This window comes from Saccostrea cucullata, unplaced genomic scaffold (assembly GCF_032062105.1).
Source record: "Saccostrea cucullata isolate Sc308-1 unplaced genomic scaffold, CSIRO_AGI_Scuc_v1 ctg319, whole genome shotgun sequence".
Classification (NCBI taxonomy): Eukaryota; Metazoa; Mollusca; class Bivalvia; order Ostreida; family Ostreidae; genus Saccostrea; species Saccostrea cuccullata.
In genome coordinates this window covers 744,589-816,677 of record NW_026920610.1, presented here as the reverse complement: position 1 = coordinate 816,677, position 72,089 = coordinate 744,589, and the positions used below count along the sequence as shown (strand labels likewise).

Below are 72,089 nucleotides of genomic sequence, written 5' to 3'. Positions count from 1 at the left end.
ACGGTAAACTTTTATATTATACAATCTTAACGACTAAAATGCTGGACGTGTATTAGATCGAAATTTTTGATCTCGACATTTATTTTTCTTTCCTGAAATAACCACTATGATGTTTAAGCTTATAATTTATTTTTCTTTCACTAGATTATGCAAAACACAAAACTTGAAATTTTATTGACAATAATTCTGTCACATTTTTCTTCGATTTTAGATATGGAACGGCAGGGTGCTTAAATATAAACACAGGTACTAAGGTAAGTATTAGGAGTTAGTGTTAATAGTACGGTTAGGACCGAAATATCAATCATTCTGAAACTTCACCAATTTACCGGTGGAATTTCTCTATTTATTCTTTGTAAATGGTGTGAATGCTAGAAAATGAAATAGTATGATTACAGTATACCTTGAGTATCAAACACAAGGTTTTGTTTACTGAAAATGATTTTCAATTTATATGACGTAAAATGATTGTAGGCTGTGTATTCTAGCTGTGGAATGATGACTTCTCCCCTCTTTCAACTTGGAAAGTCAGCTCCAATACTCTTTACTCTTTGGGTAAGTACACAACAAAAGAATATTACAGCATTGTGCCAATGTAACCTGTTCGTAAACAAAGTAAACGTTTTTCTCGGTATTGGGGCTACTGACACAATTTAGATAAAAAGTGTTTTGAACATGGACATGTCTTTCATTGTAGGGAGCCATTGAAGGATGTGGACAATTGATGCGATGGTTAAGAGACAATCTACAAATCGTCAAATCCGCCCAAGAAATTGGTACAAACACAAAATATAAGACAGAGAAATTGTTTAACTTGAAGTAGCTTGAGTATTCGATCGATTTTCTAAATGTAGTTTTATCGTAAACATTCCATTCTTTCATCTTCAGAAACCTTCGCAGCTTCTGTAGATTCGTCACATGACTGCTTTTTTGTTCCCGCCTTTGGGGGTCTTCTTTGTCCCTACTGGGAGGATGACGCCAGAGGGTAACCGAACATAACTTTGGAAGACTGCATGGTTCAATAAATATAAGAAATATTTTTTTTTAAAAAAACTAACAATTCTTTATAAATGATATTTACATTATAAACAATATGGATCTTGTAGACTAGAGTTCATTTAGTATGTAATTAGAAAAGATTTTTAAGACAAATGCAGCAAGGTTGATTAAATAATATTTGAACATAAAAAAAATTCTAAATATAAAAAAAGTCTTATAAATGATTAAATTAGACTAACTGTTAGCTCATTTTTTTTCTAAATGTTATTAAAAAACCTTTACCATGTAGAACAATAGTGGGAATGACGGGGTACACTCAGAAAGAACACATCTGTAGAGCGGCTCTGGAATCTGTGGCCTTCATGGTGAAAGATGTGAGTTGAACATATATTTTATGAGAGCCAACAATTCATAATTTAATTCAATTTTTACACACCGGTCATACATATTTGTAAATGTATTTCACAATAAACCAGAATCTAAATATAAAATTTAACAGATTCTGGACGGTGTGGAGGTAGATACAGGTTCACGGATTCCTGAGTTAAAAGTAGATGGTGGTGTGACTGTAAACAATCTTCTGATGCAAATTCAAGCCAACTTTATCAACGAAGCTGTGGGTAAGAGAAAATTCAAGCCAGTCTCTAGAAACTTAAGTTTAAACGTAATTAAGCTAAAACACTTGAATCTTTTTAATTAAATTAATATCAATTCTTGCTCGTCTTGAGTGTGGCTAATGAGAAAATTAAGAAAAATTAACATCAGATTGTGTGTTTAACATAGTACGGACTTCTATGGTTGAGGCGACGGCATTTGGGGCTGCTTTAATGGCAGGGGCCGCCGAAGGGATTGACATTTTTCATCCGTCTCCTGATAGAATGAAACTTGATGTTTCTTTTCCAATTCACGAAACTACATTTTTGCCGTCGATGACTGATGATGGTAAATGTATACAGTGTATATTATTTGTTTTTTTTTTAAAGCTTCTAATGAGTTATGAATTAATTCAAAAAGTCTTCCGAGAAGACGTTTGCAACAGCACTTAATGAATAACATTGTTGACATGTATTGGTTGTGTTTCACATCTTTTATAAACTTTTCCCTTTTCAGAACGCACAAGACTTTCTAAGCGCTGGACAAAGGCGATTGAAAAGGCAAAACACTGGGTGTCAGACTAATTGCAGAATTAATCCAGTGTGTTTAGCTTGACATAGCAAAACATGCGCAGTTCAAAAATAAAGGGTTCTTTGTACAACCCTAATCAGGGAAGTTCTATATTCATTCTAAATGGTTTAAATGAGACAGCTGTCAGGAGCAACATATTTGATAATTGCGTGAAAAAATACATGTACAACAATAATAGAAAGTGATTTTTAAAATTAAAATGAATATTCATAGAATGACGTGTCGGTAAAATGTAGAGTTGTAGAAAGGATTTTATGGATATCTGCTCGGGTAATGCTCAGTTTGACATATGAAAACACAACTAAATGTTAAGGAATTGGAATTGTTCCTTTATTTAACAAATGAATTACGAAGTTTTATGCAAAGAAAAAAAAACATACAAAATAGTTAAAGATACAACAAACTTAAAGCACAAAAACATAATTCAATAGGAGTTGTGGCTTCTTAAACATTCCAAAAATGCCACAAACCTAAAAAAAAAAAAGATTATGAATTTTTTTATATACCATGTTTATTTAGGTTGAATGTGCCTATACTGTTACGGTTATCGAATAAATGTATTAATCAACAACTGAACTGAATGGCAAACACATGACTTCAGCTTTTCTTATTTATGCAGTACATGTATTTACCATGTATGTAATTTTCCGCTTTCACATGTGTGTTGTTTTTATGTATCCCAAGTTATAATATTCTAAAGACATGCTCTGGGTACAACCTTTTTTAATCGAGGTAGAATGCCTACAAATAAGTTGATGTCATATTGGTTTCAAAAATCTGGTGTAAAATAAAACATTTGATGGTATGATCACCCTGTTGGTAGTTATAACCTACTTTATGTTTACTGAATCAGATATAGTCTCAAAATTTTACAGCTTTGGCCAGGACAACAATGCACTAACTTATGAACACCTTTTATTGTTTATTAAATCAAACTTCAAGGACAAGTCACAAGATCAAAAATCATAGTGTATTTAAAAGGTCTTGCCACAAGCAACACATAGGTTTAATTTGAAAGCTTCATCTCATTCAAAAGTCATGAGCAAGGTTAATTTTTTTTGGAAAAGTATGTCAAACTTCAATATCAAGGTACATGTGTAATGGGGTCGAAAAAATAAAGTGCATTCAGAAAGGTCTTGTTAGAAGTAATATACATATTTAATATGAAAGTCCTCAATCAAAAGTTATGGCCAAAGTTAATGCTTTTGAAAAGTGGTCAAGAGGTCATAAAATCATAGTATATTTAGAAAGGTATTGTCACAGCTAATATCTCAAAAAGTTATGGTAAATTCAAAGTAATGTTTAATTCTTTTAAAGTAGGTGAAACTTCAAGGTCACATGTCAAAAATCATACTCTATTTAGAAAGGTCTTGTCACATGTAATATACATGTATAATACGAAAGCCCTTTATCTTCTCCTTCAGAAGATATGACCAGTCTAAAATTTTTGTCACGGACTGACAGGCTAATAGACGGACAGACGAATGAGATTAAAGTCCCCTCCCTTTCGCGAAAGCGGGAGAAAAATTGTCTCGATTTAAAACATTTAAATTAAAATAATTGTAGAAAAGAAAAAAGGTTAGAGATTGTCCAAATATAAGTCCTTTCTTTTTCTTCCTAGCCATAACATTTTTATGCCACACAACCTCAATCACTTTATTAAATGAAATTTTGAAATGTTTTTAAAGGGGCATGGACACAGTTTCAACTGAAATTTTTCTTACCAATTTTTATGTTTACAATTCCTAACAAAGGCAATTCTAATGATCAGCAACAATTTGAACATCATTTATTGATTTACAAACTAGATACAAAACTTAAAGTTCTTAAAAATGTAAACAAGGCTCGTGCCTTGTTTTTGTTTACATATAGAAATATCATGTTCACAACAAAACGAGATTCAGCAAATCACTAGAATCTGTCTAATTGTAATTAGAATTAACTAATCTGCTTTGAACGAACACATATTAGCATCTTCAACCTTTGTAAACAAAAACATGACACGGGCCTTTTTTACATAACAAAGGTTAGGAGCTCTAAATCTGTCTTGTTTCTTGCCAACTGAAATTCGAAATTTTGATGGTCATTAGAAATACCTTAGTTAAGTTTTTGTAAACATAAAAAATGGAATGAATTTTTTTTGGCTGAAACTGTCCATGCCCCTTTAAGGACAGTTAAAATGTTTCATCGCTTTTTAAGCAAGAAGCAAATTAACTTAAAATTTTCTCTCTGAACTTGTAAAATACACAAATTTTTCAATGTACAAACAATTGCCTTTACATCACTGACCTTACAAGAAATATTACTATTTAGAGAAAAACATGTGTCATCCTTAAAATGGATACACAATTAAACGCGAGTGTGAGCCGCGAAGTTATTTCATTAGAAAACAAGTATAAACATTCCAAGGGAGACGCACAACAGAAATAAATAGATGCTCATATTTCTACATCACAGATATAGTAAAGAACATAATACTTTTTTTCGAAAACAAAAGTCATATGATTATTTGTAATATACATGTACATTTACAGGCTTGTGTGTTAGGGGGAAAATAGTTCAATTTTTGGTTTTGTTTGTTTATTTTTTTTTATATTTTGTTGTTGTTTGTTTGTTTTGTTTTTGTTTTTTGGTAGTCTTATTATTGTTGTATATTTTTATTTTATTTTTATTTTATTTTATTTTTGGCACTGAAATCTTTTTTAAAATAAAAAAAAAACTGTATTTAAAAATATATTATTATTTGGATAAAAAATAAATAATGATGCTAATGTTTACATTAAGGACAGATGATACAAAAATATGGATGCCTGGATTGGTATATATTTTTGGCCTACTTTTGTTGTAAATGATACAAATAATAAATTTCTACAATATGAGAAATTGTAAACCTTCTATGATGTTCAAATTCTGCCTTTTTGCAAACATCCTTATTAATCTTTACACATTTTTTGCACTTCAAATCCCGTTATTGTGAAACTTTGAGTTAAAAAAAATTATCAAAGGCCTGAAGGGCCTGCGAGTTGACTTGCTGGAGTCAATTGGGCTTTTTCATACATCTGGGCACCATACCTTAATATATTCAGTTTATTTTGCATCTTTAGAGATTGAATATTATATGTCTGATCCATATTTGGTTCATAAATAAAGTGTATATTGCTTTTCCTTAATATATACAGGTTGGCACTAATGGGCTTCCGTATTATTTTGACTGGATTCTATAATAAATTTCAGCACATTAGCTGCAGTGGTCAGTGTTATGGAATAATTAGGTTAAAGATTACCACAGCAAATCTGGATTCTAAAAATTTTTTCAACAACAACTAGCTGTAAAAATGAGAGCAGCAGGTGTTTGTGTTAGGGAGTGTCAATTATAAATAAACTTCAGATGGGAAGATTAGATCCGCCTTACATGCTTGAACATATATTCAAAAATTGTACATTCTTACAGATATTTCTTTAAAAGCATGAAGGCATAAATAATGTTACAGTATGAAAGTTCATATAGTTTTTACCTCTTAAGTTTGTACAATCACTCAAACCAAAGCATTTTTTGCTAGAACTATTATATTTGGCGTATGGATCTCCTTGATGAATGCATGAAAAATTTTACAGCTCTGAAACGGCTATGTCAACAGGGAGTAAGCTTGCTACGCAAGCCAACTCAAAAAACTACGCTGTGTTATAACTTGTTCATTTCACTTATATAAACATGACTCAAGTAGTTATTTTCAATTTTTTTAACAAAAAATTTGTTTGTATCATCTATCCTGAAAAAATTAATTCTATCATTTACTTTATCCATTACCTACCATGTAAATTGTACAAATTATAAAGGATTGTTACTTTCATATAAACTTGGTTAAAAAAGAATTGTGAGTGGCAACATGATAGACCCTTGGAAACACCTGAGGTGGGAACAAGTGCCGAGGAGAAGTCATTGAGTATTCACAGTTGACGGTCACATAACGTGATACTTATGTATTGATCGGGTACATAGGGTATTTTATAGTCAAACAGTATAAAGGCAATGACCTAATAACATGTCTAGTATTCTGCTACACTTTCGAAACCTACAAGCTATGCAATAGTTTACTAAAAATATTTATCGACTGTTGTTGTGTTATTGTTTTTTGGCTTTAATTTTTTTTTTTTTTTTTTTTTAACTTTACTTTGTATTAAACAGGTATTTCACGGACATCACATTTTTAAAACATGTATAAATATTATAAGTTTTATATATTATTTAAAAGAGTGAAATTAAAATTTATACTCTTGACCTTGTTTTCATTATACCTGTATATATTTATATATATATAACTTTTTTTTTTAATTCAGGCCACCTTTTCTTGTGACAAAAGGATATATTTATTAGTTTGCAGTTTGCAGAAACTAAATTCTTTAAGATATAAGGTTGAAACCCATAATAAATACCATCTCTATTTTCCATTAAGTTTCAGGACTATCTTATTTGTTGGTTTATTTTTACTACGTATTTCAGGGTAAGCCATAAATTTTGAATTATAGAATTACATTGAGATCTTATCATGGTACATGACCACAATAAATTGAGTATATTTTACGAATCGTATAAATCTAACCGATCACTGGTAATTTTTACCTGATTATCAAAGATATTTTTTCAGCTCTATTGATTTAACGATGATAATAATGACTATTGTGATTACCGCTTTTAAGGATGTAACAAGTAAACAATAAAATATAAAAATGATGATTATTCATTTATTTCTATTTCATTTCAAGTAAAACAAAACAATATTATCCTTCAAAAAAAAAATATCCTGTATCAGTGTGCTGTATACGTATTTGCACGTCCAGGCATTGTCCAGTTCTATTAAAACTTACCATCTTTTTTATTCCTCTCAAAAAATTATATGTCATAGAATTTTTTCACACATTCAATATTCCACATATAAATGAAACTCAAAGGAAAATAAATATTTTTACTGAACAGAACGCCATTATTTCACAGTGTATCAATCCGCCATCTCTCGAAAAGAGACAAAAATATCCGTAGTCTGTGTCCATTTCCAATTCACTGACCACATGCAATAACTGTCTAAATGATCAATTAAGTCTAGTTTGATAAAAGCATCATAAAATAAACAGAATCACTAATTTTATGCCCTTTTTATTCCATGATATCCCTTGGGAGATTCCATTTTTCGGTGTGTCAGCTCTCTACTCGGCTCTGATGTAGGTACGCAAAAATTGGTCGCCATGGATGAATTTCTCGCTGTGTGGTCCTAAATCTCGCGTTGTGTGGCCGATTTCGCTGCGGCCCTGCTTCCTGTCGATGCGACACTTTTTTACAGTGACGTCAATGTGCATTCATATCATCTTACAATTCCGATTGATTTTAAGCATTAAAGGATAAAGATCACAAAACACTTATTATTTCTCTTGTACGCTATATTTTTTTTTAATTTTAACAAAATACAGTGGGATATTACAATTGACATTTTCCAATTTTATTTGATATTTATTTTTCAATAAATGGATAAAGCGCATATAAAATTTTCAGTAATATCTGAATCGAGGGAAGATTTTATTGAACGGTTATATTTTGACTGAGATTTTTCTTTCTCGTATCATGGCTCTTTTTTGTATTTTATAACCAAAACCTTAAAGCACACTGGTCCAGAAAATTATATAAACACATTAAATGAACAACATGTCCATTATATTTAAAAATTCCGTGTACAATAATTCTTCGATTTTGGATAAATTCTTATAAAGTTTCTAGAGTAGAGGACATAAATAATTGAAAGATTTGGAACAATAAACTCAAGTGAAAGTTAATACATTAGATATTGGGATGGTGACTTTTTTCGATTTACATTTAGAATATGGATGTATCAGGAGCACAGCAAAATTTTAAAACTTAAAAATTATTTATAATCCTTTACATTTTGCAATATTTTATTCAATTCATATATAATTAAAATTATGTATTTTGTAAAATTTTAATTAAAAATTATTTATCACATTTTGCATTTCATTTGTATTTTGAAATGTAGATGGTTTTTACATTTTGAGGTTGACAAAAGTTATAAAGTCAATTCTGCAAAATTTGAGCTTTCGAAGTTTCGAAATCGCTGAGAAATCGAGGTTAGAATACATTAAGACAGGACTGTCATTTAAAAAAAAAAGACATTTTCGAAAAAGGTAGAGCAGAAAACAGCGGTAAAATTTTGTGTAGACATCGGGAAAACACCAAAAAGAAACCCATAAATTCTTTAAACAGTTGGGGAAAAATAGAAAAGTAAGCCTTCGTTAGTGTTTAAGTGGAACAGAAGATTTTCGAACGGAAAGGACAGTTTACAGGATGACATGTGTGAAGGAAGACCAGCACATCGCGATTGCAGTCTGTAAGAAATGAATTTCGTAACGTGACTTTGCCGGATTACCGTACAAGTATAAAGTCGTTTATACGCGAACAGAGCTTTGATGATTTGCAGGATCTGAGTCAGAAATATTATTTCTCGCATGAAACCTGAACAGTTTGTGCACATTTTTGATGACATAAGAAAAGTATTGAGATTAAACGGTTACTATGTTAAGAAAAAGTTACATTTATTTGGCCTTTGACCTAAGAGTTTATGAATAACACAAACTTCTACTGTGGGATATATATGAGAAGATTTTCAGAAAAATGATTTTGAAACCACCATCGGCCTTCTTAGTAAAAAAAATCTGTCGACATATTAAGTAAAAATTTGATTATAATAATAAATGTCTAAATATCGAGTTGAAAGCCATAGCAGGCGCGTAGCCAGCATTTAAATGAAGTGCACGCAGAAAATGGTCGGGGGTCTGGGGGCCGCCCTGAGGCCCCCAGTGGGTCCAGGGCGAAGCCCTGTTGGGGGACCAGGGGGCGAAGCCCCCGGAAGCTCCTGGATTTTATGAAATTTTTCAGTCATTTTCCTTTAAAAGAAATCACGCTACATCTCTTTTCTCAAGCAAACACCTAGCTAAGTTATACTTCCATGGATAATTCAGGAAGAGAAGAATAATTTAATCAAATTAATTTACGAATATATTGGTATTAGAACAAAAGTTTCCAAGTGTGACAAGATTAAACAGAGAAGTAATTTAATAAGTTATCATTGGAGGTAAAGTATTTCAAAATATAAACGGGGTGTGGGTCTTTTGATAACCTTTATATTCTGTTAGCTTAAACAAAGTGAGAGTACTTAAATTCTATAAACTGGTAATACCAGTAAATTAAGATATTCATAAATGATCTATATTTATATTTACTTTGTTCAATAATTTAAATTTTGCCTTTTTTTGTTTATCGATATTTATCCCATGTTTACACCTTTATCCCGTGGATATAGCTCATGGGATATCGTTTTCATATCCCACACTTAAGTGCAGTTATGACGTCACAATGGTTTTTGCGTTAGCGTGAGGAAGTAAAATATAGCAGAGTCCTATAATTATATATTATATAAAACAGTGTTAAACATCGGTTGTGAAGTATTAAACATGGGATAATAAAAGTGATGTTTGTAGTTGGATATGATTTTGGTATCCAACTCGTTGTGTTTTTATCCCCTCGCCAAGGCTCGGGGATAAAAATCACACAACTGGTTCGATAAAAATCATATCCAACTACAAATCATGGGAGATCCTATATATTCATTACTTCAACGGATATTCTTGTATAGTCGTCCAAAACCCTTGTAACTTTTTCTTTAATTAAATGAATGTCACTTGGATCGCTTTCCTTCATATACATGTATTTGTACGGATAATCAGGATTACGCGGATTAACAGCTGAAAATTTTGATTCAACAATATTTTCTTAGTCAAGAATTTTGGAATTCAATTTATAAAAGACTGGATTATAACGATATTCTGAACAAAATTTGAATAGAAACAATAAGACGTAAAATAATTCTAAAGACAGATAGTGCCTCTTTTTCTCCGAATAAATCTCTCTCTTTCTCTTTTATTCTTTTTTCTTCCTTTCTTTTCTTTTCTTTTTCTTTTTTTTTATTTTTTTTTTTTTTTTTTGGAAAATGATGTTTACGCACTTGCGTACTTGCGTATAGGCAGCTACGCGCCTGCATAGAAAGTGTTTGCTTCTCATATATAAATCTTTAAATAAATTTTTCATATACCGGTAAATACAAAAATAGTCTGCTATTACACTGTAATAAGGTGAAATTGATACCCTAGGAAATTCTGATTGTTGGAAGACCTGGTCTCCAAAAACATCTTAAATATTAACAGGCAGAGACCCGAACATATTTTTAATGTCAACTTAAGAGAACATGCATTTGCAATGAGAATGTTTTGACAAAATAATCTTGCAAATGACCAAGAACATTAAGATAAGTTAATTTACGAGTTTCATTTTTGTTTAAAAAAGCAGCTTCCTAAAAGGTATGATGTCTAAAAGTCTGGATTTTAATTAATTTACCGCGGGAACTAGTTGTATAAAGTGTTGAAAATAAAAGTGATGTTTGGATGACATTGATTTTGGTTATTTTTTTTAATTTCAATCTTGAAGAAAGCCCCTTGCAGATTTCCACCTCTGATAAATATATCACTTCTCGAATATGTTGTTTTAAAGTACTCTTGAAGCTGAGTGGATTTTATATATAATGTTCTATGACCCCAAATGGACCCCGAGTTATAATGAAATATCTGAAGCCTTATTGCACACCGATCTATATGACACAGTCTAGATTGTCTGAAAATTAATGTAAGAGTATAGTTATTAAAAAAGAAAGTTTAAAAGACAGACAGAGATTGCATATTTATACCCTAAATCTCTTTAGAAATTGCGGATATCATCAACAACAGACTAGCTGTTTCTGTATAATTAAATGAAAATGTTTTTTTTTTTTTTGATTCCATGAGATATCGCTAAATAAAGGAAAATGTTAAGTAATATACTCTGTGGTTGAAATCAGGTAGTACGATATATGTGGGGATAATTAAAAGTATTCAGGCGCAAAAGTCCATAAAACAATACAAAACTGGAGCAGAGCAAACACGGTCCTCTGAAACATCAGAAGTGGGATCAGGTGCCATGGAGGAGTGAACATCCCCTGTCGACCAGTCACACCCGCCAAAGTTACTTAATTGGTAATTCCTCGTGGAAAAACAAATCATATATATTTAATTGTTCATACAATTTACAGAAGTGATTGTAGATTTGATTTTCCAATCGCCAAACTCTGGAGTAAATCTGCAAAATTGTGCACAGAAAACTGCCTAACTGTTGTTATCAAACCACTTATAAAATGCATTCATAGTTTTTATTTATTTTTTTAACTCATTCTTTCTTTTTAAAACAAACAATTCTTCAAATGATTTTTAACATTTTTACACCTACTTTCTAAAGAAAGTTCCGTGTCTCCTGTTGTTATCCTAGTAGGTCTATCCAGTATTCCAGCTAAGAGGAAATGGAGGAGCGCCGCGCCAAGCCTTCAAATCAGTGTGCCCCTCTTCTCCCAACAGGCGCCCCTTGCCCTTTGTTAGTGTCTTTTATCATTTTGACTTTCCTTTTTACATATTACAATAATAAATATATTCCAAAGCAGATTACTCAAGGAAAATAAGTAATTCACAACTCCTGTGATTTGGAAAACTTTTTTTCCTACAAAAGTTTGACTTCCTGAACTCGTCTTACTTCTTTCGCTTTATTAAACACATTCCATTAGTATATTATTAATGATGTCTTGTAGAAATACAATTAAGCTTCGGAATTTCGGTTTTTTTCCCGGATCATTAAGAATAATAAAAAATCGTTTAAGGTGAGTTCGATCTACAAATCCTGTACTGAATTTTAAGGAACAAAAAAGATACAAAGCTGAGTCCAACAAATGCTTTACCACCTCACCAAAATATGAAGTACTGAACCGAAAATGAATAACTTCAGACATACAGTCCCACGGCAAATTCTAGAATTAGTGCAAATTCAAAATAGGTCACCAAAAAACACTATTATAATAGATTACAAACAAACAGACAATAAAAATAAACTTACTGTCTTCAATCTGTGTACTGTTGGCAATTATACTTTGATCACTGTTCTTTCATGACTTCTTTCACAGCCGAGATTTAGTTCAAGTCACATTCTAAGGTTTTTTGAGTTTGTGGCTCAAAACAGTTTTTTAATACACTGGGTTTTAGAGCATAGCCAAAACTAGGGACATCCACACCTGGTAACACTTACACTACATATTCAGAATGTGACTTGATTGCTTCAACAATGACCACTTCTCTTTTGGGTCATGGTCACCATTTTCAATTGAAAATACAAGATTACAAACAAACAATTATATAAACTTACTGTCTCAAATCTGTGTACTTCTGGAAAATACACTTCAATCACTGTTGTTTCTTGGCTCCTATCACAGCCAAGATTTAGTACAAAGCACATTCTGAAGCTTTATGAGTTTGTGGCTCAAAACAGTTTGTAATCCACTGGGTTTGTTTATAGCATAGACAAAACCAGGGACATTAGCAACTGGTACCACTTACACTACCTTTTCAGAATATTCAGAATGTGACTTGAGTCCATCAACAAGGTCTTTCGGGCCAAGCCCAAAATATTCAACTGTAGATGCAAGATAACAAACAGAACATAAAATAAACTTATTGTGCTAAATCTGTGTACTGTTGGTACACTTCAATTACTGTTGTTTCCAGCTTTTATCACAGCCAAGATTTAGTAAAAGTCACATTCTGAAATTTAATGAGTCAGTGGCTTAAAATTGTTTTTAATCCACTGGGTTTATTTATAGCGTAGACAAAACCAGGGACATTGGCAACTGGTACCACTAACAGTACCTTTTCAGAATATTCAGAATGTGATTTGAGTCCATCAACAATGTCTCTTGGGTCAAGCCCAAAATATTCAACTGAAGATACAAGATAACAAACAGAACTTGAAACTAGAGGTACTGTGAGCGATGAGCTCACTAAATGATACCCCCCGCCTCCCATACGGTTATAATGACAAAGTCCATGTTTTGCTGTGGCCGGGAAACCAAAAATATGTGTCGGATCAAAAAGTAAAATAGGAGGTGCACAATGGCAATATGTAATAAAGATTCTGTGTAAGTTTCATTACATTTCACTCAGTGGTAAAAGAGGAGTTGCGGATAAGAGATAGGTACCACAAAGCGTAACAGACGGACGGACGGACATACCGATTACAGTATACCCTCCCGCTTTTCAAGCGGGGGGTATAATAAACTTACTGTGCTAAATCTGTGTACTGCTGGCAAGTACACTTCAATCACTGTTGTTTTCAGCTTTTATCACAGCCAATATTTAGTACAAGTCACATTCTTAAGTTTAATGAGTGAGTGGCTCAAAACAGGATTTTAATCCACTGGATTTGTTTATAGCATAGACAAAACCAGGCACATTAGCACCTAGTACCACTTACACTACTTATTCAGAATGTGACTTTCAATAATACATCAACAATAACCACTTCTCTCCTTGGCCATGACTACCGTATGCAACTGAAAATACAAGATTATAAACAGACAATAAAATAAACTTACTATCTTCAATCTGTGTACTGCTGGCAAGTACACTTCAATCACTGTTGTTTCAAGCTTTTATCATAGCCAAGATTTAGTACAAGTCACATTCTGATGTTTTATGAGTTTGTGGCTCAAAACAGTTTTTAATCCACAGGGTTTATTTATAGCATAGACAAAACCAGGGACATTAGCAACTCGTACCACTTACACTACCTTTTCAGAAAATTACCATTCAGAATGTGACTTGAGTGCATCAACAATGTTTCGGGTTAGGCCCAAAATATTCAACTGAAAATACAAGAAACCAATAAACAAACAGAACATAAAATAAACTTACTGTCTTCAATCGTTGTACTGCTTAAAGGTACACTTCAACCACTATTGTTTCCAGCTTTTATCACAGCTAAGATTTAGTAAAAGTCACATTCTGATGTTTTACGAGTTTGTGGCTCAAAACAGTTTTTTAATCCACTGGGTTTATTTATAGCATAGACAAAACCAGGGACATTAGCAACTGGTACCACTTACATTACCTTTTCAGAATGTGACTTGATTGCTTCAACAATGACCACTTCTCTTTTGGGTCATGACCACCATTTTCAACTGAAAATACAATATTACAAACGGACAATAAAATAAATTGACTGCCTGCGGTCTGTGTACTGCTGCCAAGTTAACTTCAATCACTGTTGTTTTCCGGCTTCTATCACAGCCAAGATGTAGTACAAGGCACATTCTGATGTTTTATCAGTGAGTGGCTCAAAACAGTTTTGCATCCATTGAATTTGTTTATAGCATAGACAAAACCAGGGACATTGGCAACTGGTACCACTTACATTACCTATTCAGAATGTGACTTGAGTGCATCAACAATGACTCTTGGATTAGGCCCAAAATATTCAACTGAAGATACAAGATAACAAACAAACAGAACATAAAATAACGGTAATCTGACTGTCTTCAATCTGCGTACTGACGACAAGTACATATCAGTCACTGTTGTTTCCCGGCTTCTATCAAAGCCAAGAGTCAGTACAATTCACATTCTGGTGTTTTATGAGTTTGTGGCTCAAAACAGTTTTTCAATCCACTGGATTTGTTTATAGCATAGACAAAACCAGGGACATTAGCAACTGTTATCACTTACACTACCTTTCAGAATGTGACTTGATTGTTTCAACAATGACCACTTCTCTTTTAGGCCATGAAAACCATTTCCAGCTAAAATACAAGATTATAAACAGACAATAAAATAAAATAACTGTTTTCAATCTGTGTAGTGCTGGTAAGTTTACTTCAATCACTGCTGTTTCCAGCTTCTATCAGAGCCAAAATTTAGTACAAGTCATTTTCTGAAGTTTTATGAGTGAGTGGCTCAAAACAATATTTTAATTCACTGGGTTTGTTTAAAACAAAGACAAATCGAGGGACATGAATAACTGGTACGACTTGCACTTCCGAATGTGACTTCAATGTATCAAGAATGTCTTTTGGGCCAAGCCCGAAATATTCAACTGAATATACAAGATAACAAACAGAACATAAAATAATCTGACTGTCTTCAACCGTTGTACTGCTTATAAAGGTCACTTCGATCACTGTTGTTTCCAGCTTTTATCACAGCTAAGATTAAGTACAAGATACATTCTAAACTGTGTCAAAGTGAGTGGGTCAAAACAGTTTTTAATCCACAGGGTTTATTTATAGCATAGACAAAACTAGGGACATTAGCAACTGGTACCACTTACACTACCTTTTCAGAATTTCACTTGGTTGCTTCAACAATGACCACTTCTTTTTTGAATCATGACCACCATTTTCAACTGAAAATACAAGATTACAAACAGACAATAAAATGAACTGACTGTCTTTAATCCGTGTATTGCTGGCAAGTACACTTCAATCCCTGTTGCCCAGCTTCTATCAGAGTCAAGGTTTAGTATGTTTAATGGTACCAGTTGCTAATGTCAGCTTCGGGACATTAACCAAAACTTAGACAAGCTTATTTTTGATGTCAGGAATGAGTTTCAATTTTTCTACATGTAAGGAGTTATTCGTAGAAAAAAGTTAGACTGAGACAAAAAGTGAGGTTATCTTTTTTTGGCTTCGGAGCCTGAACTTCTCTTATATTTTTGCACAAGTTGGTTACATTTTTTTTTTTTTGAAGATTCCTTGCGATGTGAAAATGAATTGTAGAAGTTCCGAGTTTATACAGGAAATTGGAGAAAACGTAATCTTTGTTTACAAATCAAAAAAACTCTTGATTTTTTAGCTCTACTGGTCAGAGACCAGAAGAGCTTATGCGATAGTAAGGTGTCCGTCGTCCGTCCTTCTGTCTGTCTGTCTGTCCGTCTGTCTGTAAACAATTTTTCAAAACGCTACTCCTCCTACAGTTTTGGTCTGATTTTAATATAACTTGGCACAAAAGTAGACTACACTAAGATACATAAAATAGTGCATCGGATTTTGATTTCGATGAACGGTGTTGCCGTGGTTACTAAAAATAGAATTTTCTGTGAAATTCCTTTAAAATGCTACTCCTCCTACAATTATGATCTGATTTCAATACAACTTGGCATACAAGTAGACTACACTAAGTTACATAAAATAGTGCATCGGTTTTTGATTTTGATGAACGGTGTTGCCATGGTTACTAAAAATAGAATTTTCTGTGAAATTCCTTTAAAATGCTACTCCTCCTATAGTTATGATCTGATTTCAGTATAACTTGGCACACAAGTAGACTACACTAAGATACATAAAATAATGCATCGGTTTTTGATTTTGATGAATGGTGTTGCCATGGTTACTAAAAATTTAATTTTCTGTGAAATTCCTTTAAGGTGGCTCATTACATCCACAGTTTATTTTAGATTTCAATACAGCAGCACTTATAATGTAGATGTCAAATATCCAGATGGGGGTATTGATATCATAAATATTTTTTATAGAATTTTTTAGTTTTTGTTTTATTTCAGTTAAATGTTTTATTTCAGGTTTATTATTCACAGAATTTCAGAACTTTCAGTGTCAAATGATGGGCATCTTCTTAAGACAAGTACACACAGTGAAAATACCTCATAATACCTAATAATAATTTTATTAGAAAAAATAATTTTATCCTAGAAAACAGTTAATGTCATTATCTTTTTAATCTATGCATAAAACACTTAAAAAATGTGTTCTGAAGAGACAAGGAATGTATTTTAATGAATTACATGTGTCAAATTGACTGAAGAAAGTTTAAACGTAATGAAAAATCCAATTTAAAAAATATTTGGTATAAAAAGTCCACTTTCAAGAGTTATCTTTCCTAATTAGCCAAGACTCAAAACACTATGGAACGTTTGACATTACATCTAAAATTCAGAATAAAGCTTTAAATTGCAAGAGTATACATTTAAATCAATAAAACAAATATATAAATTAACACCAACACAGTAAAAAGCGCAATTAAATAAAATTTTAATTTCAACAAGGTTGTAGATTTTAACTAGAATTTCCTCCATACATACGCCCATGTCTGTGATTGATAGAGTTCACTGCATGCATGGCTATGAAATTGACATTACTTGTTTGGCGAAGATTTGACTGTTGCTTTCTTTTGTTTCTGCCTAAAAGCAATTCTTCTTGGTTTATGCATAATGAATCCGCTACTTTGTTTTCACTGTTTACAACACCGCATGTTTCATCTATTTTTAAAGCGTTTTAAAGGTCAGGGTCATATTATAGAGGTACCTATACAACTCATCCCCTGAGCAAACCGGTCGACACAATGGAGGTTTATTTTTTTGTGTAGTACGTCATCAAAAAGTGGTGTAATGAGCCTCCTTAAAATGCTACTCCTCCTACAATTTTGATCTGATTTCAATATAACTTCGCACACAATTAGACTACACTAAGATACATAAAATAGTGCATCGGTTTTTGATTTCGATGAACGGTGTTGCCATGGTTACTAAAAATAGAATTTTCTGTGAAATTCCTTTAAAACGCTACTCCTCCTACAATTTTGATCTGATTTCAATATAACTTGGCACACAAGTAGACTACACAAAGAAACATGAAATAGTGCATCAGTTTTTGATTTTGATGAACGGTGTTGCCATGGTTACTAAAAATAGAATTTTCTTTGAAATTCTTTTAAAACGCTACTCCTCCTACAATTTTGATCTGATTTCAATATAACTTAGCACACAAGTAGACTACACAAAGATACATAAAATAGTGCATCGTTTTTTTATTTCGATGAACAGTGTTGCCATGCTTCTAAAAATAGAATTTTCTGTGAATTCCTTTAAAACGCTACTCCTCCTACAATTTTGGTCTGATTTCAATATGACTTGGCACACATGTGGTCTGCATTAAGATACATAGAATAGTGCATCGGATTTTGATTTCTATGAACGGTGTTGCCATGGTTACTAATAAAATGAATTTTCTGTGAAATTCCTTTAAAATGCAACTCCTCTTACAGTTTTGGTCCGATTTCAATATAACTTGGCACACAAGTAGACTACACTAAGATATATAAAATAGTGCATCGGATTTTGATTTTGATGAACAGTGTTGTCATTGTTACTAAAAATAGAAATGTATGAAATTCCTTTAAAAAGCTACTCCTTCTACAGTTGTGGTCTGATGGCAATGGCTTCTTTTCTCATCCTTTGTTATAAGTACAAACCAGTAGAGCTACAGTCTCGACAGAGACTTCTGGTTAACGGGTGGCATAATCATATTTTTGGAATGTTGTTCATGTCCTATACTATAGGCAGCCACGTAGCATCGTTTTTAAAGGGGGGCAGCCAGAGAATTTTTTTTACTTACCTTAAAATGTTGACAAGCAAAAAAGAAAAGAAAAGATGCTCAAAGTCGAAAATCCCATTTCGTGGGAACTTTTTTCAATGCCATCTTCTTTCAGTACCATTTTTAGGTCACCTCAACGAAGTTAGGGGAGCTTATGTAATACCCTCGGCGTCGATGTCGGCGTCGGCGTCCCGGGTTAAGGTTTTTGGAGCAGTTTTCTTTTTAAGTACTTCTATGTCCTATATTGATTAGACATGCTAGTGTGTTTCATTGTACCAGTCAAAGTTTCAGATGCTGCAATTTCAGCAAAGGAATGACAAGGTTAATGTTTTTGGAGCAGGTTAACATTTTTGGTGCAGTTTTTGGTGTAGGTCTCATTTCCAAGCAACTATAAGCCCTATGTTGACCAAACTTGCATGGATGGTACATCTAAGGATGCACACAACCAGGCTTGCTTCGGATGCTGAATCTGACCTACATTTTCCGCATGAATGAACAGGTTTATGTTTTCGGTGCAGGTCTCATTTCCAAGTAACTATGAGCACTACAGTGACCAAACTTGCACGGATGATACATCTAAAGATGCATACTACCAGACTTGCTTTGGATGAAGAATCTGACGTACATTTTCTGGATGAGTGAACAGGTTAAAGTTTTTGGTGCAGGTGTCATATCAAAGATACTATGAGCCATATAATGACCAAACTTGCATGGATGGTACATCTTAGGAAGTATACTACCAGACTTGCTTCGGATGCTGAATCTGACCTACATTTTCCGGTTGAGTGAACAGGTTAAGGGTTTTGGTACAGGTTTCATTTCCAAGGTACTTTGAGCCCTATAATGACTAAACTTGCATGGATGATACATCTTAGGATGCATACTACCAGACTTGCTTCGGATGCTGAATCTGACATACATTTTCTGGAAGAGTGAACAGGTTAAAGTTTTTGGTGCAGGATTCATTTCCAAGTAACTTTGAGCGCTATGTTGAGCAAACTTGCCTGGATGATACATCTTAGGATGCACACTAATGGACTTGCTTCAGATGCTGAATTCGACATACATTTTCCAGATAATGGACCTAGTAAAAGTTATGGGTGCAGGTCTATTACCAAGGAACTATAAGGCTTATATAAACCAAACTTGCACAAATGATGCATCAAGGGATGAAAACTATCAAACTTGCCTCAGATGCTGGATTTTAATTACGTTTTCATGATGAAGAACTAGGTTGAAGTTTCTATATAGGTCTATTCCAAAGTATCAAATCAAAATTGCTTAAATTTTGCAGTTTTGGATGTACACTTTTTGTTGGGTAATTGTGTGACTTTGCCTTACTTAAAAACAACATATTCGTTGAGGTGAGCTCTGTAATCTCTGATTACCTATGTTTTTATACTACATTTTCCTCAATCCTCATATCGCAAAAAGTTGGGGGGGGGGCAACCAACCTTTCAATGAACATTTCCTATAGAATAAGTAATGTTGGGAAAAAAGTGCCCCCCCCCCCCCTCCGTTGCTACGTGCCTGATAGGTGTGAAAAAGGGTTTAGAATTTCCATTCTCTCAATAAAATGTACCGAAATTAAGATGCCAGCAGTTTCAAAGCACAGGCACCTGACGTTACTTATTTTTCTTTTAATAAAAAAATATATCCCTACCTAATAATAATTATTTATTTATTAGGAAGGGGTATATTTTTTATCATTAAAAGAAAAATAAGTAAATCAGGTGCCTGTGTTTCAAAGATGTTGTTTTGAAATGTAAAGATTATTTTGAAATGGTCTAGAAGTCTGAACTAGAGTGTATACGTACTTGGCTGAACAAATTTGGACGGATGCATCATGGGATGCACACATTTGGTGTGAGATTTTGTCACCTATTTCCGAGTAGACAGCATTCGTTGAGCTGATCGTCATTATTTTAGATTAATTATGTTGAACTCTTGTTGTGTTATTTTTTAATGTTTATTCTCGCATGTGTACTGAACAATCACCTGTAAGCAAAATCTGTCAGCAGTGACAAATTGACAATAAAATCGAGTCATATACTAGCATTGGATTCCATTTTTTATTTTCAAAGTAACTTCAATAGACTTTTTACTAATATATCATTTACATACATAAAGGTAATAAGAAAATACTTAGTACTCGATTACTTTATTCCCATTTTTAATGTCTTGGAATTTTAGCAGATACTAATGGTAATTTTAGAACAATGCTTTATGATAAACATCATCAAAGTCCCTAACTTATGTAGCAACCATAGGCATTTAATTGGGAAATAAATTTTTAACCCATAGGGTTATTATTATACCATGATATCATTTTCGAAACAGGTGCCTTTGGTAGCAACATACCCTTATCACCTGGGGTTTATGTCTCTCAGTTGATTCTTTATGCAAGAGCATGTTCTACAAATAAACATTTTCCAAATCGAAGCTAGCTATTGACAAACGAGTTGATGAAACAAATATATCAACAGTCTTGTTTAAAGTCATCATTTTGCAAGTATTCTGATTGATATAATGACCTTGTCAGCACATACAATCTATCACTGACTGGCGTTTTTCAGACTAATTGTTAGGGAATTATTTACACACTGATCGGATTATGACAATGATCACACAGTGTGAGTGACAGGTTAGGAGGAGATGCTCACTTTCCACTGCACCCCATTTGATCCTACCTCTGATGTTTATGGTCCATGTTGCTGTTCCTGGTTTTTATAGTTTAAATGGACTCTAAGCTTGAAAAATGTTCATCATCTCCATATTTCATTTGATGAGATCTACTGCAGCATGCTGATAATTTTTTTTCTCTACCAAGTTTGTAACAGAATTTTTTTTTTTTCAAAATGTATCTTTCTTTGACCAGTCTTTCTTATAAATGACCCCATACCATTATACGTAGACAACATACAGAATCACACTTTTCTGCCCATTGGCATAACAAATTTAATTTAAAACATGATTTGAACATTATTAGACCATCAAAAAAAAATATGGGAAAACCAGAAGTCTCTGTCGAGACTGTAGCTCTACTGGTATGTACTTATCAAAAACCATTGCACTATTTTATGTATCTTTGTGTAGTCTACTTGTGTGCCAACTTATTTTGAAATCAAACTAGAACTGTAGAAGGAGTAGCGTTTTTAAGGAATTTCACAGAAAATTCTATTTTTAGTAACCATGGTAACACCGTTCATCGAAATCAGAAACCGATGCACTATTCTATGTATCTTAGTGTAGTCTACTTGTGTGCCAAGTTATATTGAAATCAGACCAAAACTGTAGAAGGAGTAGCGTTTTTAAAGAATTTCACAGAAAATTCTATTTTTAGTAACCATGGCAACACCGTTCATCGAAATTAAAAACCGATGCACTGTTCTATGTATCTTAGTGTAGTCTACTTGTGTGCCAAGTTATATTGAAATCAGACCAAAACTGTAGAAGGAGTAGCGTTTTTAAGGAATTTCACAGAAAATTCTATTTTTAGTAACCATGGCAACACCGTTCATCGAAATTAAAAACCGATGCACTATTCTATGTATCTTAGTATATTCTACTTGTGTGCCAAGTTATATTGAAATCAGACCAAAACTGTAGAAGGAGTAGCGTTTTAAAGGAATTTCACAGAAAATTCTATTTTTAGTAACCATGGCAACACCGTTCATCGAAATTAAAAACCGATGCACTATTCTATGTATCTAAGTGTAGTCTACTTGTGTGCCAAGTTATATTGAAATCAGACCAAAACTGTAGAAGGAGTAGCATTTTTAAAGAATTTCACAGAAAATTCTATTTTTAGTAACCATGGCAACATCGTTCATCGAAATTAAAAACCGATGCACTATTCTATGTATCTTAGTGTAGTCTACTTGTGTGCCAAGTTATATTGAAATCAGACCAAAACTGTAGGAGGAGTAGCGTTTTTAAAGAATTTCACAGAAAATTCTATTTTTAGTAACCATGGCAACATCGTTCATCGAAATTAAAAACCGATGCACTATTCTATGTATCTAAGTGTAGCCTACTTATGTGCCAAGTTATACTGAAATCAGACCAAAACTGTAGAAGGAGTAGCGTTTTTAAGGAATTTCACAGAAAATTCTATTTTTAGTAACCATGGCAACACCGTTCATCGAAATCAAAAACCGATGCACTATTCTATGTATCTTAGTGTAGTCTACTTGTGTGCCAAGTTATATTGAAATCAGACCAAAACTGTAGAAGGAGTAGCGTTTTAAAGGAATTTCACAGAAAATTCTATTTTTAGTAACCATGGCAACACCGTTCATCGAAATTAAAAACCGATGCACTATTCTATGTATCTTAGTGTAGTCTACTTGTGTGCCAAGTTATACTGATATCAAACCAAAAGTGTAGGAGGAGTAGCGTTTTGAAAAATTGTTTACAGACAGACGGACAGACAGACGGACAGACAGACAGACAGACAGACAGACGGACGGACGACGGACGCATTACTATCGCATAAGCTCTTCTGGTCTCTGACCAGTAGAGCTAAAAATGAGAACATACAGAAAGACACATGAAAATAAGATATAAATCATAAAAGACTTAATGAAAACGTTAGCAATTCATAAGATATCCAACAAGCAATAATTATTAATGAATAATTTACTTATGTATATTTAATTAATAATAAAATTATTGTGAATTGCTTTGCAAGTTTAACAATCAAAAGACAATGTTAAAACTGGGAACTTTTATGTTGAAGTTTTTGACAACTACCTAAAAGAAATGGTTAAATTATTTCCACATTAAGGGTCATTGATATTCTGATAAGAGAGATAACTCTTAATGACATAAATGACTATTATTCCTGTATAAATTTGCCAAGTTGAAGAGTCTTTTTTGTCCAATTTTGACCCGCAAGCTATGATTTAATTGTCAGTATTTTGCTTATAAAATACATTTCTTTTGGAAAATCATTAAGGTTCAAGCAACATTTTATATGAGTGAGCAGAGGGTTTATGAACCTTAAGTATTAACAAATATATAATAAACTCTTACATTGATAAACTGAATTTTTACACATTGTTCTATGATTCTGTTGTGGCACAATAAGCAGGTTGAATATTGAGATGGTTTACAGAAGAAAGCACATGAAAATTGAAGAATTCTCAAAGACATGATTTTATTTTAAAGTGTAAAAAATGAAATAAAATTAAAATTAAATAAAAAAAAGACTGGGGTACAAAAACCTCTACATCCTTGTCGAAAAGCAATTGCAGTGTAAAAAAAAAACGAACTTTTTTTTCAGTTTTGCCCACATTCCTATTTCGGATATACATGTACATATACCTATCAAAATAAGCTGATGCATAGTGTCTGGTTCTATTCAGGTTTACTTTTTCAGTTAGTACATCACAAATTTTCCCCCTTTTATTTATAAGCAGATAAATGGCGAGTTTTGCTGACTCTCCCCCATAAAGACTATAAACTTTATACTGGTTCTAGGGAGGCCTGTAATGCTAGCCTCAACATCTCATCCTCATCTTGGTTAAAATCCTGAAAGTTCAAAAAAAAACATTTTAGGTTCCTTTTTTCAAAAGAATTGCACACACATGTAACGTATTACATGTAATACCAGATATGACAAATTAAAATGATATTGATTTTTCTTTCTCAATAAGATGACCATGGATCATGACACCCGCATGTGTAATTATAGCCCTGCCTTTTTCTTATGATTCTTTTGAGATTTTTATAGTTGCAGGCAATCAGATTGTATTTGCAGGACAAATTTTAATATCCCATACTGTGAAATCACTAATTTTCTGTGGGGGTTAAATTTTCATTGTTTTCCAGGTTTGAAGACACCCTCTGATTCATGACCACTTCAAAATGTAAAACATCATATGCATTACTACTCAACACTTCTCTAACCTCGAAATCAAATCCCTACACAAATTTAATCCCACAAAAATATGTGATTTTACACTATTAATAATATTAAATTAAACACCAAGATGACTCCAAATCAATACAAAATAGGATTCGAGGAGGTTTCTTTATTTGTAAATCTACACAAAATAAAGATTCTTCAACATCCATATGATCAATATGACTACCATAGCCTTGCAGTAATTGAGAAGAAAACAAGATGTGTTTGTGAAACACTATATGCGCCCGGTGGCAACAAAGTTTAAAAAACATATTTTTAGCATGTAGGTCACAGTCAAGGTCAGAACATCATTGATCTTGGTGTCATTTGAAAAAACTTGATTAGTGAAGTATGCATACCAAATATGATACCTGGTATCTCTATCTCTCATGATTCAATAGTTATGGTGAAGATTCAAAAAAGCTATCTTCAGCATATAGGACACAGTCAAGGTCACAAGGTCATTGACCTTGGTGTCACGTGAAAGGGCTTAATTAGTGGAGTATACATGCCAAAATTAAGTCTCTATCTTTCTTCGTTCAAAAGTTATGGCGAAGGTTAAAGTTTGCCGACAAAAAAGCTATATTTAGCGTATAGGTCACAGTCAAGGTCACAAGGTCATTGATCATGGTGTCATTTAAAAGAGCTTAATCAGTGGTGTATGCATACCAAATATGAAGTCTCTATCTTTTATGGTTCAAAAGTTACGGCAAAGGTTAAAATCAGAAAAAAAAACTATTTTTAGCGTATAAGTCACAGTCAAGGTCACAAGGTCATTGACCTTGGTGTCGTTTGAAAGAACTTTATAAGTGGAATATGCATACCAAATATGAAGTCTCTTTCATTCATGGTTCAAAAGTTATGGCAAAGGTTAAAGTTTGCAGACAAACAGACAGACAGACAGATAGACAGGACAAAAACAATATACGCCTCGGATCTTTCAATCCGGGCGCATAATTAGCTTCTTATATCCATACATTTTGTAAGATATGTTCCTGAATTTAGCCATCTCTTACACATCAAGGATCCATAATTTGAAAAGGAAAAAAATGAATCTATGAATCTACAGAACTCGGGAAACTTTCCAAATTAACGGTTTAATGTGGTCCTAAGGATTAAATTCGTTTGAAGTTTTTTTCTTTTGTTTTTTTTTTCCAAGTCCTGTGTTAAACTCCCTCTATTATGGCTCCAACAAACTGAACTGGACCATGATTTGAACAATTTACAATCCATATATTAATGCCCTGTTCACACAGAGTGTTTGATTCGAATTAAACGTAAAGTTACTGCGAATTAGCTTCACTTAGCGTTCACACGGAGAATTTAATGCGAATTAGTTTAATTCGAATCAATTAATTAAATTACTTCGCATTAGCTCCGTGTGAACGCTAAGCGAAGCTAATTCGAATTAAATTTTTAGGCATGCGTAATGGCAAAATTAGGTCAAATGCCACATGTCCGTGGTCAGCTTGAAGCATTTGTGCTATATTTGAGTGAAAAACTAAGGAAAATTGTGTTAATCACTAAAATGTGTGTTCAGACACTATAACATTATGTCAAATGCATCTGCTCCTGCATAAGGTGACGTGATTTGCAAATGACGTCATAATAGCCTTACTGACGCCTGGCCGTAGAAGTAGAATTTTAATTCGCATTAGTTTACTTCACATTAGCTGTCGTGTGAACGCAATTTAATTCGCATTATTTTGATTCGCATTAGTTTACTTCGCATTAATTTACTGCAAATTAAACTCGTCGTGTGAACAGGGCATAAGTTCCTGTTTATTAACTATAATGTAGAACTTTGATCCCCTATTTGCAGACCCACTCCAACTAAGGGAGCCAGCATTGAACAATTTAGAATCTACATTATGAACATCACATTCTGTAGGGGAGAGGGACATGTTTGAAGTATTTACAAGACTAGCAGTTTCATTTTTCATGGTTCAGTGAATCTTGAGGGGAAGATTTTTATGATTTTTTCATATATATTTTAAAGGTAAAAAGTTTATCTCCAGTTTCAATGTAAAAGTTTGATCTCCAGTTTTTGCACCTCACAAACTTCTGAGAAATGATTTGAACATTTATGATGTAGATGAATTCTTTTTAATGACTCCTTTTTTTAATTGTCTTCCTTGGAAAAGACCTTGACCCTTCCTTTTATAAATTCAAAATCCTTTTAACCAAAGGATGTTTTGTGCCAAATTTGATTAAAACCATGATCAGTAGTTCATCTTCAGAAGTTGCATGAAACATTTACAGATACATGGTCCAACAGCTACACTTGAGGAACAGAGAGATGCAAAACAAGCCTAAATCAGAAACACTCGCACTTTCAAGATCGGTTACCTAAATATTCAATTAAACTATACTTACCACATATGTGTCATATTCAAACTTATGCCTCATGTTGAGATGATGAACTATATCAGGACTACAGTAATTAGGATCTCCCCATGGCATGGAAGCACAAACTGGACATACCTGTACAAACAAACACATACTGATGTGATTATATATACTCACACTGTAACATTCAATTAAATGTATAAACTTTGTGTCATATTAATTTATTTATGGACAGATGATACAAACTTTTGTCAAAAATTTTAAAAATAACAACTAGGGTCATGTTTTAATGAATAAGTTTCACCATGTAGTTTTTAATTTTTATTTAAAGTTGTACAGAAATGAAATTTGAAGTGAAAATATTTGTTTAGAATAATAAGGATGGTTTCAGAGGGATCACAGAAGGTGTACAATTTCTTTATTTTCTAGAAATTTATTATTTGCATCATTTGCAATGAAATTAGGTCAAAAAATATATACGCATGTACCAATCCAGGCATCCATGTATCATCTGTCCTTAAAGTCAAAAACAAATTGTGCTTCATAAGAGTCTGTCAGTATCAATATGCAATCATACTACTGTTCAAAAAATTTTCCATAAATATGCACACTGAAGTACATCTGATTTTTTGGCTTCCTATCTTTAAATTCAAGACTTCCCTGTCTCTGTATAAAATCTGTACCTTCCTGGTGTCTGATCATGCCATATATCTGCCATACTTACAAAACTTCCCGATTCCTGTGCATGGATTTTGTTACAGTGTTGTATAAGGGCAGTACAATCCAAATTTTCCTGGTGACATATTGGACAACTAAATGTAGACCTATTTGGTAAATTACTGAAATAAACAAACTGGATTTTAGAAGGAAAAAATTCTACAGTATTCCATTTATCAACCTATTAAACACAAATTAAAGTTCTTTATAATGAAAAGAAAACATTAGCATACAGAAAGATCATGATCATGAAATAATCAAAACATGTATCTTTTGTAGTAATTTTATTTTTTAACTTTTTATTTTTTTTAATTTGATACGAGTTCAATTTTCATGAATGTTTGCTTTTAACATGTTTAACTTCATTGAGTTGCCACAAAGAAATCAGTGGCAATCACAAAACTCAGTAGTCGGTAAAATCACTTATTTTCATCGTTTTTATCATATGAGGAGACATTTATTCATGTCCTTCATGAAATGGGTTGCTAAAGTTTCAGACAATTATCATGTTTATCTATCAAGCACAAAAGCATTTTAATCCCAACAATCAGGATATATTTTTCCTCAAACAATTAAAAATTTGACTCGAAAGAGATATAAAGTATCTCACATTTTCTGTGTTTATGGTTTGACATTTAAAGAGTGTAAATTATAAACTCCAATTTCTTCAGTTGTTCAATTTTAAATTTTTGTCGATCTGTAAAAATGTAATACAATAAAATATAGATTTCAAAATTGTTCCATTCCAGTAACTTTGAAATTGTAGTGCAAGTGCAATTGCAGAAATTTTGTCAACTCAGAAAATAAAATTCCACCTCTGTAAGATCAATTGGCAAATTAATAATACAGATATACCCTATTATACAAGTGTTGAAACTTGATCAACTGTGACTTACGTGGGATAACTTTGTGCAGTCTCTGCAACAGGTTTAAATTTAGGAATAGAACTATCTCTCTGTTTGCATTTGGCTAAATGAGATCTCAATCGATGTACTGTCATCTAAAAAAAATTGTATTTTTAAAAAAATACAAATTAAAATGTTTTGGTTTTATAATCATTATGATAATTTAAATTATACTTTAAAAAACTTAATGATGATTTTCAGCAACACCCAGTACAAATTCAATGTTCCTTCCTAATTTAAATCATCCAACTTTCAAATCTGAAATTCAATTTATACATATTAAGTCAGTCATAAGGGAATTATATTCATGCACCTACAGTAACTAAAACTAAATCAATCAGAATTCAAGAATGTCAATTATTTTTTTGGCTACATATACAATGACACTAGCTTTGCATTTGTTTATAGTCAATGATAACTTTAACCAGTCGTTGTTTATTACAGGAAATCTCTCTAAGACTTACCCCGAGTCCACACCACCTACACGGGACTGTAACACTCCTCATGGCATGTTCTAGGTCACTGGCTCTCCTCAGGTCATGAGGGTCAAAGGGTCCCCTGCACTCCGGACACTGGGCTTCATGCTGAGACCGATAGGGTGCAACACAGTCGGAGCAATATCTACATCAAAATACAATCATAGTTAGCAATATATAGTACTTCTAGTGCTGATATCAGAATTATCTATCATTCAGTATTTGTGGGCTGACTGAAGCGACGTCTTTCGAAAAAAAAACAAATTTAATCTTGATTGTTTTTCTTATCCCTCAATCAATTACATTAAGCCATTCTATTTCAGATTAACAGTTTGTAAGTTAACATGTGCACCTGAGGTGTCAACTGATTCCTCTTTGTTGATATTAACTGTTTATGATAGTTTTACTTTGATGGTGCCTCTCAGTGAGAGAAGCAAGCTCAAAAATGAAATATATGCCACGGGTCCAACTGCAACGTGTTGACTCGGGCTCCCTGGCATAGCGAGGATAGCTGGAAGAGGAGCTGACAATATAGACCTTATGCTCAGCATTTACAATTTTCTTTAGCCACTAATTATAAGCATTGGGGAATCTTTTTTCATGCCAGCATCTACTGTGGTTAATTATACAGTCTCATAACAGAAAGCTGCATTCTCCATGTCCCATAATGGGATTTGAATTTGCGAATTGCAACATAAGGATTTAATCAATTATTTCCTTAATCTGCGACTGTAGTCAGCAAACGCTCTACCGGGATTCGAACCAAACTACAGGTGCTCTAACAACTGCTGCAATCTGAAATGAATAGGCCTACTATTCCTCCCTCCAGAGATTATTGGCCCTCCAAAGACCCCAACAGGCTTACATCCCTTTATTCTTTCACCTGTCATTTCCAGGGCATGGCACGGCATAAATGTAACGGGAGAGGAGAAAATGCAGCGGATCATATTTGAACCCGGGCCCCCTGAAAGACCTGCCAGGGATGAGCCTGGGTTGGGGTCTTTGGAGGGCCAAAGACCTTTAAGGAGGGAGGAATGTGGCGGTCAGCTCGGGTTCGATTGGCCAGATAGCTCAGTTGGTAGAGCACCTGACCGGAGTTTCAGGGGGCCCGGGTTCGAATCCCGGTCTGATCCGCTGCATTTTCTCCTCTCCCGTTACACACCATTGAAACTCGCAACATCAAGTAACCAATCAGCTGTGTTGTGAAAGAGAAAGAAAACATTCCTGGAATCTAAAGGCAAGCTCGTGCAAGTTTTGGGTGTAAAGATTTAGAATAATAAAATACTTACGTATGATTATGGCCACAGGTTATATGGACTGGGTTCCTAAAAATTTCTAGGCATACAGGACATTTATAAGGGGCCAACTCTGCCTCTATGTCAGAATGAGAGCTGGCCCCGTGTTGTTTACGTCTGTCAGCCATAATGATATTTCCGGAAATGACGATATACTCGATCGATTTCGCGTGTTAAATCAGAAATTCCAGTATTTTCCGTGGAATTAAATTAGTATTAAAATTACAATTTTTCCAGTAAATCTTCACAAATATTATGGAAAATGCATAAAATATTGATATATTTTACTACTACGCATGTCTCATCAAGTACGACTCCGTGGCGCAACGGTAGCGCGTCTGACTCCAGATCAGAAGGTTGCGTGTTCGAATCACGTCGGGGTCAAAGCTGCATTTTTTTTTCTTCCTATAGCTGTTTTGTTCATTTACATTTCAGGATGTAAAGTTTACCATCCCATGCGTTTCTAATCATCTGATCTTTGTAATTAATGCCTTCGACTTTTTCACACAACTATGAAAATTAAGATGTCTATGTAGTAGTGGTATTTGTTGCCCTTCATAAAATTATATGCCTACTCCCTTGAAAAATAAGGACCCGTATTATAACCCAGTCCTTACTCTATGGGGTTTCTGTACCCACATGTAGATGCTTCAACATCAATATATGGCTATTGTGGCCCTTCGCACAGTGGAGAAAAGATTTCCTTTTTCTGTATACATGCAGTTTCTTAGCACAGAATGCTAGTTCTGTAAATAATGATCAATCCTGAATTTTATTTTCACTGCATTATATATTAATGTTCAAATTTGAATTTATAATCATTATGTATAAATATACATGTATATGAAAACATGCAGTTTCATCAAAACTGTTATATCCAAACATGATTGTTAAATCACAAGTATTTTTTACGGTATTGTCAAAGGTTATCTTTTGGATTAGACCATAACCTAAAGGGAAAAGGGCATATGCATAACAGATGAATAATTGTTGCTTTGCTCATGGCAAAATTCAACTTACTTTGCATTTCATAAATCTACCTTAAAAAATTAAATCGAAACTTTGTGTCCTTTGTTATATTTTTCTTTTGTAATTAAGGATTTCATTTCATTAAACTATAAATATTCTATAAAGTAGGAAACAAATGTATAAAACATTTATTACATACTAAAGACCTTTTTTTTTAACAGGATTCAACCATAAAAATATATTGGAGTATTTTGACATTTTAATCTGTATTGAGCAAAGTACAGTTGTATTTTTAATAAATAACCTTAAATTTACATACATTAATTAAACATCGAAGTACAAACATACATGTATAAAAATTTAATGTTTTGTATTAAAGAGCACTATTTCATAGAATTGTACATATACTGGAAAAATGTACATGTACATATTTATACATATAATGTACTTTTACCCTTTCAACTCAAGCAATTCTTTGAAAATGTACAAAATGTATAATGAAAACCTAAACCAGAAGTCTCTGTCGAGACTGTAGCTCTACTGGTTTGTACTTATCAAAATCCATTGCACTATTTTATGTATCTTTGTGTAGTCTACTTGTGTGCCAACTTATTTTGAAATCAAACTAAAACTGTAGAAGGAGTAGCGTTTGTAAAGGAATTTCACAGAAAATTCTATTTTTAGTAACCATGGCAACATTCATCGAAATCAAAAACCGATGCAACTATTTATGTATCTTACTAGTCTACTTGTGTGCTAACTTATTTTGAAATCATAAAAATATATTGGAGTATTTTGCATTTTAAGGAATTTCACAGAAAATTGTATTTTTAATAACCATAACCTTAACACCGTTCATACATTAATTAAAAACCGATGCACATTCTATGTATAAAAATGTAGTTATCTGGACTTGTGTGCCAAGAGCAATATTGAAATCAAACTAAAATTGTAGGAGGAGTAGCATTTTGAAAAATTGTTTACATGTACATATTTATACATATAATGTACTTTTACCCTTTCAACTCAAGCAATTCTTTGAAAACGTACAAAATGTATAATGAAAACCTAAAAAATATGCCTATGTCAAATGCCAGGCATAAACAATGGTTTGGCTGGCAATCAAATGTTTTTATCCTTAAATGCCAAGCTTTCTGTGATTCAGGAAACTGCAATTCTTAAAACCTCAGATCTCATGAGTAAATGGAAATTACTTGAACTGCCTTAACAGATATATACAGTTTGAAGACTGTGCAGGAATCCAAACACTGCCTGAGCATGAGAAACACACTATAGGTATTTACGTTAATACTTTCAGGTATGAATAAGATAGAAAAAAATTTCCTGAACCAATATCATTTTGCTTATATTATCAAATATTTGCAAATTTTAAACCAATTGAATTGAGAAAGAGACTGTATGTGTACTTTAAAAGCGGGCTTCTTATTTTGGCCGCTTTGGCTTTTTACAGCTAAGAAATCATTTTCATATATTGAACACTGAACGGACATGTGTAGCGCTAATTTATGATTATGCCAACAACTCCATACCCAGTGTTTATGCTAATTTTGAATACGCCAAATTATGTACACGTATAGTATACTCTGCCAAAGACTTTAGGCCATGTATATTCTAAGACATACAGATCTCTGTAGTTTTTATGCACAAAACATTATTTTCTTTCTGGAATGATTCCATGAATAAAATACACTGTAGCAAATACACATGTATATTTGCAGCTAAAAATAAACAGTATATTTGACAAATGCACAGAACAAACTTTTTTTAACCATAGTAACAAAATTTTAAATAATCAACAATACTCTTTTATATATTGATATCAAAGTAAACAGAAAAAATCTCTATAAATTGACATTGTGGTATGTTCAGATAGCCGATCTTTTAACTTAGCTTCATTTTATGTTTAATTTAATTAACTTCTAGCATACATGTACACTGTCCATAACTTTCCTAAAAATCACTGTTCTTTTAAAGGGACGTCAAATACATGTATGTGCATTGCATTGTATTAACATTAGTACATCATACAACAACAGGCAAGACAGAAATGATCCACACAGAATTCCTCTCTATCTCACGTCCAGCTGGTACAAGATTTTCAAGCTTCTGCTTTGGCAGTATCCTTTGCTATCAGTCAAAGGTGGACTATACCTTTCTTACTCAGACGTGCCTACTCTGTAACTGGTTATTCTGACTGTGTGTACCAAGAGATAGAAGAAACACATGGTTTGCTGGAATCACTCCCTAAATCTCTAGTGCCTCAAGATCAACAATACTGAGGGGGTGGGGACTTTAGCTAGGGGGTGCTAGGACTGCTGGATTTGTAGAACCTCCCCACTGTCTGTTACTGTGGCAACCTGTACACTGGTGGGCTGAGGCATGGAGACAGCCACCTGCATATTCTGTGCATCTTCCTGAGAAAGCTGAGATAAAACAGTATATTGTTATATTAAGTCTGGATAAGAATTTACAACATTGTTTTTGTAAATTCAACATTTTGAACTAAAAAATTAAATTTACACATAAATCCTTCCATCTTATATTCTTGAACAGGAGGTTTCCTTGGGTTAAGAAAGCATTGGAAAACAGTTTTAAATGCTGATTGGACAGAAGTCCTATTTACTTACCGGTACCCCAACAGGCATCTGTATGACCTGATCCCCCTGTAAGATCTGTATATGGTGGGCTTGTTGTAGCTGTGAGATCTGTTCAGGTGTGGCATGTAGGATTTGTATCTCTCCTGGAGGTAGTCCATCCCCTGCCATGGCTGCTACAGTGTGCTTCAGGTCCTGATCATGCTGTAAACAGTATGTAAGAAATATATAATTAAAGGGAATCTCATGCACAGCTGAAAAGTAGAAATTTTCAATGAAATAAAGCAATGCTGCATCTTATTTATTTTCTGGAAGATAAGAAACAGATTACTAGAACTGCAAACAGTTTACAAGCAGAATTATATTTTTCAAAATGAATAAGAATTTGAAAAATTTATACCAATTTAGCCTTTAACGTTTTTAATATCAATTACTATCATTTCTGACAGATCAATTAGTTAACCAGGTAGCAATGGCCATCTTTTATTTTCTAATCTAACACCTTTATGAAATCACATTAAGAGTGATGATACATATACTGTACAGGTAAAATTTTTTGTGAGGATAAAATTTTTCTGATTTACATGTACACTGTATCATCTAAAGAGGTTTTGTGGGCATTTAATTTTGTTGTTTCGAAAGTACCCCTATTCAATATTTAGTCATATAAAAATTTCATGTTGGATTTAATTTTGCTGATAACTGTTAACAACAAAATAAACAAAATTTAATCTCCAGTGAATATTTCTGCTTTTTCAGTATATTAATTTCATAAAGATATGAGACATCAACAAGCAGTGGAGTGGAGAACTTGCATTGATGTGTAGTTCTGAGTCCTGCATGGAATCTTCATCACTTAGGGAATTATCTGCTGGGTTCATCTGAACATATGTAGGTGTGGCTTTCCCACGAAATGCTTTCACTGTTAAGGGCATTCCTCGCTGTTTCCTTCTGAATGCTGTCCGACATTTAGAGTCAACATTTTGTTTGATTCTGTGCCAGTCACTTTCTGTTATGTTAAATCTGTGGATTAAATGGCCTGCAAATATATAACAAAACATTTATATAATTTCTCAACATTTAATAACAATTTTATGAATGTTTTTAGAAATTAAATTTTATATAGATGTAAATATTAACAGATTTCATTCTTAACTTACACCTGATGCCATAGATCATTAATGGGTCTAGCTGCTTCTTGCCATACTTCCCCATTCCTGAAAGGTTTGATGTAGCCTGAGTTTCACGATCAAATAAATAATCCAACATTGTGAGTGCCATTTTCTCTGGTGTTCGACAATTGGAGTGAATATGCAGCAAATCACTACAAAATTTACAAAACTAGTAAAACAAAATGTAACAATTCACTAAACCATTAAGAACCCTCTCTACACTGCACACTAAAGAGTTCTATATATTTTTTTTCCAAGGTTTTTTCAATATGCAGTTAGAGTGAATCTGCCCTTTTATTTAAATTTTAAAAAAAATAAATTTACTTTATATTACCCAATTTGTAATTAATTCAAGTATTCTTGACATTTTAACAGGCCAAGATAAATTAACTGAACGTGTTATTTACATGTATTTTCTCTCCTGAAGTAATTAACAGTGATTTCTATTCACTGATACTGTGTTGTCTTTGAACATTTTTCTCGGGGATAAATCCCACGCACCATACAGTGAAAATTACATAAATAAGCTCAATATTAACGCCTTTATACAATATATTTTTCTTAATGTCCAAAAAAAAAAATTGCACTTGTGTATAGAGGGTCCTTAACACTTCCCGATCTTGAATTCTGTTCCTTCTTTTATAGAATTTCAAAATATTTTTATTGCTTGTTAAAGAAGATATTAAAAGGCAACAGCTACGGTCTGTCAATATATTCTTTTCGGAGAGCTACAGTTCTGCAGCTAGAGATCTGTAGCCTAGCCTGGGAAAATTGGGGTGGATACTGTAGATCACTACAACTTTGTCTGTGACACTTTATTTTCTTGAGATCGTTGTTTTTGCTCTTTAATCTTTGTCAGTAGACTTATTTCAAGTTATATGTGAGAATGAAATTTTCCCCCGATGATGGTCTTGCGTAATTCAGAGAAAATAAAGTATTCACAAATAAAAAGTGATTTACAGTAACAAAAAACTATAATTCTATGCATTCAAATTCAAACAAGACAATGAGATAGAATAAAATTTATATCTCTGTCATGTTTATGAGTTACTAACCAATTTTTCAGACCAGTGAGCTACAGATCTGCAGCTACTGACAAAGGGAAAGAAGAAATGCTAGCCATGATTACCTTGGAGTAATAGGAACTCTCACCCTCATTTCAGGATTTGTCTCGTCTCCAAGCCAGGTACCATGAGGAAAATCCTCTGTAAATATGTATGATTTCTGATGGTAAAATGAGTTGATATATTAAAATAATGACTCCGTTTTCTTTGATAATAAATTCAGATATCCGTCTCTTAGATCTAACCTTCTGAGTTAAGTGTGATAAGTGTCACATTGGGCCCAAGTCCCATGTTCTGTAGACTCTCTACTCCTCCCATTCCATTCATTGGATCTGAAGGAAAATGAAACAAAAGACTTAAATTCTTTATCCTCAATTCTGCTAAAAAAAGCTTTAAACTGCACTGCATACAAAGACATTTATAAAGTCCTTATGGTTATTTTTCTAAAATACAGCTTACTCTGTGATTCTACTTTTCCTCCTTGTGAAAGTCCTACCAAGACAGCACTGAAAGAGAGACACAAGAGTTATCTACCATTAAAGCACAATGCAAAATATTTTAATTCCCTTTTTCAAACAAAATAAAGAGTGTCTGTAACTCAAATTCTAAATGCCTCTGAGAAAGAAAAGAAAATCATAGTTTGGAATATACAAAATAAAAAAAAAAACCAACATTTTATTGTATGAAAGAAATTCTTTAAAAAAATTACTTTTCCCTATATTTATTAGGGATGGGTATCGCCAAAAATTTCGTACTGCGATATATCACGATTTTTCCCCCACAATATCACAATAATATCATGATATTTTTAAAAGCAGTTTTTACAATGATTTTATATGAAAAGTCATTATTTTTCTAAAAAATATGCTAGAAAAACAAAATTTTACTTTCTTGAAATTTTTATGTATATAAAATCAATTATGTTTGGACGGTAAGATGCCGTTCTTTTCACTTTTTACAACATTTTTTATACTTTCTGTAATTGTAATTTGAAAGATTGAACGAAAAAATGAATAATTTCTGGACTTTATAGTATGTACCTAAAGACCGGTATTTATGTCTCCGTATCACGATACGTATCACACAACAAACCAGAAGTCTCTGTCGAGACTGTAGCTCTACTGGTTTGTACTTATCAAAAACCATTGCACTGTTTTATGTATCTCTGTGTAGTCTACTTGTGTGCCAACTTATTTTGAAATCAAACTAAAACTGTAGAAGGAGTAGCGTTTTAAAGGAATTTCACAGGAAATTCTATTTTTAGTAACCATGGCAACAAAAAAACAAATGCACTATTCTATGCATCTTAGTGTAGTCTACTTGTGTGCCAGGTTATATAAATCAGACCAAAACTGTATTTTTAGCGTTTTAAAGGAATTTCACAGAAAATTCTATTTTTAGTAACCATGGCAACACCGTTCATCGAAATCAAAAACCGATGCACTATTCTATGTATCCTTGTAGTCTACTTGTGTGCCAAGTTATATTGAAATCAGACCAAAACTGTAGAAGGAAAATAGCTTTTCACAAATAAAGGAATTTACAGAAAATTCTACTTTTAGTAACCATGGCAACACCGTTCATCGAAATCAAAAACCGATGCACTATTCTATGTATCTTAGTGTAGTCTACTTGTGTGCCAAGTTATATTGAAATCAGACCAAAACTGTAGAAGGAGTAGCGTTTTAAAGGAATTTCACAGAAAATTCTATTTTTAGTAACCATGGCAACACCGTTCATCGAAATCAAAAACCAATGCACTTTTCTATGTATCTTAGTGTAGTCTACTTGTGTGCCAAGTTATATTGAAATCAGACTAAAATTGTAGAAGGAGTAGCGTTTTAAAGGAATTTCACAGAAAATTCTATTTTTAGTAACCATGGCAACACCGTTCATCGAAATCAAAAACCGATGCACTATTCTATGTATCTTAGTGTAGTCTACTTGTGTGCCAAGTTATATTGAAATCAGACCAAAACTGTAGAAGGGGTAGCGTTTTAAAGGAATTTCACAGAAAATTCTATTTTTAGTAACCATGGCAACACCTTTCACCGAAATCAAAAACCGATGCCCTATTCTACATATCTTAAAGTAGTCTACTTGTGTGCCAAGTTATATTGAAATCAGACCAAAACTGTGGAAGGAGTAGTGTTTTAAAGGAATTTCACAGAGAATTCTATTTTTAGTAACCATGGCAACACCGATCACCGAAATCAAAAACCGATGCATTATTCTATGTATCTTAGTGTAGTCTACTTGTGTGCCAAGTAATATTGAAATCAGACTAAAATTGTAGGAGGAGTAGCATTTTGAAAAATTGTTTACAGACAGACGTATAATTTGACAGAAGACAAAAAAACGGACGGATTTCGACTTTACGCATTACTATCGCATAAGCTCTTCTGGTCTCTGACCAGTAGAGCAAAAAATCGCGATATACCGGTATACCGATAAAATCGCACATCCCTAATATTTATATTTTAGAATCTGAAATGAAATTCAAAAAGGATCTTTAAAAGTCTTCATATTTATCATGTATGTAAAATTATTTGACTTATATAGTCTCATTATATCAATTCACATTATCCAGAGTACATGATAAACCTGCCCTGGGCCCAAGATCATATACTGAGAACAAACTTAGGTCAAAATTTCAAACCAATGTAAACTTTTTCAGTAATTTTGATAATGAAACCAAATTTATATTATATGTTTGAATTGTTGCTTTGTATAAAATTGCAAATTTTAAAGCAATTTCTTTGAATAAAATTCAAGATATGAAAATTAAAAATATTGTGAACCAAGTCTGTTCTCAGTTTATGATCTTGAGGCATGGTCCCTACATTGAACATCTATATGCACATTCATTCAAAATGAATCTGAGCTGAATACTATCTTATTTCTATATCATTTACCAGAAACATATAATGGATGTCTCTGCATTTACTGATACATTTCAAATAGTTATTGTATCATTACTCCTTAATCAGTTTGTTATATCATTACCCCTTGGTTTGTGCTTGTACTATAGATCCAACACTTGGAGTTGTTTGCGTGGTACTGTGGTCTGTGGTAGAATTCTCCTTTACATGGCCAATCAATTCCTCTAATTTTTCCTCCAGAAACTTAGTTCGACCATTCAGAATTTCTATACTGTTCTCGATCCCATCCAACCGCATGCAGATGGCTTTGTTTATTGTAAACAAGAGACTCTGAAAGTACACAAAATTAATCATTAACATTAAATTAAAAAACATAAATAACATATCCATGTGTATTGTCAATTCACTTATCCCATGCTCTGTAATTTTTTTCCACTGATACCTTGATAGACTGGTCCTGTGATAACTCTCCATTCCCTGTGTCATATCTTGTCCTCTTGCTGGGAGGTTCTTCTTTAGTGTCCTGATCACTGCCTACAAAATACATATACATCAAAATAACATCAAGAAATAAATATTCCAATAAAATACCCAGTGGCCTTTGAGTATAAAAAGATATTACTAATTCAGAGACAAAAAAAATCAAAGGTTAAGTGTATCCAATGATTCCAAACTGCATCAATATGTGTGTTTATAAATATTGATAAAATAGTGTGCTAACAGAGTTATATTACCGTGAGAGACACCTGTCTTTTGAAAATGCTTTTTCTAGGCATTTAATTTTAATTCCCTGGTAAATTTTAAAATTGGTGTTGATCTTGTGAAGAAAAAATATACAAAAGAATTTTGGCCAGATACCAGCAGATTTTGATAGAACAAAAATAAACAACAAGATAAAACTTTATTATTAATATTAACACCATCATTAATTCATAAAATTTACTGTTTATTCATACATTGTTTAGAAACTTGTACTATAATGTGAATTAATTTTGAAATTATAAAATTTTATGTTCACTATCTATTCTGCCAGTCCATAAGAGCATCATTTAAATAATATTCATGGCAAATGTTGTAGTTTAACTTGGCAATTAGAAAAATTAATAAAGTTCTGCAGACAGTCTGAGTTTCAAGCTTTTAATAGATGGATGAATGGATTTTTCTCACTAAGTCTAAGGGACATGAGTTGTATCCTTGACTTAAAGATCTGAAATTGAAATAAATGTCAAAACTTCATGCTTATATTTTTAAAATAATATGTAATATAGTATGAATGAAATACCCTGTTTTTTTTTTTCTTTTAATCTCATAAAATATATCAAAATGTTTAAATATAATACTTTATTTAAGTAATGTTCTAATGTGTTTATTTTATATTTTAATTTAGAAATGCATACCCTGTTTAGCTTTGTAAATTTAAAGGGGGCTGTTATATGCTGATGTTGATGCAGGATTTACTAAGTCATTGAAAAATCTTCAGCTGACTCTGAACATTTATGTTAGCTTCCATGAAATTGTTTCCCTCTCCTTGTTAAATTAATTATAGAGTACTGTAGCCACACCTTTCCTGATCACTGTATTGTTTATGGAGTAATAGTTTTGTCTTAGGCACTTCTAAACTTATTTGCAGCAAAGTATCAGTTCTGTAAAAATTTCCACATCTGGCATCTCTATAATATACACTTTTAATGAAAATAAGGAGCAATTACAACTGCAATTACATCTGCTAGCACAGTTGACACCTTGTTGATTACCTGTTATCAGTGGCAATAAACAGATGCTACCGAATATGCATATTTTTGTGTTGAATAAACTAAATAGAAAATAGACAAAAAATAGTTTAAAAATCGAGAGCAATGTTTAAGACAAAGTTTTTTGTGTTAGGTATGAAAACGCCTTGGGAAAAATTTTAGAAACTTGTGAAATAATTATTTTATGTTAAATTACATTTTAACTTTTTTAAAGGTTGAATGCTAAAAGTAATGCTCAATAATATGAGAAAATTATGTGTGGAGGACCCTCTTTTTTTTAAGCTACTTTTATATAAAAACCTAATTGTCTGAAAATTAGATGCTATATATAAATGTCTGACAGATGCTAGGTTTGTTAAATATGTCCTAAACTTCAATAAATTCTATGACTTTATATGTACAAACATGGATTTTCTACCTGAGAATGATTCCTGAAGTACAGAATTATTTGTATCCACTGCAATGGTGAGAACACTATCTGAAGCCATGACCCCCTCAGGCTGAGAATTGTCTGTTAGCTGGCTAATGGTGAGTGGCATGTGTTCTACTACCAGTGGTGCTGTGGACACAGAAGTCAATCCATCACTGCTGTTCTCTTCTGTTGTCATTCTCCTACTCATGGAAAAAAAAATATGACTCATTACCTATAAATATAAACTGGAAATATAATATCAAATCAATAAAGGACTGAAAAAAAATGAAATATAAAATATAACATTGCCAATATTCCATGAGCAACATATGATATAAATATCAATCTCAAGTCTATTTCATTTCTCTGGAGCTTTTGGTAATCAATGGTACAAAATTAAATAAATTGTGATCAGAATATTTAAAAATGTGTACATTTAAGAGTTAAGATATAGTCATTTTCTAAATGAATAAATTGTGTACTGTGTTGTTTCAACAAAGTCCCCATTTCTCTCTTCACTGTTAAAAAAGTACCACACTTTGGGCCTAGATATTTAGCTATCTATTTTTTAAAGTGAATACAGACCTTTTCCTAACTATGTTTTATGGCTGTTTTATAGCTGCTCAAATTTGCAAAACTTTCGAAAATATGATACTGTCCCATATGTGATTCTTCGAGGAAATTCGAAATAGCTTTGCGTATCTGTAGCAGACGATGTTGTTTTGACAGTGATGCGAAACTTGTTATTGAAAAAGTATTTACAATTCGACCGATAGTGACCTTTTACTTACTGTGTACATGTGACCATTTTCCATGACTTTTTTCATTCATACGCGTGCCTGATAGAAAGAAATACCTTCAAACACGTGTTGGTGATGTTTGGCGCTGCAAAACTCGAACTATTGCCCAAATCTCGGCCCCTGTCTCGGAGAACGATAATGGCGTCTTCGACGGTAAATTGCGAGAAAGAACGATGTTTGCGCATGTTCTCGCGGAGCTGTTCTTTTGTATGTTTTCACTCCCTCGTATAATTTAGAACTCGATGTAAAAATAATTAAATCAAACACTTAAAAATACGGGTTTTTGTTTTACGCCTAACCTCTACCTTTGGTAATTTCATTAATGTTTAGACATAATTAAAATTAGTAGACAGTAAAATGATCAGAGACATAAATTGTTATTTATATTTGACGTGATCAACCAGATTTAAAGCGTAAAAAAAACATCCAGGGATCATGAATATTTTAACTGGATTTAAATGAAGAACTTCAAATTGTTTTAAAATCTATATTTTTTTTCAAAGTTAAAATCCTCCAACGGAAATATGTTGACTCAGGACCCTGGCATAGCGAGGATGGATTTTCTTTGACCCCCCACCTCCCACACATTTTTGAAACCGTGTGCTAATATGGGCCCGTATATGCTTCTTCATGAGTATCAAATTGAAAGAGAGACGTCGAAAATCCTTGAGAAATGTCTATTGATATCCATGCATAAATCGCGCTTTTTTTCTTATCGAGAGACAAATACATTACAAAACAAGCACCTGATGTTACTTATTTTTCTTTTAATAAAAAATATATACTCCTACTTTATAATACATGTGTGTCTTTTAATAAAAAAAACCTACCTAATAATACATGTTCATCATTAGGTAGGGTAACGTTATTTTTTATTATTATTATCAAAAGGAAAATAAGTAACGTCAGGAGCCTGTGATTACGAATAAGTATATTTTATTTTTGAATAACGTCCAAAAAAGCTTGAATAAGAATTTTGATTTCAAAGAATTTTTGGGGTTTAATTTGCGACGTTTATCTTTCTCACTTATTCTAACTTAATTTTGATTTTTTTTTAAATTAATAAAATAATTAATTTATTTGTTTATATTTTTTTATGGAATTCCATTTACGATAGTCAACTAGGTTTTTTTCTCTTTTATTTTTAAATTTCAAGGGGTTAGGAGTATCATTTATATACTTACTTACTTAGGTCAATCGTTCTTTGAGGAATAAAGGTCATCGACGACAGTTTCCAACGAACTCGATTCCAGACTGCTTTTGCTGCATCATATACATGTACCATGCCATGTCCTGTGTCTTTAGTTCTGAGTGGGAATTACGCCTCCAGCTACATGTAGGCGTTTCTTGGGCGTCCTCTCATTTCTTTTGCCATGTGAGTTCCAAGTCAGGGTCTGGCGTATGATGCTGGATTGTGAGTTCCTTACCGTGTGTCCAATCCATGGCAGTCCCACTTTCTCTGTCTAATTTATACGTCCATTCGTTACAGGGGCGTAGCAACAGGGGGGGCCAGGGGGGCTGCCCCCCCCCACTTTTTTTCCCAACCTTACTTATACTATAGGAAATGTTAAATGAAAGCCTGGTTGGCCCCCCACTGATGTACCGAAAATGTAGTATTAGAATTGGTACTGGAAGTAGTTGACACTGAGAAAAAGTTTACCCCCCCCCCGAAATAGGATTTTCGACTTTGGGCAACTCCCCCCCCCCTTTTTTTCTTTTTGCTTGTCAACTTTTTCAGGTAGGTAAAAAAAAATTTCTCTGGCTGCCCCCCCCCCACTTTCAAAAACGATGCTTCGCCACTGCGTTAAATTCCTGTCCCTCTGCTTCCATAATTCTTCGTTTAAAATCCTTTCAGACCATGACATGTTGAAGATGCACCTGAGACATGTGTTATAAAATGTCTGGATCTTCTGCAGGGTTGCTTTGGTCAACATCCACGTCCCTGCACGTACTATATGCAATAGCAGGGGCAGAAGTATCATTTGACCTTTTTTTCAATGCACTTGAATGATGAGATTAGGAAATATTTTGATATGGAAAAGTACTTCAATTTAATGAATTTTCAATCTTTTCTATAGGATTTTAAATAGAGACATAATTAACATTATGTTATTTATGTCTCTGATTTTAAATGTTTAATTTTGAATTTCATAACTGAAAAACAAAGAATTAGGCCGACATGTATTTTTCACTTTCTAAACATATTGTGACCGTGTGAAATGAGCAGATTTTGAGTCACAATTATATTCTTTGATAGTGCTAAGTAAAACATAATTAAAGACCGTGACCGCAAGACATTTGATGCCACCTGTGCCTGAGTGAACTTGTTAATTATTATTCAATTAATTTAATTATGTCAATTATGTCCATCTGCTTAGAGTAACTCTTCAATTTAATTGTTTATTTCATCATTGTTATAAATTGGCTATTTCATACATGATCGTCAGTTGGAAACTGGACATTGTACTGTCCACGCCGACACACAGATCGAGTAGAAACACCAAGTTTTGGACCGTTAATAAATTATTAAACGAAGTACCGACTTGTGTATTTCTACCGGTTATAATATTTTTATTGTAAGAGATTTTGTCTTTTGGGGGGTTGTGGTTAATTTTGCTGTATTCTTTATTGTCTTTATTGTAATTTAATTATTATTACTTTGGAAATTTAGTTTCTTACTCTGCGGCATGTCAAGTATTTGTTTTTAAAAATAAATTCCGTTTATATGCATAATATATGTACCTTATTGATATGTAAAAAAGTACTTTTTTTACATATCAATATAAGGTATATACGTATTTATAAACCAAGACCCAAGTACCTGTGCATAATAATTATGTTGTTCGGGAGAAGGGCTATTTTTACACACATAACCGTTTTCGTCCGAGTGTCATATTTCACGTACATGGTGCTAATTTCATAGGGCGTGATCTCGGAACAGCCAACGGAAGTTGACAATCGTACGCACCACATGTTGACACACAGCGTTGTTGACATTTGAGACGGAATGAATGAGGTGTATCTCTGAGAGTTTGAAATTCCTTAATATATAACCAAGTGAAAATTTTTGCATCTTACCATTAGTTGAACATGTGTACAAGTGCAAAGGGCTTTTACTTTGTGCTTTCGTTTTTGATGCTCGTGGTTGAAAGATCGTCTGCACAAGGAGCCGAACAGTCGGGATCGAGGACTCTATCCCTTGATAAGACTATCGTCTGGGGACTCGGGCTTAAAGCCCGGTTATCGTTACCCGCCAGATATTTTTTTGTCCAGGCTGTGGACCAATTTGGAGAAAAGTATGTATATTTTGAAGTGCGTTACTTCTGTTACTTGCGACATGAACATCACAGTGTCTCTGGCTTTTCAGCTTAGTTAATACCTCTATCATGGTACTAGGGTACAAAAGTATCACCTCAAAAATTTATCTTGCCTTATATGTTTCAGTTTCATTATTTAGAGATTACAGATTATGCACTTAAAACATTCAATCATATATATAAAATGTTATACTCATAGGCATTTCAACTTAATACAGGTTAGTCAGCCTATATATTATATGTACCAGTTAATAGTTGCATCATTAACACGTTTAAAAAAATGAATATTGAAACTAACTTTTAAAGGGAGGTATAATTTTTAAGAAGCATGCACATGTACACAGTTGTGTGGGTCTTCGCTAAATAAGCCAAAAATATATATATATGTATAATGTACCTAGGTGCTGATATGTAAAAAAGTACACTTCAATAGATACCATACATCATACATATTTATAAATCTAGACCCAAGTACCTGTGCACATGTATTCTAAATTACTTTTAATTCATTTTTTTTTTAAATAAATTAATTAGTCACTAATGCTTTATGTCATACCTTTAGTGCCAGCTATGTTTAATTTTTTTATCTTAAAAAGAACTTGAAGAACAGCCATGCATTTTAATTACAATCCTGATGGAAACATCATTAACATGTACTGCATGCAATCTAGTTAAGATATTTTTTATATCTCAAAATTTTTACCAAAAAGTGAGTTGCAGTCTGTAATTTTTTTTATACTACAGAAAACTTTTTCTAAATTATCAAATATATCAGAGTATATAATTTTTAAATTTTCAATATTATTCTTTTTTTTTTCTCTTACGAAGATCAAACCTGTGTTTTTACTTCATTATAGAGGCAGACACAAATTAAGGTTCAGCCTTGTGTCACGGACAGTAACAAATTAATAATTCTAAGAGTTGGACATTTAAAAGTTTTGTCATAATTCTATGCATTTTATTCATTAATCATGTATGAAATTCATACAACAAATGATGACAAGGTTATGGTTTTCATGACCCTTACTCTTTATACATGTTCTTAACAAAAGCAAAAATGTCCCAAGTCATGTGACATCTAATATATAAAACATGTCTTATTACTCAGAAACTTAATTGATAGTAATTTTATTTATAGTTTCACAGAAAGAACTTGCATTGAATTACTCCATATAAAACAAATTATCTCTAAGAATTCTTAATGTAATACATATACTAGCCTATATGTATGAAGTTATGAACCAGTGAAGATCAAGGAGTAGATCCAGAAGTTTTAAAGAGAGAGAGAGAGAGAGAGAACTCGAAGGGCATGTAAGCAAGGAAGTTTGAGGGCCTTAAAACTCAACCAAATTGTCTTTGACAATGATCTGTAATGATGAGGGATAAATACTGAAATTTCAAAAAGATTGAGAGAGGATGGAAACTTAGAAATTTCACGGGAATCACAACTCGGAAGAAACGTTAGAAAGTGAAAAGGAAAGAAAGGGGAAATTATGAATCCAAAATATGTACATGTATTTTGACATGACATTAATTCTCTCACCCAATTATATTTTTAATTCCTTTACATGTGTCATAACATATAATGTCCACACACTGATCAAAGGGATTGAACTCGGATAATGAATGTGCTATCCATTAATTGTGCTACCCTGCAGGCACCATTATTAGAGACAATCTCTCAAAAAGCTGCAGGTATTGGGTGGAGTTTTAGTAGTATCTCTTAGAAACTGCATAATTGTAACTATAATAATGTTTAATATTCTCTGAAAACTCTCATGATACCTTCTAAATTAAACTTGATGTATGTTCCATGTAACATATATCTTCACAATGCCAAACCTCATATACATTGTATGTGTGAGATACAAATACATGTAAGCAGAAAGTCTTCATTAAATTCTACAGGTCAGGTTAAATATTAATACACCCATTATTCCAGGTTATATTGATCTTACATGTGTTTAATGATATCTGAAAAAAAATTCCTCAGCAACAGATTGTGTGTGGTAACCCATTAAACAGACTTTATATTGATTACTCCAACGTCTCTATCAGATATGGTTTAACTGAAGACTTTTAGAGTTCTATCAAGGAACAACTTCATCCATCAAAATGTTCAAGTGATGCAAGTCTAAATTTCTAATTTTGTAGTTTAATAGTTCATTAATAATTTTTGATAAGTAAAGGTTTTATGATTTTTAAGGTAGATTTTGTTGACAGGAATTTTATACAAATTTAATGTTACATTCAATACATTGTACATGTATTACATTTGTGGAGTTTTTAAAGAGACCCAGAGAATTCAAAGTGTTTGTTGTGACTTCATCCTATTTTAATTATAGCAACATAGCAGTTTTAATGTGTTGCAGTCCACTGAACTGGTAAAAGACCATACAATTTCATGTACATATGAATTTAATGGCACTGACTTGCGCATGCCAGTCGGCATTTTCATCTTTTGGGAAATTAGGACCTGTCTCTGTACATGTACAAGGAATTTCCACTTAATTTCAACTTTGAAATTTTGAAAACTGAAGATAAATCACCACCCTCCCCCCCCCCCTTAATGGGCAAGCAAGGCCACAAAGAGGTAATAGAATAAAATTTCATTGCAAAGCTTGAAAGCTTCGTGAGATATTGCTCAGAAATGAAAGTTACACACACACAGAATGTATGAATTTAGTCTCAATTTATGACGTTGAACTTTAACCTTTTGACCTCAAAAATTTCACTGCAAAAGCTCAAAGGCTTCTCAAGATATTGCATGTTTAAACAAAGAATTTACAAATTTAATACCTTTGAGAATTTACAAATTTAATACCTTTGACCTTTTGACCTCAAAATCAGTAGGCTAGCTTCTTTCTTAGTGAAATTTCATTGCAAAAATCTCAAAAGCTTCTTGAGATATCATGTGGTAATGATACGGTTACAAACAGACAAAAATACAGAAAGACAGATGGATGGACAGACCGAAATTAAAAGTGGGGACAATAAAAACAGATATACATATCCTTTTACAGTAAGATTCATGAAGTTATTTAGATGGGTCTTTCTCTCTGGCCTGATGAATCAAGTTTTCAGTACATGTGTAGTTACCAATGACAAGCATTTATGTTCATAGACCCATTGATCTTACTTATGATTATCATTAGTGATTTTTACACCCTAATACCTGTCAGATGGAACTTAAATGTCTGTTTGACATCGATACATGAATTAAAATCACATGTATAATGCTTAAAATTTATTTAATCTGAAAGTTGAGGGTTGGTTTCATATTTCTTAATCACTTTAAAGCTTTCAGTTCCAGACACCCATTGAATAAGATAATATTATATTTGGGTGGAGTTCTGTTTGATGACAAAAAGATCACTAGACCACGGCATCCCCCAACACCATCTGTGAAATCTCAATCAGTCTTTATGTTGCTAATGGCTGCTGGTAGATAGATGTAGTCATGATTTTGCGGAAAATAAACCAAGAAAATTTGTTTATATAGAGCAGTGACATATAAGTATATTAAGAAAACTTTGAATTGGTACTTAAAAGGTTTAGTCTATCAGAGTGTTACTGAAGTAGAATCAAGTACGTGTATATAAATGTTAGAGCAAGGAGGAAATTTGATTTTCAGTTTCCCAATCTGCAAGACACTTGCTCTTTTTTAACCATAAGGAATTTGTGATTTATACATGTATGTTATTAGGTTAAATTATCTCATATTCTGTACCTGATATATGCATCTGAATTCCATTGTTATTTGTTATTATTAATTAAAAGAAGGATAGATATTTATTGGAATTTTCCTTACACGTGTGACAAAATCCACTAGGTATCTACATGTATCATTGAATCAACTATTAGAAATTACTTTCTTATCCTCACCTGTAAGTTGTAGCATGAAACAGAGGAATGCAGAGTATCTTCTCAAAGAAAAGAAAAGTTTCCGATAACATTTAAATCATGATAAGATCAGTATATGAATCATAAAGAATTTGGTAGAGGGAATTAGCCATTAAAGGTACAAGATAAAGAAAGGTGTCTATAAGGACAAGATATTTTTAAGTATTAAAATCCTCAGGCAACAGGAAGCAAAGCTAATATAAACGATGTAGGACAGAAAAAAACAGCATCTTACACAACCCTAAGACCGTAGTTACCTTAGTTTAATAACAAGCTCTAGTAATTAAAGGCAAGATTAATTGGTGAATGACAACCGAATAGAAATACACTACTACGTTCACATCTTGTAAACAAACATTGATTTCACCTCACAGTTCAATTCTGTGAATTCCAAATAGACATTTAAAGGAAATCCTGTCTTAAAACAAATATGAAGTTCTTACCGATAATTATTTATTATTACAAGTATTATACACATTCTTCCTTATCTAATTAATGTTAATAGAAATAGTGTAGATCCTAATACAAAATATTTGCAAAGACATTGTATATGATAACCTTTATTGGTAAATGTTATACATATAACAAAGATATCCCTAACCTTTTATGTAGACTTGTATCTAAATTGGTAAAAAGAATGTTCAAATTTCTATCTCATTTCTTTCTCCTCTAACGGCACATCAGTTTCTGATTTTCATATAAGATTAAGTTATAAACAATGCTATTTGACTGTGAAATTCTTGCTGAGATCTGTAAGGTAGCCCAGTGTATACCCATTATGCATGACTACCCCAGGTATATCATATTGATCAAACTCATTCTCTCAGTATAATAATTATGAGAGTGGATGTAGTATATTGAAAGGACAGGAATATTTAACTTGTTTCATATTGCACAGTCTTAGACCACAAGATAATATTTTTACTTGAATCCTATAATTAATTATTTTTGTGTATGAGTAATGGATGGCAGCAGTTTCTGTGCCATATGTCTGCCCTTTTCTGTACAATTTATTACATAAATATGATAAATAGACACTGTTCATGAAAGAAAATTGTCCGACTTGGGCCACTGATAAAACATAACTGTAAATCGCAGCTGACGGGTAACAAGATGGCTAAATTTGTCCTTCATTAAGCTGGACTGCCTCAGGATAACATGTGGATTATTCCCTTTAGGGGGGAGACCTTTGAAATAGTTCATGATGCTATCTTATAGCCTTGGTTGCCAAATCAGATATCTAGTTTTATCTGCTAAGTGAAAAGAGATATCTGGAGGTTTTGTATTATGTATTCTATACATGATATTGTTTATTTTACGTAAAATGGTGTGTGGGACATAGATTATTCAGTCTTCATCCACAGTGACAGTAGAGTGACAGGTGGTACATTAAATCAACAATTTACCATTACAAATGACACACATAAAAAGTGAAAGAAATGATATATCTGATTAGTAAATAGAATTAAAGAAATTGTTTGGAGATTGAATTTTTGATTTATTTACTGCCCATGAATGAATTATTAAAATTAAGAGGAAATTTGTAAAGTTTTTAACTTGAGAGGAATAGCAGCTGCTTATCATAGTTTGTCCTGTTTTCAATGCATTCAATATATTAGATCTGCACCTAGTATCCTTGTAAGTACTAGCAGATCAATGTTATACACCTGTAGTTGTCAACAGTTGCTCATATTTGTTTATTTGCTAGATTTGATTTCAAAATAATGAGGGGTTTTCATGTCACTTGTGTGGTTTTAGTGTTGTTTTTTTTCATTTTTGCTTTGGATTTTGTGGTTTGATTTTACGATATACAACTGTTCAAGATGTAAATTTTGTGAATATATTTTGAAACCATGGAATTGGTTTTTTTCCTATTCAATATAAAAATGCCTGCATAACTCTCAAAATAGAATATACTTGATACATTGATGTATGCTAATTGGTATATTTATGATAATAAATTCAGAACATTAATTTTTTGCATGATCTTCAAAGACTGATTTTTAACTTGTTTTTGCAACCCTGTGAACTCTAAAATTTATTGCATTATTTGTTCATAAATTCCTCAAATCACAGAACACGTCAGTACTACGTAAAAGTGACTTTGATTTGAACATTTAAACATAAATATAGGTTGGGCAGCAGGTATTTCTTAGATAAGCCCTCTCCACAAGTGACATAAAATATCTGACTAAAATTATGCTGAAATCTAACAATACAGGATAAAATTGGTAGTACATTTGAAGAGTGTATATGTCTCTAACTTGTACTGGTATATCTTTATTTTCATTTCATATATATTATTTTGTAGTTTCACACATTCACTTGGAGAAAAAGCATTTGAAGTGAAGATAACCCAGGAGGATGGGAGCCGAGCCCGGATTTACGCCCAGGTCTTGGACCTTTATGATGGCAGCTACGTCGTACGATTCCGTCCATTTGTCACTTACAGCAGTCTCAGAATTAATCTGCTCCACAACGAAAACCATGTCTCTAAATCCCCATACTACTTGAGAGGTGAGTCGCCCTGAGCACACGTAGACAGGGTGGTCCAAGTCCCATGTCATGATCAGGGTCGTTAATCAACCCAGGGAAGTATATATTTAATAAATCAACCAGCAGATACACCTATGGGCTGACTGTACTTTTATTTTAGTTATACAGACTGGTAAATGCAGTCTGTGACATGCATTTGACCCCATTGTTTCACCCTGTCAGCTTCCATTTTGTCACTATTTTGGATTGTACTAGTATTAATATGTTTATAGGTAAGGTGATCATGCCAAATGTTCTCATTGATCTGAAGAGGAGATCCAGGTTCATAAAACTGCCAAATGCATGTCAAAAATTAATGCACCTATGATAGATAACATGCATATTTTACCACCTAAATCATCAGATAATATGATACAAGAGAGATAACTCTTGCCTTTCTCTCTCTTTAGGAATGGTGTACCATGAAGATTGCTACTGTCCCATGACTAATTTAGAGAAATGGTATACTGCACATGACTGTCCTGATTCCTACACACAGATAGACAAAGATCTGGCCATATTTAAAAAAGTTAACCTCAATAAAGTGGCAGCAGAAGCCATTAGTCGCTTCAACAAGAAGGGCATGCACAGTCTAACACACTACCGTATCATCAACAACAAGGTAACCTAATTCAGATCACAGAGTTATGTATGTGATAAAATATCATTTTGATTTAAACAAAATCAACATATACCACACTAGTCTTACACACCACTGGGTCTGAGTGCGTCATCATCAACAACAAGATAATCTTAAATCTCATAACAGTAATGAAAACAATGTAGTAAACATAAAGTGTACTTATATTCACAAAGTTCTACACAATACTAAAATATAATAGACACAGTTCTATACACACTACAATATCAACAACAACAAAATATGATACACCTTCACCTACACAATACCACATCTTCTACAAAAAATATAATAGACACAGATCTATACACTACTACATCATCAACAAAAACATATAAGAGACAGTTATATACACAATATGGCAATCAAGAGACATGGATTGACAAAGATTTATACACCGTGTACCACTTTATAATTCTTTATAAAAAAGGTAAGTAATTGCAAACAAAGTCTTGAACATTTTATTTCTTGATGTACTAAATATTTATAGAAAACAGATAGTTTTTCTGCACACTTAAATAAACTTTGACAATCTGAATGTTTTCTTTTAAGCTTTAATATGATTTTGTTTTGCATTTCAGATTTATAGAAAACAATGTAGTAACATGTTATTTAAAATGTTCACAAATGTTCTTTTTCTCTGACCAGAAGGTATTGTACAAAAAATGAATTTTTACTAATACATCATATGAATGTTTATCTAGAAGGGATATGTATTATTGTAAATGAGGATATATTCACATGTTTAATAAGCATATTAAACATCAGAAACTGTACATGTGAGCGTTATCATTGCAACATCAGGTTACTTTTAGTATTGAATGTTAATATATACACAAGACAATTACAGGCAGATGTAGTTGAATCATTTTCATGTCAAAATTTTTATGCCCTTCCATGAATATGGCCTCAACAAAGTCAGTCATAAAATTTCAAGCATCTGCTATGAATAGCTAATGAGAAAAATGCTTCACACTTTGTGTTATGCTATGAAACAAAGCTCAGTTTTAAAGAAACTTGACATTGATATTTTCATCAAACTTCATATGATGATAGATATTGATGAGAAGCAACTGCATAAAATTTTTTGACCTTGACCTTTCCTTTGACCTTGACCACACTTTTCTTAAATTTGTTATGTATTTTAAAACATACCATTCAAGATGGTGTTATCAAACTTCACATGTTGATACATACTGATGAGAGCTGTTCAACTGCATCACCATTTTGACCTTGACCTTTCCTTTGACCTTGACCTCGCTTATCTTTAATATTAGTGTTTAGCAATTTTTAAAGATACAATTCTAGATATTTTTATCAAACTTCAAATGTTGATACATATGGATGAGAGACATGCAACTGCATCAACATTTTTGACCATGACATTCCTTTGACCTTTTGACCACACTTTTCTTAGATCAGTTTCAAACTTCATATGCTGATTCATACTGATGTAAGCAATTCAAATGTATTAATATTTTTGACCTTGACCTTTCATTTGACCTTGACCTCACTTTTATCAAATTGTTTTTAAGTCAATTTTAAAGAAACCATGTATAATATTTTTTTTCAACTTCATATGCTGAAACATACTGATGAGAGCTTTTCAACTGCATCAACAGTTTCTGACCTTGGCATTTCCAATACTGCATTATCAGTTTTAATGAAATTAGTGACAAAGTTTTATATGCTGATACATACATGATATAAGAAATTCAACTGCATCACTATTCAAGATATTCTGATCAAATTTCATACACTATACAAATTTTCATGTTGCATTACTAATATACCCTCAGCAGGGCATTCATGTCATATGGACATATTTCTAGTTGATTTTGTAATTACCTCCACATGTACCTGTAAATTTCAATTGATGTTATAAGTACTAAAGATGCAATACCATTGAAGAGAATGAAGGAAATTCAAACTTTTTATAAACATAGTCTGCAGGTAATTGAATTATTCTGAGATGAGCAGCTATTCCATTAAATGAAAGATTATGTAGTACACTTTATATAACTAAACATATAGCCGACAAATTCTATTTTATACTTGATTGTACTGCATTGTCAAATATTCTTGAAAAATATATTACTGAACAGTGCTTTTCTAGACCAAATATACCATAATTTTTTTTCCCCTGATGACACAATAAGGTGCTAAGACATTGAAAAAAAACTCTGTATGTTAATATTAAAAATATAAAGTTTAGCCTTTACATCATGATTTATTTACTTGGTATTTATTTATACCATACTGGTATCTTTTCCATTTTTTCCTCCTTCATTTTCTGAATGAGTATAATAGTATATCATATACTTGTACATTTACAAATGACCTGAATTTATATACCCAGGTACTGAAAATATTTTACACTTTCCTTATGTAACATATGAGTGAATCAAAGAACTTAATCTTGAGAACCTTTAATACTAGTACATATTGTAGAATACTTGCGGAAGCTGAAAGTAACATACAAATATGTTATGTTCAGAGTTTTTTAATGAAATTGTTAATGCAAATTGCATCCTTGGAAGGTCAATGACTTTGTGATGTGTACATGTGCTCTATATTACATAAAAATAACCTTTTTGATGGATTTTGCCATAGCATTTGAACCATACACAGAATTCTTTGTAAATCTTGGTGATTGGCCACTGGAGAAGAAATCTCTGGCAGAGGATCCAATCCCAATATTCTCTTGGTGTGGGTCAGATGACACCATGACATCAATGAACCTATGACCTTACATATATGCTCCAAATGATGTCTAGGTAATCTACAATTTGAAAAATAAATTTCTCTCTTGTAATGTAAATATATTTGCTAGTTGCCACATAATGCAAAGGAAAAATTGATCATTTAAAGTTTTATTTTAAGTATTTAGCTTAAACTATAGTTTTATTGTGTGTAAATTACAATAGCAATGTTATTTTTATACTATACATAACTTACATTAACTTCAAGTGTACATGCATGCAAAGTTTCATAAACATAGTCAGCAGGTAATTGAATTATTCTGAAATACAGGTACATTTACTATTAATATAGAAAATGCCAATTTTTAGCACTTTAAAGCAAATTATACAAATACTACAATAGACATTTTGTTTAAACTATAATATTTGATGAGTAATACTATATTATACAATATATGCAAAAAACACAAAATTCTACCACCTAGTTTCCAGAGGGGACATCTCAAAATGCAAAAAATTAGCAAATTTTACTATTTTTATAGAGTACTACAAAATATGACGTACACAATGGATTATATATTAAAAATATAAAAATGTTGGAGATTATTCTCAAATTTTTATGTTTTAAAGTTCAACATTTTTTTACTTCTTCTTTTCATTTTTAATTATGCATATTTTAAGGGGTACAGAATTTAGTACTAACTAAAAACACACTGCAATTGACATCAACCTACCTATAATTGCATATATAGATCCTTAAAAAATCTTGTTATATAAATTTTATGTGTGCATTTTTTTACCTATAATTTCTTAATTTTGTTTAATTTTGATAATTAAGTGAAAAAAGTTCCATTAAAACAGTAAATACGCTTCATTTTACAATACTATGATGCGCGAAATATTGCGCAATGTAAACTATAGTCAGCCCCCTTAAAAAGATCAAAGCTTTATTTTTTTAGTACAAATTGTCTGTGTTTCAAGGTTTGTATACTGTAAACCAACTTTTATTCGCATGCGAGAAATGATGTCAAGTTTCGTAACCTACAATTTGAAATTAAATTTCTGTCCTGTATAATTTTGCTAGTTGTTTGTAATGGAAAAATTCCTCATTTAAAAATTGTATCATCCCGTATTGATTTAAAATGATTGAAGCAATAAATTTGACGCGAATAATAGTTGGTTTACAGTATATCAGAATAAACAAATTTTTAATCAATAGATAAATAGATCAATTTTTCTGTAAAATCACTTTACTTTTTTTATGTCAAATTATCATAGTTTGAGGAATAAAAAATGGTACATGGAGATTTGATTGAGTGAATATGGTACTGTAATTTCTATTAGAGGATATATATTCTCAAGTCTTTTCACACCAAATGTTTTGTGATTTCATAGTTTTGTTATGGGTTTTTTTATTTCCTATATTTATATGTGATGAAAAATATGTGAGGGGAAATATTTCAGCATACTGCTTTACATGCTCATGATTAATGTAATGCTTGTATTTTTTTTTTCAATTTCTATGGGAAGAAATTTTTATTTGCCATTTTGAGTTCTATTCCTAAAACTAAAGTTAATTGTTCTCAACTGCAGAAGAAATTTCTTGAGTTGACACTTCAACAATACATTCTGATATAATGATAATTTAATGGCCTTTAGAACGATACTAATGATAGCCTTTTGTTTTGAAGGGTTACTTTAGATACACTATCCGTCCAGTCAACCAAAGTGGCCTGGGAGAACAAGACAGAGAAAGCTTTCTGGAGGGGGCGGGATAGTCGACAGGAGCGACTGGATCTTGTCGTGATGTCACGGAAAGAACCTCAACTTATAGATGCAGCACTGACTCACATGTTCTTCTTCAAAAAGGAACCAGAAAAATACGGAGAGCTCGTGAAATCTACACCTTTCTTTGATTTCTTTAATGTAAGTATGCAGAGCTTATTAAGAGTTAAAGAAATATTTGCATAATCCTTTAATGACTAAATTCCAGCAACAAGATAGTTTAAATTATCACATCTCATGCAAGCTAGTCCACTGAATTGTGTTTTGTGACATTTAATTAACTTTTTTTTATATTTTCAGTATAAATATCAGATTAATTTAGATGGCACTGTTGCTGCCTACAGATTTCCATATCTAATGGGAGGTAACTCTGTTGTGCTCAAACAAGACTCTCCGTATTATGAACATTTTTACAAGAGTTTAGAACCAAATAAACATTACATTCCATTCAAAAGGGACCTTAGTGATCTCCGACAAAAAATATTGTGGGCAAAGGACCATGATGAGGAGGTATGATAATTAACTGGGTACAGTCCACTAATTGTTTTCCCATAGGCGACAATGTTAACATTTCTTCTTATAGCAATGTCCCTAATTTTCGTTCAGCAGTGAGTGACCCCTCAAATCAAAGCACATCAAGTTGTCTTTCCTTGGTTAAAATCTCGAGGTGGCATGTCAGATTCATTTGCCGGCAAAATGTGTCTGTCTGTGGCAACCTCTAAAAATGAAAGTGAAAGTAGGGGAAATTCAGAGTTCTCACTGGCGTTATAATACACAAAATAATTCGGCTGATGATCTTGTTAATTACATTTGCCAAACTTTTTTGGTAGAAAAGATACTCCTTATCAATAAGTGTGAGGCTCAGTTTAGTACATCTGCACAATTTTTTTTATGAAAGTCTGCAAATTAAGGAACTTGTAATTTTTTCTGCACTACTTTCTGCTCCTACCGATTCTAAAAATAATTAGTGGGATGTACCCAACTATTGATTTTGAATTACATGTAACTTCAATTTATTCATTTTAAGTTGTCTTGAGGAATGTTGATTTATATTTGTTTCTACAGCTTTTTAAATTTTTTTCAAAATTCATTTTATTTGCTTTTTTAGGCAAAGAAAATTTCTAAAACTGCTCAAGAATTTGTTTTGTTACCAAAGGACATTTTCTGCTATGTGTGAAGTTGTTTGATGTAAGTACAAACAAATAGAATTTTAAAAACTACAGCAACAAAAACGGTCTTCCGTTAAGGCAACAAAAACGGTCTTCCGTTCTCCTCTATTTATCTGTTTGAATGAACTTTTATCTACGTTAACAAAGGCATATAATATTTAAAATGATACAGGAAAACAAACGACCGGAGGTGTAACTTACCAAGATTCTCGACATTACTTTAGACAATTATAGTCTTAATAACATTTACAAAAACTCATTTTCAATTTTTTTATCACTTCCTGTGACGACCAAAAGTGTGACGGCCAACGCATTTTACGCTATATCTGTTGCCCAATCTTCATGGTTTATTATTCATATAAGTTTAGTGTCTTGATCTGTTACAGTTTAAGAGATCTCGTAATGTTATCCTCTCATTTTGAGGACAAGAAATCACGTGACCGGAAGTCAATTTTTGAAAAGATATTTGAGGTTACTCTAGACATTTCAGTCTGAATGAGATATTCTAAGACCATTTCAAATACTCTTTTATTAAGAAATAAATAACAAGTTTATAAACTTCAATGGGAATTGAAATTGTGTTTGGTCCTGTCAAATCCTGTGAAGGCCAAAGGCCTTCTCAAAAGATTTGATCACATACCAAGGACTGATTCAATTCCCATTGAAGTTTATAAACTTGTTATTTTAATTATTGCTTATATATATATTTGAGACAGACAATTGAACATTTTTGAATTTAAATTATTGCACTAACCGTCCGTCGTAGATTTTGAAAAATTACGCAAGGTGTTAATCGGATTGCATGGCGGTTACGCTTCGAATTCATTAGGCTAAGGAACCTATTTCGAAGGGAATATTTTGTGAAAGGCTACTTGTGATCAGTAATAGTGAACAGATTGTTGTCTGGGAATATTTTTATTTGTGAAAATTGATAATTGATGCTGAAAAGACACAAGAAACACGTCCGAAGTTTGATGATAAAAAGTTGGAGGAATTTCAAATCGCCGGAAAGGGATGGATGTGATGGATTGAGACACTTGTCCGAGCCAGTTAATTTGCAATTTGATCAAAAACATTCTACGATATCAGTAACTAAAGACATACTTATCGTAAAACACTGATAAACACGGAGACACTGGCGACAGCTAACATTGAACTTCGAAAACGCTGAGCTGTTTGGCAGCTGTTCATGGCATGATTGCAATGATATTTTCCAACAGATTTACAAATTTATCGTGAGTAGAATTTAAAGATAAAATAATAGTTTATCATGAAAATTTAACCAAAAGTGTACCGAAAAAATAAGGATGAACGTTACAGACTGTGCAGCTGACAAAAGTGAAGAAAAATGTAAACAAACACTAGTTTTCTCTATGTACACAGGTTGAATTGATAGCCAAAAAACTGTATGAAATACTTGTTTACAATGTAAATAAAATAATTATCATTTAACTTGCTTATTTTGATCATTTTTATACATGAAAAGCAAGTAGGGGCCTAGAGCTGGTCATTTTATAATTTATGTACCGGTAGATATTAAAAAGTGTGATTAGGTCACGTATTGACCTCTGACCTCTGACAAACTTCATACAGAATTGAAGATATTTTCTCTCTGTATGTTTATATAATGGAGAGATACCACAAATGTATATATTAAAAGATAATTATGGTTTAGTATGATACTCAATTTATGCAGTTTTTTTCTCATAACCGGAAGTTGTCGATTTTGTTTCCAGTGGGACTGATATATTTCAAAACTACAAATAAAATGCTATAATGTATTACTAAGAAAGATTCCATAAAGAAATGTTGAAATTTTTTATTCATTTGATCACTTCCTGTGTCAACTGGAAGTGACAGCAGACGATGTTAACCCAAACGGATTTGCCTTCTCATCAAGATCTACCACTCCTATAATTTTGGTGTCTTAATCTCTTACCGTTTCCGAGATCTAGCTACGATAACTTATCATTTTTAGGACATCCAAAATTCATAACAAATACTTTATCTATAAAAAGTATTTATGGGGGAAAAAAATACTTAAATTATGTAGTTTTTCTCTTATAACCGGAAGTTGTCGTTTTTGTTTCCGGTGGGACTAAAATATTTGGAAACTACTAATAAGATGCTATAATATGATACAAAAAAAGTTTCATAAAAGAAAAGTTGAAATTTTCCATTTCTTTGATCACTTCCTGTGACAACCGGAAGTGACGGCGGACGATCTTATTACAAGTGGATTTGTCTACTTATCAAGATCTAATAGTCCTATAAGTTTTGTGTCTTAATCTCTTACCGTTTCTGAGATCTAGCTGTGATAATTTCTCAGTTTTAGGACAGGAAATCACGCGACCGGAAGTAAATTTCACATTTCTATTTTACGTTACTGTAGACACTTGCAGTCTTAGTAACATATAAAAAAAATCATTACAAATACTTCATGTATAAAAAATATTTATGGGAAAGAAAAATACTCAAAATATGCAGTTTTCTCTTATAACCGGAAGTTGTCGGTTTTGTTTCCGGTGGGACTGACATATTTCGAAAGTACAAATAAGATGCTATAATATGATGCAAAAAAAGTTTCAAAAAAGAAAAGTTGAAATTTTCGATTTCTTTGATCACTTCCTGTGATGACCGGAAGTGACGGCAGACAATCTTAACCCAAATGGATTTGCCTACTTATCAAGATCTAACATCCCTGTAAGTTTGGTGTCTTAATCTGTTACTGTTTCTTAGATCTCACTCGGATTAAATATTTTTGAAAAAAGCAGAAATCGGACATATCTGACGAACGGAAGTGAATTTTGAAAAAATAAAAAAAATGTCTCGGGGTATTTTCACTTACTATCATCCCTGAAAATTTCAGGAAAATCCATCCAGTCATCTCTGAGAAATCCTGCCGACAAGATTTGGGAAAAAAAATAATAAGAAGAATAATAAGAAGAAACTAGATGTGAAACTTGTTGCGAGCAACGAGAGGTCTTCCGTCCGTTTCTGGAAAGAAAGCGTTAAACGGGCTGAAAAAGAATAAAGATTTGCACCCAAGGAGGATTTTTGATCGCCAGCATGAAATTCCAATGCACTAAATATTATGCTATGTGAACCTCTACTGTGTAAATCTACTTGTATATATTTAAAACAGTGCTTCTCTCTTAAAATTATGAAATGCGGGTCACTATTAAAAATTGCGCCAAATGCTTCAAGCCCTTTCTTTGGAATGTTCTATTAAATAGGTGTGATAGCCTCAATGGAAATAAAAAAAGAACGTTCTTATAGCCTAAGATTCGAGATTTAGAAAGAATATTTAACACATTTTACAAATTTCATATTGTATATATGCAAGTAACCTAAAGCGGTGAAAATGTTAAGTTTTTCTTTTTTAACTTTTTTCAATTTCCTGTTTATCCCCAAAGTGAACTATCCCGATTAGTTAATCGAAAAAGGTTGAAACGTTTCGCCCAAAAACATGGCTCGCCCTACGACAGTCAAGGAATCAGATATCATTTATGCTCAATAACTTGAACCAGGTCTTTGAGACAAGAATGCTAAAATAAACTCCATGAAGCGATCTTTTAAAAAATCGTTTTCTTGTTTTTGTCTTATATATTAGTTTAATATGACACATGTGTGCATAGGAAAACAGTGGTTAAGATTTAAACTTACAATATTAATTAATTTTTTTTTTTTGAGAAAGTATTACTTATAAGTATAATTTAAGATATGTTTTTCCACGGTGCACAAAAGATAGTAGGTATCGAATTTCGTTTGCACAATACGTCTTTTCTTTTTCTACTTAGAAAACTAGCCAAAACCAATTATAGAAAGACGTTAGTTTGACACAGAACTGCAACGTAACTACGACGTGACAATCCAAGTATTCCTTTACATATCATTTATCCATATGTTACTTTCGTTCAAGCAAACGCTCAGCTGCTTCCATAAACCCCTATTGCGAAATGTCGGCGTTGACAGAGACAGCCGCCATTTTGGACCTGCTTCAAATTTTTGAATGCTAATATCTAGAGTTTAAATTAATCGACAGTCAAACAAATTATATAGTAAGCATTATAAGGAGGGTTTCTATTAACATACCAAAAATAAATGAAAAATATTGAAAAACAAAAAATTTAGAAAATACGACTTTTTTTAATATGCATCTCGTAACGACCGGAAGTACTGACGGTGCACGTAAAGGTGATTCCGCACACCAGAAAGTCACAAACTATCTTCTCTAATAAGTCTCCATATCATATACCTAGCCATTTTTGACAAAAAGGGGCGACAAAATCACATTTTAAAATCAGGAAATTGTCCATAACTTGGCACCAGAAGCGAATTTTCCAAATTTCTCTTCGGATGTAACAACTTCATATAATGACACATATTTTGTGAAAATTTCATGAAAAACCGCTGAATAGTTTTCGAGAAATCGCCTGCACAAAATTTTGTCAAAAAAAATAATAAGAAGAATAACTAGATACGACCTCGTTGCGAGCAACGAGAGGTCTTCCGTCCGTTTTAGGAAAAGAAACCCACGTAAAATCGAGCTGAAAAGAGATTCAAAATTTTGGTCACAAGGAGGATTGAAACCATGTCGCCAACGTAGATGCGCTTTTTTTTTTTTTACTTTTATATCCCCAACGCGCTAACCATTAAGCTATTGGGAGTATTGCTCTAAATATACTTGTGTATACCACGGTACTTTTGCAACAGTTCACCTGTCTAAGAATTATAAAAACGTTCATAATTTCGCGCCAAACGCCACGAGTAAATATTTGCGCCTTTTCTTTGGACTGATCTATTTGATAGTTATGATAGCATCAATTAAATTTTAAAAATAAAACATTCTTAGCGCCTTTATTTTATTTTGACGTTAAGAAAGTAAATGTAACACATTATACACATTACATATCGTATCTAGCCCAGTTACACTAAAGCAGTGAAACGGAAATTAAGTTTTAAGATTGACACTAAATTGCAACGTACTACTGTAACGTGTCGGATCTGAGCGGTGTAGTAGGTCCTTGCTCGGATTACCGAGTTTTACTGGGGATATGATTGTATGTAATATATACAGATAATAATATGACACCTGCCTGGTGTCTTTAAATCAAATGACCTAAGTGCTTTGTATAATTATATATCTTCAGTTAATACCGGTACCTGCCTGGTGCCATATGATAATTGCCTCACTATACTCGTACAACTGACTATCTGCCTGGTGCCTCTTGATTTAGCCTTTAACATCTGCCTGGTGTATAACTGCTTACCAAGTTGCCTATATAACTCTAGCCAAGTGGCTACAATGTACTTACACAGTATGATTTAACTTTGTAAGAGCTTCTCTGTCCTAATGATAAACCTATAGCTAATGTCACACAGCTACATTTTAACTAGTCACTGACTACGGCAACTTTGCAAGTGGCACAATCCTATTTGAGCGATGAACCAATTGGTTTCTGTATAAAGTGAAGACACAAGCCAGTTGGCTGTACTGCCCCTTTGTACCTCAACTTAATCAATGATCATAAGTTATCAGATATCATATTGATAAAATAAAACAGACTGTCTTTCTTTTGGCAACACTGTTATTATTTTCTAACAAAACATCATTTATCAATAATACTTGTATAATTCTTTAGTCAATTGACCAATTTATTACAATATTTACATTGATTATCTATTATAATATAAACAAGTATCGGGAGATTACTCCTCCAACCATTTCACTACTACGTGAGAGTCGAAGTAGTTTTTTACATTTCATGTATCCTTATGTCAGAATGGTTTAATCAAACGCTGCTGCCTCCATAAACCCCTACTCGCAAAATGGCGGAGTTGACAGAGACAGCCGCCATTTTGGACCCGCTTCAGATTTTTGAATGCAAATATCTAGACTTTAGATTTATCAACATTCAAACAAATTAAATAGTAAGCATTATAAGGAGGGCTTCTATTACTATACCAAATAAAAATGAAAAATACTGAAAAACAAAAAAGTAAGAAAATACGATTTTTTAAAATTTGCATCTCGTAACGACCGGAAGTACTGACGACGCACGAAAAGGCGATTCTGCAATCCACAAAGTCATGATCTATCATCTCCAATAAGTCTCCAGTTCATATCCTTAGCCATTTTTGATAAAAGTGCGCGACAAAATCGCATTTTAAAATCAGGAAGTTGTCCATAACTTGGCACCAGAAGCGAATTTTCCAAATTACTCTACGGATGTAACAACTTCATATAATGACGCATATTTTGTGAAAGTTTCATGAAAAACCACTGAATAGTTTTCGAGAAATCGCCTGCACAAAATTTTGTCAAAAAAAATAATAATAATAATATATAATAAGAAACAGTAGAATCACTATAAGGTCTTCCGTGAAGACGGAAGACCTTAATAAGAAACAGTAGAATCACTATAAGGTCTTCCGTGAAGACGGAAGACCTTAAAAACAGTAGAATCACTATAAGGTCTTCCGTCTGAAACGGAAGACCTTAATCAAATACCATATAGCTGGGATTTTTTAAGGGCGTGCTAACTTTGGCTCAAATTTTAGCGGTTTGGTAGTACATTGAAGTCCACTAAGTTTTAATTACTAAATTTGCACGTTTGCATGTAAGTACCAAACACGATGAGAATTACTTTGTTTGGTTCTTTGATTAACATTATGAATTTCTTTTGGTTTTATTTATACTCTTGCATAAATGGGTATATGTTCAAACATACTGAAAACATATGTCGGAGATGAAATTCCTCTCTGCACTAATTATCGTATTGGATTCCCCATTACACATGTTATATAGACACATCATACTTTCATAATGATGATTATTCATAATTTGACTTTTTTGGACATTAAACTATTTTTTGTGTGCATGTTTCTTTGCATCTGAAAATGGTAAGAAAGTTAATATCTAAGGGAAATGTCTTAGTAATTTTGTCCTGAATAGCTGTTTTGTGCATAAAGTGCTATACGTATATCTACAGATTTTCTCACTCAAGTATTGTGTTCTGTGCCTCCTGGATATAATGCAAATTATAAAATTATTAGAAAGATAAACTTTATTGTAATGGATTCAGCCTTTACTTCAATATGTTACTGAGAGATTTTTTATGTAGAAATTTTCTGACCTGTTGGTGTCCAGGCCTGACAAACCAGATGATTCCTGGGAGCTTGTAGAACAACCTAGTGACAATGATTCCAAATGTGACTGTAAACGATTAAAAAAGGTCAAGGTGAGTCATTCTGACAACTCCAGGTGTAACTGTAAACGATTAAATAAGGTCAAGGTCAGTCATTCTGACAATTCCAGGTGTGACTGTAAACAATTTAAAAAAAAGGTCAAGGTGAGTCATTCTGACAACTCTAGATGTGACTGTAAATGATTAAATAAGGTCAAGGTGAGTCATTCTGACAACTCCAGGTGTAACTGTAAACAATTAAATAAGGTCAAGGTGAGTCATTCTGACAACTCCAGGTGTGACTGTAAACAATTAAAAAGGTCAAGGTGAGTCATTTTGACAACTCCAGGTGTGATGTAAACAAATAAAAAAAAAAAGGTCAAGGTGAGTCATTCTGATTATCTCAACTGTTATTTGCAAGCAAGAAATATTCACAAGTTGTGCTACTTTCCATTACTTGCAAATATTTCTCATTGAAAATTGAATTTTAGCCTTAAATTTATGTAGAATGTTGCCTCAATTACAAAAATTAGTTGGGGCGGATGGATTGCAATCTAAAGAATTGGGCATAATGAATGTGGCATATAATAATTGGTTTACAGAAAGTCATTCTGATTAACCCAGGGTGTGACTGTACGTGACTAAAAAAGGTCAAGGTAAGTCCCTCTGAATACCTAAGGTGTGATAATGGCTAAAAAAAAGTCAAGTACCGGTAAGTCATTCTGCTAAATTCATGTGTGATTTAAAGCATGTGCTCCTTGTAGTTCAAAAAGGTCAAGATAATTTATTTTGATTACTCCAAGTGTGACTATAAGTAGTTGAAGAGGTCAAGGTAAATTATTCTGATACCAAAATCAAAAATTTCACTCAACCAAAGAATCCTCTAAAACCATTTGACTTGAAATCTGAAAAAAAACTGTAAAGTGTGTATCTCGGCATATGAACCATGATACAATATTGATATTATTGATATATCTTCCCAACCCTAAACTCTGAGAATTTAAAACTACTGAAATTGTTCTTTTTCAGAAACATGATGAACTGTGATATCCAGTAGTATTGAATTAAAGTTAATTGTGAATTAGACGACTGGTCAACCAAAAATAAATGGGGGAGTACATTTGAATTTCATATCTACATGTAGATATACTGGTCAAAGACCAGAAAAGCTTATGTGGTGGTAATGTGTCTGTTATTCAACGGTCTGTTTGTAAACTGTCACCAATCTGTAGCTGTCCTTTTGTTTATCTGTACATATTTAGGTCTGATTTTAATAAGTTATGCACACAAGTAGAGTTCTTCAGGTATATTTTCTTCTGATAACTACATCTGGATAGATAATTCTGTTTATCAGTTTTTGATTTCAAGACAGTTTTGCCATTTATGTTATAAATAGAAATTTTCAAAAAAAAATGCTTATACATGTACAGTTTTTTCCTATTTTAATAAAACTTGATACAATGTTTACTATACTAGGGTACATGGTGTTGCATTTAGCTACTGAAAATAGATCTGATAAAATCTTTCAAAAAACTCCTCCTGCAGCTTTGATTTGTTTTTTAATCAAATTAGGTAACTGTTTTGCAGTTTGGAAACTAAATTTAAAAGAATTTCAGGTCCAAATGCAACTTTTCCAGTCTACACACCAGTAGAGCTACATTCTCATCTCAGACTTTTGGTGTTACATGTATTATCAGGCTGGCCTGATCAAACATATATTCCAAATTAAATTTTGGTTTTTTAGCATCATCTTATAATTTTATTCTATAGCAAAGTGCAATTTAAATGCTATTAAAAAATATAATGATAAAATTTTTGTATGGTATTTATTTGGAAGGAAAATATGCCTTATAGCTTTATCATGTCTGTGGTATCGTGTATATAGATATTGGCAGGGATAAATGTTTTACATGTTACAGTGTTACATGTAGACTAAAGTGTATGTATATTTGTTGTTTTTGTTTTGGGGCAGTATTGTTTTGATTTCCTTCCACAAACTAGCTAACACATTTCATTTTTAACCACCTGTAATATGCTCTTCACAAGTGGAAAATCATTAGACCTAATTAGTTGAAAGTTCATTTTTTATATATAGGCATTTCATTTTTTTTTTTTTTTTTTTTTTTTGAAATCCTGTTTTTGTATAAAAATCTTTTTAAAAAGTATTATACATATGTACAGTGTATGTAGAATGACTTTTTTTCTTTTGAACAATACCAATGCAATGAATGTAAAGACACAATATATTAATGTTATCAAGGATATACATGCAGTGCCATATTGCAAGCAATACTTGGCTTTTTAACATTTTATTTATCTTTATGATTTACATCTGTACAACCTGTCCAATAATGGTTCGTTCAATATAATTTTTTAATTTATTGGTTGTTATAATTCATTGGACACAAAATAATGTTTCCTCTATGGTCTGAAATATTTTTTTCCCAAAGAATTTAGAAAATTGAGATATTTGTTATTAAATAGTTATATATGTGTACTTTTTATAATTCCACCTTTTACATGTATAGTGTACATGAGAAATGCATTATTCTCTATATACATTTGTAGGATTATATCATATAGTGACATAATGTATAATAACATCTGTCACAATGAGGGGAATGTATCTGCTCAACTTTTTGTTTGATAAATTATTTTAAATTGTTATCTTGCTTATATTGAAACCAAAGATACAAAAATACATTTTTGAAAAATGAAGAAATTTAATTTATAGTTTATTTAAAACAAAGACGCTATGCTTTACTGGTGAAAGACTACATCTTTGATGGCTTCAGAGCTTCTTTTTCTGTAGTACTATTTAACTGGTTTCTAAATTTGCCCGTAAAAGCATTGATTATATTTTCAAAGTATTACAATTTTATTTGCTTTAGTTATATATATATTTATATATATTATATTGTTATTTCTTTGAATAACCTATCTAGTCTACCTCCTGTTTTATGTAGAATTAACTGCATTATGTGGTGTTGAAGGAAATATTATGTCAAACAAGACTGTAGTATTGATTAGGCATAACTCTTCTTAAAGCAATATGAGCTGCAACTTTGATATGGGAATATTTTGCTGCCAAATTGTAAATAACTATTTCCATGACAGAAAAAAAGAATGTTTATAAACTTGTGTTGTTCATATTTGCAATATGAGAAATATTTAAAAACTTTGATTGAATCAAAATTACATTATTTAAACTTATATAATGCTGTTTATTCAATTGTATAGAAGTCTTCCTTCTGAAACAATTCCATGCTTTATTTCAATCTAATTGATCAAAAAGGTTAAAATTACATACAAATTTATCATAATAACACTTTTTAACAGCAAAATAATTTTTTTTTAAAATGCAGCTCATATTGCTTTAAATGTATTATATAATTCATGCAGCATATATCAACTTCAAGTAGACATTTTTCATTGTTGTAATATTTAAGTAAAGGTGCTGTCATATTAAAATATTTAATTATATGATTATACTATATGAATTCTAAGGTTGTTTAAATGATCTGACATTATACTTTAAATTAATGATTTCAAGGACTATTTTGCCCTCTTTTGTAATTGTTTTCTTAATTTTGTGTGTCATTTTATGACCACTTGCAACTAAACACTTTAAAAACTTCCAAGGCCAAGGTGCATCATGGCAACATGTCCATATTGATGAAAATTATAATTCTTTATCTTAGCCAATCCATTTTTAGCCGGGCTTATTGCTCAAAGAGCAATTGCCGGCTTATGTGATCCTGTTCAAGGCAGGATGTTGACCCCATAGTCGCCATTTTAAAGTTACGTGCAAAAATATAGTTCTTATCTCAACCGCTTTTGAGATAATACAAACATAAATAAAGCAACAAAAATAAAACGAAGTTTTATCTATATAAAATTGTTTTCATTAGTAGTAATGACTTTGAAAACTTCATAAGTCAAAGAACATAGTTCATTAGCGTAAGGATTTTTTATAATCAGTGTTACCGTAGTTCTGTACACATAAAATCGAGGTAAAGCAGGAGAGGGAACCAGACTGGCCTGTTTGTTTACATTCAGCTGCGGTACCATTTTTGCTAATTCCGATTCTGACAAAATCGGACCGTGGTATTAGGATTTGAAAAACTCACTGTTTAGTGTCTTACCATTTATATTGATGTTTTAAAATAATTTTTTCATCAGAATATAAACGTGATTCATGTAAGAAATCCATTCTACTCTGTAAATGAGCCCGGCTGTCTGTACTTCTGAGTACTTTGATTGGTTTCTTGATCAAAGACATGATCATTGATAAAAAATATAGGTAAAAACTTTAGGGCGGAATAAAATATTGCGATAGCAAACAGTAATGAAGCTAAAAAGTCCATCGAAACAACATAAAATTGGGATCAAAGCAAAAAAAACCTCAAAACATAAAAAGTAGGATGAGGTGCCATAGAGGAGTAAGCACCACTTGTTGACCGGTTACACACGCCATGTGTTCCTTGAAACAACGTAAAAATCCATAGAAAATTGTATCAAATGGAATTTGCGAAATGTTGACATCTGTTGTTTCATCAACTTGTTTGTCAATCAATTGACTCGATTTAGAAATGGTTGAGCCATTAGAACATGCTCTTTCAGACACAAACATGCTCATTGAGACATAAAAATTGTCACATAAGTAAGGAAAGTTTGCGACAAAAATGTTGAAATCACGTTTACCATTAAGTTTTGTTGTAAGGTTACCACATTTAATTTAATGTTTCTTTCTAGTACAGTATCCAACAACATTGTGGGGTAACAATATTGTTTTCGATTGTAAGGCTCATTATAGAAATTGTATTTTAGAAGAACTTGGATTTGATTCTACAAGTGGTAATCCAACATATGACAATACGTCGTTGATATATCTAAATGTCGAGTTGATGGCCACAGAAAGTGTTTTCTTTTTTTTTCACGTAAAAGATTTTGGACAAAGTCTGCTTCATATGATTACAAAAAAGGTCTGCCAATAACGGGGCGCAGTCCAATAGATTCCAATAGACCTCTGGAATCCCCAAATTTTGGTTTTGGAAAGAATTGATGTGTCTTCATTATCTACTACATTTATATTGATTTCCTTGGTTATGACGTGTCCAGAACTACATTTGTAGACGTTGGAGGATTTCATGTTTCAAATGTTCGATTTACATGTATAGGCACTGCAGTGCGGAAAGAGTTTGGAATCAATAGTCGATGTATATTTGTAAGAAATGTTGACTTCACCCGAAATGAATTTTAACAAAAAATGAAAACGATTTATAAATATCGGGATACCGTATATCCGGGTTTTTTTTTTTTTTTTTTTTTTTTTTTGCGATGATTTAATTTTTCCTTTTTCTGCGATCATTTTAATTCCCAAAGTACTATTATAAGACACTTCCGGTTTGAAATTATGTCATGCTATAATGTGACATAAAAACGTTACCATTTAAAAAAATCTTCAATCGTAAAAAATAACACGCATAATTAAAATGTACAAATCTACCCCTTTTTCGCAAAATTTCCAACACGCGAAAAAAAAAAACGGATTTACGGTATATCGTTCTCGAAAATTTCGAGTGAACCACTCGATCTCTTAGAAATATCATGTCATGATATGCCAAACCTCGGAATAATTTTTATTTGTATTGTGTAATTGTTCACTTGTATTCATTTTTTACTAGCTCTACTGGTCAGAGACCAGAAGAGCTTATGTGATAGTAATGCGTCCGGCGTCCGTCCGTCTGTCTGTCTGTCTGTAAACAATTTTTCAAAATGCTACTCCTCCTACAGATTTGGTCCTATTTCAGTATAACTTGGCACACAAGTAGACTACACTTAGATACATAATTCTGTGTATCGATTTTTGATTTCGATGAACGGTGTTGCCGTTGTTACTAAAAATAGAAATTTCTGTGAAATACTTTCAAAATGCTACTCCTCCTACAGTTTTGGTCTGATTTCAATATAACTTCGCACACAAGTAGACTACACTAAGATACATAATTCTGTGTATCGATTTTTGATTTCGAGGATTATGTTGCCATGGTTACTAAAACCTAAAATACTCTAAAAGTTTATTAATACCTATCCTACAGCTGTAGTCTTATTGCAGTATCTTGCCACAAAAAGAGCTCAATCAAGCATCGTTATTCTTTTTATTTTGTTGTAAATTTCACAGTCCCAACTGCTACTTTTGTCTTCATTTGTTATAAATTTATTCAAATATGTGTGGCAGTTGGCAGTAAGCATCTGACAGTTGGCAGTAAGCAGTTAGCAGTTGGCAGTAAGCAGTTGGCTGTCGTATATGGCATTCCATATTCACTTGTATTCATTTTTTTTTTTTTTTTTTTTTTTTTTTTTTTTTTTGCAGAATCCTTCTTAATTTGTATTGTATGGAAAATTATAGAATATAAAGGAAAGTTACAGAATACAATAGAAAAAAAATATACCTTATACAATGCAAATGAAAAATATTCTAAACTGCAACGTTTTGACATAAAAATCATACAATGCAAGAGTAAAATTATACAATTCAAATAAAAAAAATTATATAATACAAATAAAAAATATACAATACAAATGAAAAAAATTACTATGCAAATGGAAATTAATAGAGTACAAATTAAAAAAATATACAATACAAAAATGTAAAATTATACAATATACAAATGAAAAATTTTACGATGCAAATGGAAATTTATAGAATATAAATAAAAAATTTTACAACACAAATAAAAAAAAATTATACAATACAAAACAGATTGAATATTGCCATATGATAACTAAAATAGTCTATTAAAGTTTCAATAGATATTTTATTTCTATTTTAATGGTAGGAGTTAAGGTTCTTAGTATGTGCTGACAAATCACAGACAAAATCCAGATCTTATTATAAAAAAAATCTTTCGATTTGAAAGTTATAAAATTTATATTTTGTTTACACATCTAATTCGAGTCTTATCTTAATGAAGATGTCAATGGTACAGAATTT

General features: G+C 32.4%; 2 protein-coding genes, 1 non-coding gene and 1 pseudogene across 6 annotated transcripts; 2 read left to right on the top strand and 2 right to left on the bottom strand.

Moving 5' to 3' along the window:
• Positions 1 to 23,137: 23,137 nt before the first annotated feature.
• On the bottom strand, positions 23,138 to 30,335 carry LOC134253175 (E3 ubiquitin-protein ligase RNF166-like). The gene is made up of 6 exons (XM_062735691.1): positions 30,181 to 30,335; positions 28,880 to 29,036; positions 28,407 to 28,510; positions 27,518 to 27,632; positions 26,821 to 26,928; positions 23,138 to 24,068 (listed from the first exon to the last, which is right to left on the bottom strand). Exons 1-6 carry the CDS (start codon positions 30,312 to 30,314, stop codon positions 24,003 to 24,005), a joined length of 684 nt encoding a protein of 227 aa, XP_062591675.1. The 5' UTR covers positions 30,315 to 30,335; the 3' UTR covers positions 23,138 to 24,002.
• A 163-nt stretch (positions 30,336 to 30,498) lies between these two features.
• Positions 30,499 to 30,570, top strand: Trnaw-cca (transfer RNA tryptophan (anticodon CCA)). Its single transcript has one exon. It is a non-coding gene; the product is annotated as a tRNA-Trp (tRNA).
• Positions 30,571 to 33,142: 2,572 nt separating this feature from the next.
• LOC134254003 (protein BANP-like) lies at positions 33,143 to 42,033 on the bottom strand. 4 transcript variants are annotated; one of them, XM_062736595.1, is made up of 11 exons: positions 41,908 to 42,033; positions 41,058 to 41,251; positions 39,331 to 39,422; positions 39,013 to 39,218; positions 36,466 to 36,512; positions 36,252 to 36,338; positions 36,072 to 36,147; positions 34,931 to 35,094; positions 34,586 to 34,809; positions 33,804 to 33,974; positions 33,143 to 33,599 (listed from the first exon to the last, which is right to left on the bottom strand). In XM_062736595.1, exons 2-11 carry the CDS (start codon positions 41,245 to 41,247, stop codon positions 33,483 to 33,485), a joined length of 1,374 nt encoding a protein of 457 aa, XP_062592579.1. In that variant the 5' UTR covers positions 41,248 to 41,251; positions 41,908 to 42,033; the 3' UTR covers positions 33,143 to 33,482. The 4 variants fall into 4 exon arrangements, with proteins under 4 accessions (XP_062592579.1, XP_062592560.1, XP_062592569.1 ...); XM_062736576.1 differs by having other exon boundaries at positions 41,843 to 42,027; XM_062736585.1 differs by having other exon boundaries at positions 41,058 to 41,248; positions 41,843 to 42,027.
• A 2,755-nt stretch (positions 42,034 to 44,788) lies between these two features.
• LOC134254089 (protein O-glucosyltransferase 2-like) lies at positions 44,789 to 67,181 on the top strand (annotated as a pseudogene).
• Positions 67,182 to 72,089: the final 4,908 nt, after the last annotated feature.

Excerpts from the sequence above, each read along its gene's own strand:
- LOC134253175 (XM_062735691.1), bottom strand. The coding sequence starts at position 30,314 with ATGGCTGACAGACGTAAACAACACGGGGCCAGCTCTCATTCTGACATA. Across the intron at positions 28,511-28,879 it reads GTAGGTGGTGTGGACTCGGG|ATGACAGTACATCGATTGAG; the intron begins GTAAGTCTTAGA and ends AATTTTTTTTAG. Across the intron at positions 24,069-26,820 it reads TTGAATATGACACATATGTG|GATTTTAACCAAGATGAGGA; the intron begins GTAAGTATAGTT and ends TTGAACTTTCAG.
- LOC134254003 (XM_062736576.1), bottom strand. Across the intron at positions 36,339-36,465 it reads AGGAAAAGTAGAATCACAGA|ATCCAATGAATGGAATGGGA; the intron begins GTAAGCTGTATT and ends ATTTTCCTTCAG. Across the intron at positions 34,810-34,930 it reads AATGATCTATGGCATCAGGT|GCCATTTAATCCACAGATTT; the intron begins GTAAGTTAAGAA and ends ATATATTTGCAG.